Consider the following 72,089-nt stretch of genomic DNA (forward strand, 5'->3'; position numbering starts at 1 on the left):
GAATGTACCTGATTTTGAAGACATGGAAGTGGAAGATGTTACTGCTGAAGAATATCCAGAGTTTTACACAGATAATAACAATGATTCGGGTATTCCATTCTTTACAACTGAGCATTTCAAAGCAGCAGAATGTCGATTACAGGAGGATAAAGTTAAGTTAAAAGCTGCTAAATCGAGCTATGTGTCCAGTACAGAGAAGAAGAGGAGACGTGCTTTTGATGGTATGTTTGAGCATAACGTTGAAAAGATGAATAAGATGATCGAGACTTTCAGATATTATGACCGAGAAGATGTGAAAGTTGAGAAAGCTCGAGAATCTGCATACCAGATGAAGAAGTATAAGCCTGCTAAAGACGTTAAAGGTGATATGGTGGCATGGCAGTACGATTCAGATCTTAAGGTATATATCGTTAAGTGGGAGCATGGTATTTATTATTTCAAACGCCCACACGATATTTTATCTATGCCTCGGTGGTATCTACGAACCTTAGCTAATCATCCGTTTGTTAATAGTGGAGACGATAAATGGGCCAGCTGGTTGTATAGGCAGTTATTGCATGAAACCCGTTTTGGTTTCAAATTCTTCCAGCCTCAGGTGTCGACGCATAAATATATTGTTGAGATAGATACACACACGGGATGGAGGAAGTTAATCATAAAAGTGAAGCTGCCGAAGACTATGAAGAGGGTTCCGATGAAGATATTCCCTCAGAGTTTCTTCACCTCATTTAATTATTGGTATTATAATAATCGTACAGGTGAAGCGGTTATTGTTTATGGCCAGGGGTCACACACGAAGACGTTACGTGTAATTGATCCAATGTGGCTGGTCAATCTATCTGAGTCAGACAACGTCGCGTTGTTCACAAGTCAGATCAGATTTGCTAATGTAAAGGATTATGATCTTGCTATGCAGTTTCAAAGAGTGGTTCGTGTCTGCTACGCTTACAAGATTCATAGCTGCGTTGATTGGAAGACAAAGATGTTTCAACGCTAAAGTATGATAAAGAGCTAGAGATGAGGGGGAGTTTGTTGATACACATTTTGTATGTCTCAGTATTTATCAGGGCATTAATGTATTTAGTATAAAGTATAGGGGTCTTAATGTAAATATGGCTAAATGAGCCATTCGCTCTAATGTAATGTTACATTCGTTACCCTGTAACGAATGTAACACATTCGTCTAATTGTAAGCTCATTCATTAACCCATATTAACAAATGAGATAACGAATGAGGGCTATTCGTTATAGGTTAAAGTATTAACGAATGAGGAGTTCATTCGTATGATTAATGTAACGAATGACACATTCGTTAACTGTTAAGTTAACAAATGTGGTCATCCCCTATATATATGCTGTAACTTATTAAAGAAGTATAAGTTTTCAGTTCAGTGATCATTCTCTCTTGTTACTCTGTCAAATTGTCCTCTCCATAACGTATTCCAGCTTAATCGTATATCAATCAACATGTGTATCGTTGTTATCAAGATCTAGATCCGTATCAAGGTTCTTTCATAACTTAACCCCTATAATACTCTACTCTTTACTATGATAGAGCCTGTGTGATACACGGGTTGTTAAAAAATAAAATAAAAAATTTAAATTTAATAATACACATATTAACATATCTTATGGATTAATAATATATAAATAATTTACTAAAATACATAGATTAGTAAGAATAATTTGCATTTTAAAAGTAATAAAATGGAAGGTTGTGAATTTATATCAATTAAGAAAAAGAAAAGACTAACATCAATTAATCCTAGTTGAGTTGGTAAGCCATAAACACCTTAAAAGTAAGGTATTGAGTTCAATTCTCACCAACAACATATTTTTCATTTTATCATTCATGAAAGAAAAATTGTAAAATTGAAAACTTGTACACTTGGAGCCTATGTGGAGGATCTGATTGAATGACAAGTGGAATATTGTGTTGCTTTAATATATAGATAGATAGATTTTTGATTTTTATTCACTACCTTCAAGTTCAACACTCCCTAGCTTTACTCACTACCTTGAAGTCATTGTTGTAAACTATGAAGCGTAAAGTAGATGTTGTAACATAAGTTGTGTGTTATAAAAACTATTTTTATTGAAATTATAAAACCTTTAAGTACACAACATAAAAAATGCTAAAAATATAACTCTAAAAATGAGATATAATTATAATTTTTATTAAATCGCATGTTTAATAAAACAACAATATAATCCAAACCTCGTGACTTAAACCACCATTTCAATCAAAACATCCATGCATCTAATAGTTTCTCAAAATCCAAAAAATAAAATAACAAAGTCTCAAATTTTTAAAAAAGTGACAATAAAAAAAATAATTGTCTTTATTACTCAATAAATTATTATTATAACAATTTATTTTGAAATTTTAATGTTTAAAAATAATGTTCAAATTAACATGTGTAACTTATATAAATGGAAAATTGATGAGTTGGAAGCATATGTGGACATGCTAGTTGAATGCCATGTGGAAACCTTGTATTGCTTTAATAGTATAGTAAGATTTTACCATTAATGCTAATTAAATGAATCGGTAATGGTTTACATTTAATAAAATTATTGAATTAATGTATTGAAATGACTTAAAAGATAAGGACCATAAATAAAATTGCTTGAAAAAATTGTGAGGAGGGTTATGAGATTGACAAGTGGCAGTCTTTTATTAGAGTGGATAAATTAGTAATATAGAGCGAATGGGAGGAATGGTTTTCATTCATATTTCAATATGAAGTACAAAACCTCTATATATAGGCTCATTACATTAATCATCAAGAGAATGTAAGGCCCCCGACCCCGAGTGCCCTACTTTCACGCTGGTTGGATTTACTCATTCACAAAATTCAGAAAATCAGAGTTAATTAAAACATTTCGCAGAAATAAAATTCAACCATCTTTACATAACATGATCACTTTATCTTAAACATAAATAACGTAAGTCTTAAACATAAAACATAAATGACATGAGAGTCTTCTTCATAGCAATGCCAGTCTTCCTCTTATTGCCGTGTGTCCTCATCAAGCAACTTGTCCCATTCTACTTGCCTGCATGCATACTAAAAGTCAGCTAAGCTAAGTGAGTTCTAGCTAATTAACATACATTACACTCACTTACTTACTAATACGTGTCCGAAGATATGTATTAATACTTACCTGTTCATCTATTACTTAACATACATACATACATTCGTACTTCCTACTTACCACATACCTCATATATTAAAAGGATCCGGTCCCTACATACCTTTGATATTATTATAAGGGTCCAGTCCCTACATACCTCAGAATTAATAAGGATCCGGCGTCCTACATACCTTGGATATTATAAGGGTCCAGTCCCTAAAAACCTCGGTTATTATTAGGGCCCGGTGCCCTCTAACATATCATAAAATTCTACTTCGTTACATTTCCTTTCTACTTCCTTCAATCATAACTAATATAACAACTACGTGCATACTAGTTAATCAGTCCATAACATTCACATTCATACACAAACATATATCTAATATACACTTACCATTTAAGGTAAGTGTATTAAACTAACACATCGTAGTATGCACACAGCCCCGAAAACATAACACATATAAAGGGGCTAGAACTCACCTGGATTATGTTATGTTCATCGTTAATAGTAATTCCCTTCCTGAGTTGTGCGCGGCTAACTGTTTAATAATGTACACGTATTAATCCTCTATAATCTCTTGCCATTCATTTCTTAAGTTAACGGGGTTAACTTTTAAGTTAACCGACCATGTTAATTTGATACACTTAACCTTATTTATTATTATTATGCATATACATTTACTATACTCCATTATTCTTGATTCACGTTCTTTTTATTATATTTGAGAGAGCCTGATAAGGATCTAGATCTAAGATGACATCGTGTTGTTAGTTGATCATGTTTACGATTAGGTCGATTACGATTATGTGTGTGTACTGTGTGTGTTGAGAGGATATTACGGCAGAGTAACGACACGAAAGGATAAAAATTAACAGACTGAAATTACTTTAGAAATAATCTTACAGGTATATATAGAAGATGATCACATTCGTAAAGTTATCCTTAACGAATGTGTCATTCGTTACATTAACCTAACGAATGAACACACTCATTCGTTAATACATTAAACTAGACGAATAGCCCTACATTCGTTATCTCATTCGTTAAACTTGGTTAACGAATGAGCTTACATTAATATGAATGTGATACATTCGTTACGGGTTAACGAATGTAACTTACTAAAGAGCGAATGGCATATTTACACAATAGCGCTTACATTATAATAATAAAAAAATAAAGACCGAGATGTCCAAAACATGTATCAACAAACTCCCCCTCGTCTCGAGCTCTTTATACCTTACTGCTAGAACATCTTCGTCTTCCAGTCGGTGCAGCTATGAATCTTGAACACATAACATACTCGAACAACGCGCTGAAACTGCATTGCAAGATCATAGTCACTTACGTTAGCAAATTGGATCTAATTCTGAAATAACGCGCCGTTATCATACTCCGATAAGTTAACGAGCCACATCAGATCGATCACACGAATAATGCTCGTGTTTGATCCGCTGCCCAATACTATAACCGCTTCACCCGTTCGATTATCGTAATACCACCTGTTGAACGTGGTGAACAGACTCTGAGGGAATGTCTTCATCGATGCCCTCTTCATATTCTTCGGTGGCTTTACCTGTAAAATCATCTTTCTCCAGCCAGTGCGCGGATCAATTTCATCAATATACTTTTGTGTTGGCACTTGTGGCTTGAAGAACTTGAAGCCATAACGGGTTTCATGAAGCAGATGAGTATAGAACCACTCAGCCCATTGATCTTCACCTCGATTCACAAACGATCTGTTGGCTAGTGTTTTAACATCCCATCTCGGCATAGATAGTATATCGTGTGGGCGCTTGAAATAATAAATACAATGTTCCCACTTCACGATATATACATTAAGCTCAGAATCATACTGCCAAGCTACTAAATCACCACTCACATCCTTAGCAGTCTTGAACTTCTTCATCTGGTATGCAGATGCTTGAGCCTTCTCCAATTTGACTTCCTCCTGTTCATGATATCAAAAGGTCTCGATCATCTTATTCATTCTCTTCACATCATACTCAAACATACCATCTAAACCACGCTTGCGTTTCCTCTCTTTAGCAGATAGGTGACTTGTCTTTGCAGCTTTATTCCACTTCTCGATCTCCTCACGAAGACGTTGTTCTGCTGCGTCAAAGTGTTCTGTTGTGAAGAATGGAATACCTGAATCGTTGTTGTTGCCAGTGTAGAATTCAGGATACTCCTCAGCAGTAACATCTTCCACCTCTACTTCCTCATACTCAAGCACATTCCCACACGGAATGCTTGGATTAACACTTTCCTCAAACTCAATATCGACCTCCACAGTCTTACCAAGTTCCTCAACCTCCTGTTCATTTAAATCCAGAAGCAGGGCAATTTGTTCTTTAGTCAACGAGTGATCAACAAACTCACCCTCTTCAATCTCATCAGCATTAACTATACTCCTCACAATACCATCCATACCCACAAAAATGATTCTATTCTCTGAAATCACATCGATCGGTTTAGCATGAGAATAATCCTTGTATTGTACAGTCTGCATATTATTCCCCTCTGAACCACCACCAGTACTCGTATCAGCCTGATTACCTGCCGACGGTGCAGAACTACCGCTCGGTTGCTGATCAACACCACCTTCTCCATCCTGATCATCTTCATCACTCCTCAATTTCTTCAACTCGTCATCTTTGCACGTGAGCTGAAGGATGATCTCATCTTCTTTGTCAAGTCTCTCCTCCTGAGCAGCAACAAGGGCTCTCAGTTCCCTGTTTTCCTGTTGAACGAACTGAATATGCCTAAACATATTCCTATGTGCTAAATCACGAGCTGCTCTGTCTGCTTGCATCTATGTCTATTGAAGATGCAACAGATTCATCATGTGAAACCATTGAGCCTGAGGAGACATACCATAAAAGTTTGGATGAATCGACTGCATTGGACTCTGAGGACGATTAAACGCCATGAACGAATACTCAGGTCGTTGCACCATAGAAGGAGTAACTGGAGTTGTTGGCTGTGGAGTAGGCATACGTGCTAATACAGTCTAAAGCACATCACCAAACAATGGATCCGGTCTAGAAGTAGTCATCAATGTTATAGACGAAGGTACCGAAGAAACTGGAATCTGAACAGGAGTCGAAGATCGAGTAATCACAGGAGATCTCGGAATAGTCTGAGGCATAGGGGAAGTTGGAATAGGAGCTGAAATAGATACGGGTGGAGACGATCTTTTGAACGGTTGACTCGGTAATAAAAATCAATAAAAATCTGTTACGACTGAGCAATAAAAATCACCCACGATACTAGCAAGATTCACTGGACCGAACAAATCCATATGAAGTCGTTCTAGTGGTGTGACAATCGAGTTAATCGATTTGCACGGGTGTGACTTCTTCTTCTGTTTCCCCTTCTTGCATGCAATGCAATGATCATTAATCTTGAAGTTCTTAAGAGACACATCGTCCACCTAATAATTAGAAATGAGAAAATTCATCTTACGCATGTGAATGTGCCCCATGCGTTGATGCCATAGAATCGAGTCTTTCTCCATAGCCTTGGAGACAAAGCACGTTTCAGAGGGAGAAATTTTTACATTAACACTCAAGTCAAGGACATAAATATCATTTGATCGAGGTGATCGCATGACAACCATTTCTTCAGGAATTGTGTATCTCGGTTGAAGAATAACACACTCCTTGTCTGTGAAAATCGTGGTGTAGTGCTTATCACAAATCTGTGATACACTTAACAAATTGTGATCCACTTTTTCACAATAATTAACCTTTTCAAACGTAACCATCCCATTTGAAACCTCTTCTTCCTTAGTAATCATCCCACCGTTGTTACCAACAAATGCCACATAACCTCCCTGAATATCTCTAACATTGTTAAGAAGATCAAGGTTACCGGTAATATGCCGAGAACATCCACTGTCCAATATCCATTTGTGACTTAATACAGACCTGGATGAACTTTGTACAACAAAGTAAAATGATTAGTTCAAAAAGGCAGCCCAAGCCTCAGTCTTGGGCTCTCCTTTGAGATTTCGGAGATAAATTTAAATTAACACTTGCATCCAGTACTTGAGAATAGGTAATGGGTTTCTTGGTTATCTTCTTTAAGTAGCCGTCACGTATTATTCCCAAATCAGTGTTCTTACAAATCGATTGAGCACGGTCAACGAATTTGTTTAATACATTAGATGTTTCAACCCGAACCACATTCCTCGGGTTGACATCTGAATACATTATAAAACATTCATCAACTTGATTTTCTTTCAAGTTACGAGTTATTTCAGTCGTTTGGGTTGATGATGGCTAGATATTGTCAGCCTTTGCTTTGCAATTTTTCGAGACATGACCGGGTTCACCACATTTAAAACAGAAACAAGTGTCTAAAGATTTTTGTGGTTAAGTACAAGTCTTGTTTGTATGCAAAGGTTGAGGAATATCAACCTTGGGTTTTTCAAAAGTTACTGTCTTTGACACTTCATGTTTTAAACCCTTTTTAGTTTTATAAAATTCAAGATTTGTGGAATTCGATGAATTCTCAAAACCTGATGATTTTACAAACTTAATAGGTTTAAAAACATTTGTAATGGGTTTCACTTGAACATTATTTGATTTTGATTGATAAAATTGCCGTTTAAGTTCAGTAACCTTTGAAGTATCATCCTGAAAGACACTTTCAATCATTTCGGGTTTTAGAAGATTCAAAGGAACTTCCTTATCCGAAAAGACTTCAGATAACCCTTTTAATTTAAAAACCTTCCCATTGGAAGATTCAGGTTGAGGATTGATAAACTTCATCAAATCCTCATCAGACACAGAAGGCTTGTCTGACTTCTTTACTTTAGGAAATACCTTAGGAGTTTCAATGAGTCACCCAAAGGTTTTAAACCATATACTGCTTGTTCAAACTCATCGGGCTCACACAGAATGTGATTTTCACATCAGGCTCAGTCAACTCTTCAATAGAACCGTCCAATTCATTTTTGGTAAAAACTAATTTACTCTTAATATGAATCAGTTCTTGAGCTGTTTTGGTTTTATCAACATTTTCAGATTCAACAGTAGGCATTTCTGGACTTATGAATTGCTTTACATCAGGAATGCTACTATAATCCCCTTTGAAAGGAGGGGGAATCTCAACATACCCTAAACCGGCTTTCCCATTTTTCTTGTGAGTATTGTTGACTTCAATAATCTCATTTAAATGAAACGATGAATCTCGAAATTCTCCAAGTTTGTTTTTCAGTTCCAAAACTTCATTTTCTAAGTTGGAAATGCAGGTTCGGAGTCTAAGAATATCCTTGAAATGTTGTTCAACAACTACAATCTTACAATTAATTTCAGCTTTTAGATTATGATTGCTTTCTGACAGATTTTTAATTTTCAGTGTCGATTGATCCAATAATTTGGATTTCTATCGATAGCATCCATTGATCACGAAATGTTCTTTTGTGAGAGTAGTGTTCTGTTGTAAAACTGAATCAAGTTTGACCTTGAGCTCAACACATTCAGCACACTTAGTCACAACAGGTGAAGTTACTGTTTCTTTTGTTTCAGATACATTACTTGAAGGTTTAAGACATACCTCTTCAATCTTTGCCATACAAGCAAAAGATTTGGTTTGCTCAGGTGAACTATGATCTGAATCAGTTTCTGAATCTGATGTGTCACTTTCTTCAGTCAAATTATCTCCACTTGCATCCTCAAACTTTTCAACGGTTTCAACCATAGCAAGATTAGCTTGGTTGATCAGCAGTCGTTGAGACCAATCCAACCCTTTAGTTGCAGGAAGTGCTTTTGGTCCAGTCTTCTTATTATAATCTTCTTCAGAAGATTTCTTCTTGTTTGTTCCTGAGAACTTTTTCCCAAAGTTCTTTCAGTATTTCGAGGACCCATGAATTCCTTCTTTAGCTTATCACATTCTTTGGCAAAATGGCCAAATTTCCCACAATTATAACACTTAACCTTCAGCTTGTCAAACCCAACTCTCTTGTTCAGAGTCGACAGATCTTTTCCCATTCTTTGCATAAACCTTTTCACCTTCCTAACAATCATCGCCATGTTCCACTTGAGATCCATCAAATCAAGATCATCGGGATCGATCTGGTCATAGTCTTCATCGGTCAAGTCACTAGTAGCAATCTTGCTTCCAACCAGTTGTTCATATGAGGTCCTGAACGCACAAACAAAAGCAAATTGCTGTTCAGCCTCTTTCAGATTAACATTAGGAACATAACTTGATAAACCAGCACTTGATCCTGAATTGGCACATACAAAAGCAAATTGCTGTTCAGCCTCTTTCAGATTAACATTAGGAACATAACTTGTTGATCATTTTTGAAATAACCATTCTCCTTTAATACTAGTAAGAAAGTGGAATACGAAGGTGGTAATGCATTCTTCAAGGTGTCAATCTTATCAGACTCAGTCGGTTCAAGATTCAAAGTAGTCATTTTCACAACCAGATGACAAAACCGACTTATCATCTCTTCCACCGTCTCATTTTTCAGCAAAGTAAAACTTCAAAACTGAAATTTCACTAGAGTCTTCTTACTCTCAAGCGTGTTTCCCAAGCTTCTAGTTTTCAACGTTGCAAATAGAGACGAACAAGTCTTGATAGTGCTATACTGGTGAAAGATTTGCTTGGGCAATTCTATCGTGAGAGTAGAGTAGGCTTTGGTCTCACTTTCATAATCTTTAATTTCCTGAGCTTCGTAATGCATATGATCCTTCGGAGTCCAATCAAGTGTATCACTATCTACAAGAGTGCCGTGTAGACATCCTCAAGAAACCGAACACTGCTTGGATGTACCGAACCCAAATGAGCACAAAACCTCGGTTCCCACCAAGCAAACTCTGACATCTTTAAGAGTTTTGGACACTTATTATGAGTACCAATTTCATTGTACATTGACAGCATCTGTTGCATTAATGCATTCTGGGATGCTAACGCGTAATACGAGGCATTCTGAGAAGCCATGTTATCACAAGTTTTAATAGTCAAGGGACTAAACTTGTCAAAATGTGAAACTTAAAAAAATTGAAAGTCTACTGTTCAAGAATGAACAATACTTTTCACACGAATGAGAAAATAGTAACGAATGTGATTAAAATTGTAACGAATGTTGAGATAGGAATAAGATAACGAATGTGAAATGAACAGCGAATGGAAGTCTTAGCGAATGAGAATGTGGTCAACGAATGGTGAAGTGAATTTGAAAATTGAACGAATCAGTTGTAACGAATGTGAAACTAACGAATGATCAGTTGGAAATTAACGAATGAGTGGTTAAGAACGAATGTGAAGGCGAATATTGTTTTAATGAATGATCAGTTGGAAATTAACGAATCAATCTTCAAACCAGTTAACGAATCAGCCTTCATATCTTCAAACATTCAAATCTAGGCCCACACTAGTCCGTAATCAACAAAACCAATATCAAACAGCTCGGAATTCGAATCCGAACCTCAATAGGCTAGTCCGTAATCATAAACAACCACCTATACACTCAATTAACCAATTCATCAAACAATCACTAACCGCCATTAACATTCAAATCAAACTCTATCTATTCACTTAGATTATTTATCCAATCCAACTCAAACCAAACTCAAACTTCCATTATCAGTTTCAACTAACTTATGAACACACCTAATTTTAGTTGTCTCAGTTCAATTACTGTTACGATGAGACTCTGTTTCACCGGAACTTAACTAAACACCAATTCTTATCAATTCATAACTAATTCTGTTAAATCATTGATAGAATCATACGAGTAAACACTGAAACAACACGATGATCAAATAAAATGGCCCTGATACCACTTGAGAGAGCCTGATAAGGATCTAGATCTAGGATGACATCGTGTTGTTAGTTGATCAGGTATACGATTAGGTCGATTACGATTATGTCTGTGTATTGTGTGTTTTGAGAGGATATTTCGGCAGAGTAACGACATGAAAGGATAAAATTAACAGACTGAAATTACTTTAGAAATAATCTTACAGGTATATATAGGAGATGACCACATTCGTTAAGTTATCCTTAACGAATGTGTCATTCATTACATTAACCTAACAAATGAACACACTCATTCGTTAATACATTAAACTAGATGAATAGCCCTACATTCGTTATCTCATTAATACATAAGAATGTGTCATTGGTTAACGAATGAGCTTACATTAATACGAATGTGATACATTCGTTATGGGTTAACGAATGTAACTTACAAAAGAGCGAATGGCATATTTACACAAATAGCCCTTACATTATAATAATAAAACAATAAAGACCGAGACGTCCAAAACATGTATCAACAATATTATATTTATTTATATATTTTATAAGTCACTTTTCGCTCGTACCAAGCTTTATGCTTAAGTGTTATCGAGCGGGTCCCAAAGGTCATTGGTTTGACATAAGACGAGCTACGGGTTCTAAACGAGTCGGGTCTCGGGTTCGAGTCTCATTTGTTTCTTACCATCTTCTTTTATTACATTTTTATTATTATTACTTAATTATCTTTTATTTATTATACTTATTAGTTATTAGGTATTTATTATTATTATTATTATTATTATTATTATTATTATTATTATTATTATTATTATTATCATTATCATTATTATTATTATTATTATTATCATCATCATCCACCACCAAACACCCCCTAACCCCTAGCCTCTTAAGAACCCGTGACCTGCAACCCTTTCCCCCCCTAAACCATATTCTTCTTCCTTTCTCACCAACATCCGCCGCCGCCACCCCCATCTCCGGCCTTCCGTCCACCGGCCACCAAGGTGGCGCTCCTCCACTACCAGCACAAAATTCGAATCAAAGCTTTAATCAAGCTGCATGGAATGTGAATTCTTCCCGTCAAATCATTCGCATATGGGAATTCACATCGGGTTTCGCACGAGATGCAAATCAATCAATTCACATGAAGGGAAATTCGCATGGCGTTCGCACAGGGGAATTCGCATCGGGTTTCGCACGTCGTGCGAATAGGCTTGGGGTCAACGAGTCGCATACCCGGAAATTCGTACAGGTTGGATCGCATGAATTATTCGACGAGTTTTGGGATCTGGTTCTGTTTAGTCGCACCTCGGGTTCCGTGCTTGCCTTCAGATCGTCGGAGCCGAGTCTAGCCTTTCTGGAGCTCGATTACAGACTCGGATTGTACCTAGGGACCTCCGATTCTGTTTGATTTTGGTGGCAAAAGATACATATATATATATATATATACATATGGGTGAGTTCTAATGAAAACTCCTGTTAAAGAGAAAAACTTAAAAACTTATAAAAAACTATTTTTAACTTTTTAAAAAAAAAATTTTGAAGTTTCTTTTTTTTCCATTATTCTTATATGTTGCTATTGGTTCCAAAAATAAAAAAAAACTTGTCAGTAACCTCGTCGGTATAGTGCGCATGTGTAATAGTGTGCATTGCATATATGCAAAAGGGTTTGTATTGCAAAGAATACAACACTGTTGCACATATTTGATACATATCATTGTATATATGCAATATAAGACTAATACACACATCGAATACACATTAGTACGTATGTTAATACAACATTAACGCACATATGCACCACATCGACTTTTATTTTATTATTAACGCACATATGCACCACATCGACTTTTATTTTATTATTATTTTTTTTCCATATAATACAACGCTACTACACATATACAATACACATATATTGAATATATGCAATAAAACACTATTAAACTCAAAAATACATAGTAATACACATGTGTATTATAACGGTTTCGCACAGTAATACGTATGTGCATTACAGCGGGTTTTTTTAATTTTTTTAATTTTTTTCGAGTGAAATATAAGAAAATATAAGAATAATGGCTAAAACAGAATTTTAAAAATATTTTTTTATTTTTAATTAAAAATAATTCTTTAGGAGTTTTTAGGAGTTTATAAGTTTTTTCTCTAAATGTGAGTTTTCTCTTGATCCTCTCCCTATATATTTATATATATATATATAAGTATGTATATACTTGTATTTGTATATATGTGTATATGGATATCTATCTATATATGTGTGTGTGTCTATATATATATATATAGATCTATTATCAAGTCCACCTATTTCACCAAGACCAATTTCTCATCCGATTCAATCGGTGCTCGTTTGTGTTGACATTGGTTCATTTCGTGCCATTTTCAAGGATTCGTTTGTTCGCTTGTTTTTGTTTTAATCAATAAGAAAATGTAATGAAAACAAATATAATTTTTACCGCTTTTTGGTTGATTGAACTAGATCTTGAAATAAATGAAAGGATGGATTATGGAATGTTCGGTACATGAGATTTGTGTTGTGTGTATCGGTGTGTGTACTATGATTGGAGAATGATGATTGAATGGTGAGGATAAGGATAAAATTAGGGTTTAGGGGTTTAAATAGGCAAAGCCCATAGTCTTTTAGGCCCAAATCACTCTTAAGTCCAATAATCCCTTAATTCTACCCATACTCTACATATTATTTAATCAATTTAATTAACGTCTCTCGACACGACAACTGAAATAACTTGAAATATTTTATTTATTTATTTATTGAAACTAGGGCATTACAAGTCTCCCCCTTAATGTAACATCCAACTTTTGTTAAATAAATAACAAAAAGTTTTGTTAATATTGTGTGTCGTTAAAGTAGTCTTGTGTTAAGTTTTTGGGAAGTAGGAATTGGGAATGGGTGGTGGGACCCATGAAACCCCCTTTATATATATAACCCAACCACTTCTTCCTTTTCTTTTCCTTTCTCATCCAAACACATAAACACACACACACTCAAGAAACACTCACATACTTTCTCTCTAGCACTCGGATTTAAAATCCAAACCAATGAAGGGTGGAATCTTGTGTCTAACATCGTCAAGCAACAAGAATCACGTCCAGATCTACGTATTGACCAGATCTGAACTCGAACCCGAAGCAAAAGGTGGGTTTCGGTTTAAATGGTTAAGTTTTATGGTTAGAATCGTCATGCAAACAGATATAATGATAGATTGGGTTGTAAAATGTAAGAAAAATATAAACTTGGTAAGTTATAACCTCTCGGGTGCACTTTGTGATAAAAAGGTGGTGTTTGGACTTTGAGAGATGGGTTCAGGATCAGGCGCATGGGGTCAGAATGTGTCGAAAGTTGGGAAAGAGTAAAAATCAGGTCCTGAGGAAGAGCCACGAAGTAAAATGGTAAAAGCGAAGAAAGGCAGGCATTTCGCTTCGCTCAGCGATGAGAAGCGAAACAGGCATTTCGCTTCGCTCAGCCATGAGAAGCGAAACAGGCATTTCGCTTCGCTTAGTCATGCGAAGCGAAACAGTTCCATGAGAAGCGAAAAAGCATGTGAAGCGAAATTCCATGCATGCAAAGCGAAATTCTTCCATGCGAAATTTTATAAAATTCATTTTCTGATACATTTTTGTTAAAGGACTGTTAAGCGAAATTCTTCCAGCTCAACCCCAGCCAGGGGCGCTGCCCCTTGGACCCTGCTAGGGGCTGCCACCCCTAGACCCCGCTACCAGGGGCGCTGCCCCCGGACCCCCGTTAGTTGAGGGTGTCATTGACTTAGATATAAGAAGTAGTAGTAATTGATATTTGACACTCGTAATGCGTTATACAGTTAGCCGTGCACAACTAAAGAAGGGCATTACTATTAACAGCGAGAAAAACCGACTTCAGGTGAGTTTCTAGCCCCATTTATCCGTTATGTTTTTGGGGCTGTGTGCATACTCCTTTGTGATAGTTGTTAATACACTTAACTTAAGTGGTAAGTGTATGATATGTGTATGTTATATGTATGACTAAGTATTGAATGTTATTACGGAATGTTTATACGAATGAATATGTATATATACGTATATACATGACCAGAAGATATGTAAAGTATGCACGAATGAAAATGAATGTATGATCGAGTGACGTGACAGGTATGGTTATGGAGACAAAGGGACCAGACCCTAATAATATCTGAGACAGAAGGGACCAGACCCCAATAATATCTGAGACAGAAGGGACCAGACCCTGATAATATCTAGACAGAAGGGACCAGAACCTAATAATATCTGTGATGGTAGAAATAGAATAACCTATGGTAAATTACAAGGCCTTATGAAAGAAAGTATGTAAGCGCCAGTGCATGTATATAAAGTTTGTATGAAAGAAGTAAGAGTAAATAAGGTATGAATACGTATCTTCGGATGCGAATGAGTAAGGGTATGAATGTATTGTATGTTAAATGATTAACTAGAACTCACTCAGCGTAGCTGACTTTTAGTATGCATGCAGGCTAATAGATTGAGGCAGCTGGCTTGAGGAGGGACACATGGCATGGACGGAAGAGATTGGCATCTAAGAAGAAGTGTCATGACTGTTTTAATTAATCATTTATAAAAAGACAATTCGTATGCTAAGACAAGAAGGAATGTTTTGTAATGCGATGTTTGAAGTTTTTAATTATTCCGCGAAGTTTTTAGTTTACTCTGATTTTAGAACTGTATCTATGAGTAAATCCAACACCAAAGTAGGGTTACCAGGAACGGGGCCTTACACTTAAAAAGGTTTCGTCCTCGAAACCTATCTATTACATAAACAACAGCGGGTAGAACTTATGCATCTCCTCCTCTGTTTCTCATGTCACATGAGATCCTTTGCGATGTTTCCAGATCACCTTAACTAATGGAATGACCTTGTGATGAAGTTGCTTATCCTTACGGTCAACGATTTCAACTGGCTGTTCTATGTAATTCAATCGCTCATCTACCTCTATGTCCATTAACGGCACGTGAGACGTGTCGTCTGCAAGACACTTCCTTAAGTGAGAAACGTTAAAGGTAAAGTGAATCCCTTTCAGTTCAGCAGGTAGATCGAGCTTATACGCCACTTCTCCTACACAAGCTACGATCTTAAATGGTCCAATATACCTCGGGCAAACTTTCCTCTCTTCCTAAAACGAATGATACCTTTCCACGGTGAGACCTTAAGCATCACGTTGTCGCCAACGTTAAACTCGATCGGTCGTCGTCGCTTATCGGCATAAGACTTTTAACAGTCTTGAGCAGCTTTCATCCTTGCTTTGACTTTTTCAAACCTCGAGGAGGTTTCTTGCACAACTTCCAGACTACTAATCTCTTTCTGACCAATCTCTCCCCAACATACAGGAGTTCTACAAAGTCTACCATACAACATCTCGAATGGAGGCATACCAATGCTCGAATGGTAGCTGTTGTTGTATGAGAATTCTCTAAGTGAAGATGATCATCCCAACTCCCTCCAAAATCTAACACGCAAGCACGTAGCATATCCTCAAGGGTTTGGATAGTCCACTTAGACTGCCCATCTGTTTGAGGATGATACGCCATGCTGATGTTCAACCTCGTTCCCATTGCTTCATGAAACCTCTTCCAGAATCAGGAAGTAAAGCAGGTGTCTCTATCGGATACAATCGAAAATGGCACTCCATGCTTCGCTACCACTTCTTTAATGAACACATTTGCTAACGTTTCTGACGATATGGCCTCTCGTATAGGCAGAAAGTGAGCACTCTTAGTCAAACGGTCCACAATCACCCAGATGGTATCATGATTCTTAGCTGTACGCGGTAGCTTAGTTATGAAATCCATAGTGATGTGTTCCCATTTCCACTCGGGTACCTCCAAGGGCGGCATCTTCCCATACGGTTTCTGGTGTTCGGCATTAACTTGTAAGCAAGTTAAGCACTTACTGACATAATCAACCACTTCATTCTTCATACCAGGCCACCAATAGTTTTTCTTCAAGTTCTGATACATCTTGTTATATCCTGGATGAACAAGGTACCGTACAAGTAATGCCTCCATACCTTAAGGGCAAACACCACAGCTCCGAGTTCCAAATCATGGGTCGTGTAGTTCTTCTCGTGAAACCGTAGTTGTCGAGAGGCATAAGCTATAACCTTCTCGAGTTGCATCAGCACACAACCGAGACCTTGTATCGATGCGTCACAGTGTACATCAAAATTCTCCGTTCCCTCGGGTAGGGCTAGAATAGGGGCGCTACAGAGTTTGGTTTTCAACAGTTGAAAAGCGGATTCTTGCGCGTCACCCCAATTGTACTTAGTACCCTTGTGAGTCAAAGCGGTGAGGGGTTGAGCAATCTTTGAAAATCCTTCAATGAAACGCCGGTAGTAGCCGGCCAGTCCTAGGAATTGTCGCACCTCAGTCGGGGTCTTAGGTGCTTCCCAGTTTTTGATGGCCTCTACCTTACCGGGATCGACATGGATACCGTTCTCGTTGATCACATGTCCTAAAAAGTGAACCTCGCGAAGCCAAAACTCACATTTCGAGAGTTTAGCATACAGTTGTTCCTTCTTCAATAATTCCAGAATTACCCTTAAGTGTTCCTCATGGTCAGCCTTGTCCTTGGAGTAGACCAGGATATCGTCAATAAACACAATCACAAACTTGTCGAGGTACGCCTTGCACACTCGATTCATGAGATCCATAAATACGGCTGGTGCGTTAGTTAGACCAAAAGGCATAACCGAAAACTCATAGTGACCATACCGTGTTCTGAAAGCCGTCTTTGAAATATCTTCCTCGCGCACTCTAAGCTGATGGTAACCGGATCGCAGATCGATCTTCGAGTAGTAACTCGATCCTTGGAGCTGGTCAAACAGATCATCAATTCGTGGTAAATGATAACGGTTCTTGACCGTCACCTTGTTCAACTCCCGCTAGTCGATACACATGCGGAAAGTCCCGTCCTTCTTTCGGACAAATAAGACGGGGGCTCCCCATGGCGATGAGCTAGGTCGGATAAAACCCTTATCCAACAAATCTTGCAACTGGGTGGACAGTTCCTGAAGCTCCGCCGGTGCGAGCCGATACGGGGCTCGTGCTATGGGTGTTGCACCGGGTGTCAACTCGATTTGGAATTCGACTTGTCGTATAGGAGGGATTCCAGGCAGATCCTCCGGGAAAACTTCCGGGAAATCTCGCACAATCGGTATATCTTCAATTCGCTTCTCCTCCGCGGGTTTCTCAACAATATGCGCCAAAATTGCCGGATGACATACTTCTGCGCCTTCATGAGGGTAATGACGCTGGTGGTCATGCCGCTTATCTCGCCCCGGATCGAAATGATCTCGCCGGAAGGGGTAGTAATGTGGACTATCTTGCCGTGACATATAATCTCCGCTCGGTTCTCGGATAACCAGTCCATGCCGACCACGACATCGAAACTACTAAGCGTAAAAGGAATAAGGTCGATATCAAAAACATGACCTGACAGTTTTAACTTACATCCCTCAAGTACATGAGTCGCTACTATAGTCTTTCCGTCAGCTAATTAAACAGGAAACTTAGCATCTAACGAGGTTGGAGTTAAGTCTAAGAGTTGACTAAAGGCTTTCGATACAAAACTCCTATCAGCTCCAGTGTCAAACAAAACAGAAGCAAAACAATCGTTCACAGGGAACTTACCAGTCACCACGTACGGATCATTGCGGGCTTGACCCGATCCAATAACAAAAGCTCTTCCTTTACCATTGATTCCACCACCATTGCCACTTCCATTACCTCCATTGTTGTCGTTTTGTTTCAGCTTGGGGCAGTCTTTCTTAAATGTCCCTCTTGTCCACACTCAAAATATCTTTTGGTTGTCATGGGTGGTTTAGGAGCACCCTTTGCCGCAAGGTCTCCTCTACATTCCTTTGCTTGGTGACCCATCCTTCCGCATCTCTGACACTTGACACGGTCACACGGGCCAGCATGATGATAGTTGCACCTGTTGCACTTCGGATATTTCCCAGCATATCCGCTCGAACCCTGCCCGCTACCGTTGTTATTGTTATTGTGACTCTGATTATTGAAGCTCTGGGTGAATTCGGGCTTTCGGTAGTGTTGTTGCTGTGGAAGGTTCGAGGATGAGGATCTGGTGTTGTCAAACTTTCTCTTTCCATTGTTCGGGTTGTTGTTGCTGTTGTTGTCAGTGTTCGGGTTGTCATGGGCTTTAGTGGTTGAACCCCTAGGTGGTAGCGCACCTTGGGTCACTGCTTGATCCGTTAGTTTGTGAGCTAATCGAATCGCTTGTTGAATCGTGGCTGGCCTGGAAGACGTCACCATGCCCTGAATTTGCGGTGCTAACCCATCAATATACATTTCAATCCTCTTACTCGGCGGGTCTACCATCCGTGGACACATCACAGCTAACTCGTGAGAACGGGTAGTGTAGGCTTCGATTTCTGAACCCACCATCTTGAACTCCTCCCAGTTCATAGCGTTAGCCAGTTCTAATCCAAGGATCTGCACGTTTGAATTCCACCAAGTGAGGGCAGAATCTTCAAGTGTTCCAGCAGCAAATTTGACCCTACTGGCAAGGGGGCAATTACACATCTCAAACGCCGATTCGGCCTTCTCAGCCCAACGCAGGAAGCCTATAGCTCCCTCGGTGCCCTTAAACGAACTGGGCTTGCAGTCAAGGTAATTCTTGAAGGTACACGTTCCTATTGGACCTCCAGCTTGGTTCTGTGCATGTGCGGCTAGAGCGGCCGCCGCGTGGTCGTTCAGCAGAGTTTGGAGTTCTGCTGCAGTCAAGTTGATGTTACCACGTCTGTGTCCAGCGTTTCTTCCAGACATCTAGGTGTTATCCTTCTCAGATGTCCTCGTTTGAGGACACCTCTGAGTGTGCCTCCGGCTCAGCCGGTTCTTCCTCCGGTTCCTCTTCGGGTTCCTCCTCGGGATCTTCCTCGGATTTTGAGCAATTTGCGTCTGTAAGATATCGCATCGCTCTAGAGCTATCTCTGTCCGGGATCCCGCCACAAGAAGTTGCTCTTGCAAATCTATCATATCTGCTTGCATTTTTCTCATAATCTTCATCTGTTGGTCGCTAGCATATTGCATTTCCTTCATAGCCGCTGTCAGGCGGAAAATTTCCTCCTTAGTTTCGGTTCCATCTCTTAACAGTCCCGAAACGTTCGCTCTCGCATAACGCATGTAACCCACGTCACGCTCCAAGCATGAAACAACAGCTACGAGAACTCGCTCTACAGGTTCGGTTATGGGTGGTAGGGTGTTGGGGTAAGCAGGATGGTTCGGGGGTGGTAATGGTGGAACTTGTTCACGATTGATCATACGTCTGATCATATTAGGGTACCAATCCCAGCTAACTTTGTTTTCGTACATGCCTCCGGATAAGGGATACCACTTCGGTGCGGGAGCTTCGAGTTCCGGGACTACTCGGGGTGGCGATGCGGTAGGTAACTGCGGTTCCTTCTCGTGAGCATGAGTCATCAGATCGGATGATGATGAGGGTGGCGTCGACATCCCTACAGGTAAGCCGTGTATGCGCGCGTATGAGTGAAAGAGGTAAAGAGATAAGATAACAGGACTACACAAACCTATGCAGTGCGTATCATTATAACTAATGGGTCGTCGCGGTTATAGTCTAGTATGCATGCAGCTTCTAGTTCGCTATAACCAATGGCTTTGATACCAATCTGTCACACCCTCAAAATCCACTAACGGAGTTTTACCGTCAGGGGATGTGAACTAACAGGATCGGAATCATTAGTTATAATCAAACCATAAAACAAAGTTTCAAAACCATGAAAACGTTTACGAGTAATTAAATGCGGAAGCGTAAAACCATAAAAACCAATGTTGCATCACGCAGGACGACTTAAAACCCAAAGATAACCGTTTAAAATAAGTTTGCATAATTAAAGGTATTTCAAGCAATGAATGATCCTAAACCGCGCGCCCCGCCTCGGCTACCTGAGAATAACATACTAAAAGTGTCAACACAGGGTTGGTGAGTTCACGAGTTCAAATAAAATAAAGCGTTAGCGTTTGCGTTCAGCGTCTTGCGTTAAGCGTTTTGCGTTCAGCGTTTTGCGTTAAGCGTTACCAGATAGTGTTATGTCAATTATATATCTATAGGTAGCTAGCCAATAAAACAAGTATTACTAAGTGTTCGACACCGAAGCTGACTGTTTATCATTTGCCTTGCCACCAGGTCTATCCCGACCATGGTATGTGTTTAGCCAAGATTACACCCACTCGACCTCCAGTCGAGTTTAGCGTTGGGTGGGGTTTGTCAAACCCAGTAGTACTACTCAACAATGACTCGCTATTATCCAATATTAAACGGTTCGATGTGAATGAAGGACTTTAGTTAACGCGTTTGCCACTTAGTCTTTACAAGTGATATATAATTTATACTAACAAAATCTTAAATGCGTTTTTCGGAGTATGTTATCTCCCCCAAGTGAAAAGCGTTTGAAGACAGTTTAAAAGGGGTAAGTGAACTCATTGTTTGCGAAGAATTCCCAAAAATAAATCACCAAGTGATGCGCGTCACAGAAAACTCTCTCTAGCGTTCTAAAACAACAAAGAGATTTTCTAAGTATTCAAGCTATTAACGAGTCTCTAGACCCGACACGTAATACCTATGCAAATATTACGTTTCGTGTTTCGTTTGTGAATCGTGTGTGACTTTAACAAGTATATTTGTGATACGTTACATGTGTGAACAATTATTTACGTGTCATGTATTTATAATGTACATCACTAGCAACTATTCCCCGCAGGGGCAATTTTGTCAAAATACCACAATTATTTAGCAAGTATTCCCCGCAGGGGCAATTTGGTCAAAACCTAACAATTAACTAGCAACTAGCACTTTTCATGCATTTTCACAAAGTTCGGCAGTTAACTTTACCGAGACAGAATTTGTAATTGAAAGATTACACTATTCCACCGATCATAGCATCTCAATTAATTCATCAAAAATCATCACAAAAGCATACATGAATTACGTTTCCAGAACATATTTTATTTTATTTTTATTCCACATATGTTTCTCACAATGATCAAAACATTACAGCAAACTCATAACAGTAAAATTCATGCGCAACAGAATGTTATTTGAAATTACCGTTGAATGAAAAATCCAAAAAATGCAAGACCACTTGGGTTAGGTTCCTAACTCAACAAGTCAACTTCCAGAAGTGGAACCAACCCAATTGGTCTTGTAGTTCATGAGATATGCTAATTACAAAACAACCTAACAGCAGGTCTCACAATTCAGATTCGCACTTCAGTTTTGTAAAATCATAAAGATTAACTTTTACTCGTCCAAAAATTACAAACTTGGACTCTATAAAAACTAGACTCAATAAAGTACCCTGTAGTGTTAACAAACTCAACCAATTTCCACATTAACATTTATTTACAGTCGTCTAAACATAACTTACAATCTGTCCAGTACCATTTTTGACCTTTAATCACAATTAAATCGTTTGACCAACCAAAACACCTCCAAATTTGGCGTGGTTGGACTTTCTGAAAACTAAACTCAGAGTACTACCTTGTAGACTCATAATTTGCTCAGTTTGCTTTTATATTCAACAAGTTACACATCATTCAATCTTAACAATCACTGCTGTCAAAAACTCAGCAAGCCTAAACAATCATCTAACATGCATCCTAAGCATACGACATAACCCAAACATGTAATACACATAATTAATCATAGAAAATCAGTAGCAACCCTCTAGGGTTTACAAACAATCAACGATTCATCAATCTTTCACCGTTCAAAATCACATATGATCCTCAATATCAACAACCAATACATAATCAATCATCCTCTAGTAATAATCAATCATAAGAACACTTAATATGATATTTAATAGTTAGGGTTTCATATTTATACCTTAAAACGCAGAAATAAACCAAGGGAAACGTGAGGGGTGCTTAGAAACGAGTGTAGGATGCTCCGATTATGAAAAATCAAGCTTAAACGAGTGTGATATGTGTGTGTGTGAGGCTGCCGTCGCAAGAGGGAGGGGAGAAAGGGGCTGGCCGATCAGGTTTGTGAGGGAGAGAAGGAGGTTAGGGTTTTAATATTATTAATAATAATATAATACACTTTGGTCCCTCAACTTCTAACTTGTACTTTTCTAGCCTAAATTAACTAGTTTGCATCTTGAGTTAGCGTTTTATACTATGTAATCACATAACACATAATCCTAAATCATAATTATCACATAATTATTGTTTTGACATTTCTCGTTTATTCACCAATTGTTTGCGTCAACTCGTTTGCGTTTCGGTGCAATTCCCGAAAGACTACACACGTAGTAAGTGTCAAGCGTCATTTAAACCCTAGTTTAAATGTAATGAGGTGTGCGTTATAGATTCAGTGATCTTTAAGTTTGAATTGACGGAGTTGAGTTAATGGAGTTAACCTGAAATTGACGATTGTCACAAATTCGCATTGGGTTTCGCACGAGATACTAATCCATCGATTCGCATGAAGGGAAATTCGCATAGGGGAATTCGCATCGGGTTTCACACATCGTACGAATAGGTTTGGGGCCAACGAGTCGCATACCTAGAAATTCGCACATGTTGGATCGTGCGAATTATTCGATGAGTTTTGGGATCTGGTTCTGTTTAATCGCACCTCGGGTTCCGTGCTTGCCTTCAGATTGCCGGAGCCGAGTCTAGCCTTTCAGGAGCTCGATTACAGACTCGGGTTGTAATACCCCGAATCCCGAGAATCCTACAGTTGGTATTCATCCATCATACTTATAAAAATACTTAAACTTGAAAACCGTTCATTTCATAAAAACAACCAATTCAGAGTATAGTTTAGTGGAAAACCATAATTAATAAAATAAGTTCCCAAAACTTGGGAGTTACGCCCAAAACCAATTCAAATATATTTGATAAGACTTTTTAAAATAAATGTTTAATATTTAAATCTTCACCGTCCAAGTAGCTTCGTGCACGTCCAAGCGATAAGGCATCCTTCTCCTAACCTAAAACTCACACTAACATGCACACAAAGTCAGCTTGAGCTGAATGAGTTCAAGTTTTAATAAATAACATCGATAATAATAATCATAATAGTCATTCGAAAGATTTTAAAAATATAAAAGGGATACATCAGTTAGGCCATCATCATCAATAAAAATAATCATTTATATATATATATATATATATATATATATATATATATATATACATACATATATATAAACATCTTTATAAGTAGATCCCTATATATATTAATATACATATATATAACATCCAAGTAATAACATCAGGGTCGAGCAAACGTACAACCTAAACACGTAACATCTCATTCAACGTATGTAAACATAAAGTAGGCATACGTAACATCCGTAGTCGATAACGACTACTAACATCGCCAAATATTGGCCATACAATAATACATACATACGATAATATCATCTCAAGGCCTACCCTATACAATTAAGCCCATCCAAAATAATTTTAAACATTTCATCAAGCAAAATTGCTTAGGTGTGCATGCTAGCCCAAAATCTTAAAAGAGTAAAAAAGGGGCATCATGAACTCATCTGACACAAGACACGTATTCACCACGAGCTAGATAATCCCTAAGTATTCCCAAAACTCAAACACCTGTCGGTTTACATACAAGCATTACAATCGACATCGAAAGGACTCGTTTATCCTACGAGACATTCTAACATGGCTAGAGTTACCTAAAGTCTCGACCTCATCAAACTCAATCATAACAGCCCCCGGGGCCTTACATTCACCAACACGACCCTTAGATACTCCCGGGAATAAAGAATTCCCAATTTACCCCCAGAAGCACTAGGTGACACTAACACGCGCGTTTAAGAGTCGTTTAGGCCATTAACATCAAACTCAGCCCCGTTTGGACCCAACATGATAAAATCACATCCAACAAGTCCACACAACGCTACACGAGTCAAATGGTTCGGTAACTCGCAAGTACAACGCATCAACCATTCAATAAACGCAATTGCGCGTTGTACCGACCCGTTTGAGTAACCGACAACAAATTCAGCCCCGTAACTTATAAAAATTAATTTCCAACAGCCCGTACACCAAATCAAGTTCCCCCGAGCTGAATTGGTCATTAATCACTTCAACCCTCGCGTTAAACGCAACAATCAACAATTCTAGTCAACCGAACGCAGTCTATCAAACTACAACTAGTTGACCAATCTAACGAACACCAATGAACATGATTTTTAAGTATGATATACCAGACATACCTAGGAAGATTTTGGTGCAAAAACCTCACTCAAAACAGTCCCAGAAGAGCTCAATTGGACTGCCACCCGGTTAGCCTAAAACAAGCCATTAATCGATCAATACGCGTGCTATAACGACCAATTAAGGTGTAAAAGACTTGGGGAATCAAAGAACTAACCTTTAATTGATGTTTTATGCTCACACCATGGCTGGAAAGAAGAAAATTGCAGGGGGGAGCTATGAAGCTGCCGATCGGACAAGGTATAGGATTAGGGGTTTTTTTTTTGTTTATTGTTATAATATAAAAATGTTTCATCCTAACCCCTCAAATTTAAGAGATATGGCAACTTGGAAGGATAACTTAACGTACCGGGAAGATGGTTGGGTCAACAAAACATGCCGGATAACTCTCGAGAAATATACATACTCTACATGCTTTAAATCTTTAAACCGAAAAATTAGCGGGCGTTACAAGTCCACCCCCTTACAATGGGATTCGTCCCCGAATCCCGATGCGACAGGAACAACTGCGGATTGAGTTTTATCATCTCGTCTTCGGACTCCCAAGTAGCCTCGGAACCCTTAGGTGCCTCCACTGCACCATCACCTGACTAACCACTTTATTTCTCAAACGCCTTTTCTGACGGTCAAGAATAGCGATAGGCTCTTCAACGTAGTTCAGCTTGCTATCAAGCTCAATATCATCAAGAGGCGCATGGGCCTCCTCATCTGCTAAACATTTCCTCAAATGGGACACGTGGAAAGTAGGATGAATCCCAGCGAGCTCATCGGGCAACTCCAGTCTGTACGCTACCTCACCAACACGGGACAATATATGGAACGGACCAATGAACCTTGGACTAAGCTTCCCCCTATTACGAAAACGAATAATACCTTTCCAAGAGGAAATTTTCAACATAACCCGATCCCCAGCCTCAAACACAATAAGTCTTCGCCTTTTATCCGCATAGGACTTTTGACGATCCTGAGCGGCCTTCATAAAAGCCTTAATCTTATCGAGTTTCTCAGTTGTAGCCTCAACCACCTCCAAACTACCCAAATGTTTCTGACCAATGGAACCCCAACAGACTGGAGTTCTACACCTCCTACCATACAACATCTCAAACGGTGGCATCCCAATCGTGGCGTGATAACTGTTATTATACGAGAACTCTACCAACGGTAAGTGACAATCCCAACTAACACCAAAATCGATAATGAAAGCCCGCAACATATCCTCAAGATTCTGTATGGTTCTCTCGGACTGACCATCCGTCTGCGGGTGATAAGCGGTACTGATGAGAAGTTTGGTAACCATCTCCTCATGGAACTTCTTCCAAAACCTGGAGGTAAAACGCGTATCCCTATCCGAAACAATAGATACCGGCACCCCGTGCCTAGAGACGATCTCACGAATAAACACATCGGCCAGCTGCTCCGAATTAAAAGTCTCTCAAATCGGAAAGAAATGAGCAATCTTGGTCAGTCTATCAACGATTACTCAAATGGTGTCATAACTACCCCTAGGAGTATGCGGCAATTTAGTCACAAAATCCATCGTAAGATGTTCCCACTTCCACTCAGGTATTTCCAACGGTTGAAGCTTTCCTAACGGCTTCTGGTGCTCGGCCTTAACTTGCAGAAACGCCAAACACTTACTCACGTACTGAGCCACCTCAAACTTCATCGCAGGCCACCAATAATTCTTCTTCAGGTCTTCGTACATCTTGGTCGCGCCCGGGTGAATGGAATAGCGCGACTTGTGTGCCTCATCCAAAAATTTATCTCTAAATCCCCCATACCTCGATACCCATAAACGCCCATCCTTATACTTCACCCCATCACCGACGTCTTCCAACAATTTTTCTTGACCCCAAAAACGCTCTGACATAATCCATTCCATCTGTAAAGCTTCATTCTGGACGTTGGCTATTTGTTTCAAAATATCAGGTTTAAGAATAAGCTGATAAGATTTCACACGAATAGGTTCCGGCCTCTCCTTCCGGCTCAACGTGTCGGCTAGCACGTTAGCCTTACCGGGATGGTACATAATCTCCAGATCATAATCCTTAATCAACTCCAACCATCGACGCTGCCGCATATTCAGTTCCTTTTGTTCGAAGAAATACTTCAAGCTCTTATGATCGGTATAGATAACGCAAGGAACACCGTACAGATAATGCCGCCACAACTTAAGCGTAAACACAACCGCCGCCAGCTCCAAATCGTGAGTAGGATAATTCGCCTCATGAGGCTTTAACTGCCGTGAGGCATAAGCGATGACCCGACCTCGCTGCATCAGAACACACCCAAGCCCCAGGTAAGAGGCATCAGAATAAACCACCAGATCATCAGTGCCATCGGGTAAAGCTAGAATCGGGGCATGAGTCAACCTGTTCTTCAACTCGACAAAAGCCTCCTCCTGCTCAGAACCCCAGACAAACTTAATGCTCTTCTTAGTCAACTTGGTCAATGATGAAGCAAATTTCGAAAAGTCGGGAATGAAGCGGCGGTAATACCCCGCCAAGCCCAAAAAACTACGAATTTCGGATGGAGACTTAGGAGATCCCCATTCGTTTACGGCTTCCACCTTTGCAGGGTCAACCAAAATACCACTCGGGTTAATAACATGACCCAAGAACTGAACCTCGCGTAACCAAAAGGAACACTTAGAAAATTTCTCATACAATTTGTTCTTTCGCAGAGCTTCCAAAACTTCCGTGAGATGGACGGCGTGATCGGATTCGCTTTTGGAATACACAAGAATGTTGTCGATGAACACAATAACCGAACGATCGAGCATTGGCCTACACAACCGGTTCATAAGATCCATGAACGCAGCCGGTGCGTTGGTCAAACCGAAAGACATCACGAGGAACTCATAATGCCCATAACGAGTGCGGAAGGCAGTCTTAGGAATATCTTCCTCTCGAATTTTCAACTGATGATACCCGGACCTAAGGTCGATCTTCGAGAACCAACTAGCTCCTTGAATCTGATCAAATAAGTCATCAATCCTTGGGAGAGGGTACCGATTTTTAACAGTGAGTTTATTCAATTCACGGTAGTCAATGCACATCCGCATGCTACCGTCCTTCTTCTTAAAGAATAGGACCGGGGCACCCCAAGGTGAGATGCTCGGTCGAATGAAGCCCTTGTCGAGCAAGTCTTCCAATTGAGCCATAAGTTCTTTCATTTCATTCGGTGCTAGACGGTAAAGGGCTCGAGCAACGGGTTTTACGCCCGGCACAAGGTCTATTTGGAACTCGACCTCGCGGTCCGTCGGCACATCTGAAAAAGCATCTGGAAATACATCCGGGAAATCCCGAACAATAGGAATATCACCGACGGTAGCCACCTTGGTTTTCATATTTATAGCATACGCCAGATACGCCCGGCAACCCCGCTGCATCAATCTTCCCGCCTTAAGCATAGATATGATATGTGGCGTCGCACCATTCCGGTCACCAAAGACCGTAATTTGGGTCCCATCCGGGGCCCTCGGACGAACAAGTTTCTGACCACAAATGATCTGAGCATCAACACTCGCGAGCCAATCCAACCCAAGCACCACATCGAAACAGCCAAGCAGCATCAAGTACAACCGCACCGGAAATCTATACCCAGACAACTCGATGGAAGATCCCTGAATAGCCCTAGACACAGAAACGGACTTTCCTACGGCAACCTCAACCTCAAACACATCGACTACGCGCTCGGGTGATTTATTCAGCGAGGAACAGAAAGCGGTAGACACAAAACTTCTGCTGGCACCCGAATCAAATAAGACCGATGCCTGTAATTCATCAAGTAAAAAGGTACCTGGGATAACATTACACTACTACTTAGCTACACGATCATACATACGATTCCAAAGGAATGAGGAATTATAACGGTGGAATAAAAGATAAATAAGGAAAAAGTACCTGAAACAACATCTGTGTCATCCTTCGCCTCTCTCTTGGAGATGTTGAAGGCCCTTGCCCTGGCCTTCGGCTTCTCTTCCACCTTCCCCATCGAGGAAGTTCCCTGACCGGACCCCCCGCCTTGGTAGTAGGACAGTTCGATGCCAAGTGGCCGGAACACTTACAGCGGAAACAAGTCAACGTCGGACACTCGAAATGGGGTGTCCAACCTTATCACATGGGAAACAAGAACCAGACCCACTCTTACATTCCCCCTTGTGTGGTCTCCGGCACTTCTTCCAATTCCCAAACGCCGCATCCCTCTTAACATCCGGAGTCTCAGTCTTTACCCTCTTCTCAGACGAATTAAAATTGCTTCCCCCGGGCCACTTACCGTATGAATTTGAGTTCCAAGTCTTTCTAGTCTCGGTCGGCGGCAACTTCTCCCTCTGATCATGCAACATGCCCGCTAGGGTAACCACCAAGTGAAAGGAGCTCATGTTGGTGGTCACCACACCCCTACGAATATCCACCGGAAGGCCCTTCACATACTTCTTAATCCTCTTTGCCTCAGGAGTAACCAGATCGGGACATAAGCGAGCCATCTTATTAAACTTTGTGGTGTATTCCTGATGCGTCATACTGCCCGCCTCCAAGGTCAAGTATTCCTGTTCAATCTTATCCAATTCATGCGGAGGACAAAACTGATCAAGAACCAATTTCTTCAACTCATCCCACGTCATCCTCCTAATCGAACGATCACCCATAGCCTGCGCCAGATTATTCCACCAACACAATGCCTCAAAACGAAACGAGGCAGTAGCATAAGTCACCATGTCATCCCCCTTGCACGTACTAACTCTCAGAACAGCCTCCATCTCCCTCACCCACTGATGTGCTGCCAACGCATCCTTAGTACCATCGAAAGAAGGGGGTCACACTTCTTAAAGTCACCATATGAGCAACCCTGAGTAGATACACTAACAGTCCTCACTTCGTCTTCATCCCCATTCGGCACATACACCTCCTCCTCCTCTTCGACCTGCACCTCCTTACTTTTCCTTCCCTTATCCGAACCCTTACCAAACAGTAACTCCTCCATGGCCCTAACGGCCTCAGCAACGATCTCAGGAATGGCGCTATGGAACACCAGGTAAACCTCATCCGCGATAGCCACGCGCATAGCAAGATCTAAGGCGGGGTTATCCCCCTCCTCATGAATCGGGGTTTCCTGCTGGGGAGTAGGAATCTCACTCTCAGCTTCGGCACGTGGCTTAAGACCACGGCCGCGAACACTAGGACCACCTCTCTTAGCTGCTCGAGTATTAACCATGACTTATACCTACAAAGACAGAATTTTAACGCGGTCAAGTACAAGTGGCATTTAGAACATGTAAGGTAAGGGTAAACTTCTAATGACGTTAATCAAGTGTAATTAGTCGTTTACTTTACCCCGCTCGTCCTAATCACCCCCGGCCCCTAACCACATTAGCATTCTATCTAACACTTAAACAATTAATCACATACTAGAAACCTTAAAATTCAAAGGAATGACTAAACAATTTAAAGTTACCTCTTGGCGTGCAGCTACTTGCGGTGGGCATACAAGTTTCTCTCTTACACTTCGAGTCCAAGCATTCGGGGATGCTTGGATCCCTCGAACCATGGCTCTGATACCAATTTGTAAGACCCCGAATCCCGGGAATCCTACAGTTTGTATTCATCCATCATACTTATAAAAATACTTAAACTTGAAAACCGCATTTCATAAAAACAACCAATTCAGAGTATAGTTCAGCGGAAAACCATAATTAATAAAAATAAGTTCCCAAAACCCGGGAGTTATGCCCAAAACCAATTCACATATATTTGATAAGACTTTTTAAAATAAATGTTTAATATTTAAATCTTCCACCCACGTATGCCCTTCACCGTCCAAGAAGATTCGTGCACGTCCAAGCGATAAGGCATCCTTCTCCTAACCTGAAACTCACACTAACATGCACACAAAGTCAGCTTAAGCTGAGTGAGTTCAAGTTTTAATAAATAACATCGATAATAATAATCATAATAGTCATTCCAAAGATTTTAAAATATAAAAGGGATACATCATTTAGGTCATCATCATCAATAAAAATAATCATCCTTATATATACATACATATATATAAACATCTTTATAAGTACATCCCTATATATATACATATATATATACATATATATAACATCCAAGTAATAACATCAGGTCGAGCAAACGTATAACCCAAACACGTAACATCTCATCCAACGTATGCACACACAAAGTAGGCATACGTAACATCCGTAGTCGATAACGACTACTAACATCGCCAAATATTGGCCATACAATAATACATACAAACATACATACGATAATATCATCTCAAGGCCTACCCTATACAAGTAAGCCCATCCAAAATAATTTTAAACATTTCATCAAGCAAAATTGCTTAGGTGTGCATGCTAGCCCAAAATCTTAAAAGAGTAAAAAGGGGCATCATGAACTCATCTGACACAAGACACGTATTCACCACGAGCTAGATAATCCCTAAGTATTCCCAAAACTCAAACACCTGTCGGTTTACATACAAGCATTACAATCGACATCGAAAGGACTCGTTTATCCTACGAGACATTCTAACATGGTTCGAGTTACCTAAAGTCTCGACCTCATCAAACTCAATCATAACAGCCCCCGGGGCCTTACATTCACCAACACGACCCTTAGATACTCCCAGGAATAAAGAATTCCCAATTTACCCCCGGAAGCACTAGGTGACACTAACACGCGCGTTTAAGAGTCGTTTAGGCCATTAACATCAAACTCAGCCCCGTGTGGACCCAACATGATAAAATCACATCCAACAAGTCCACACGACGCTACACGAGTCAAATGGGTCAGTAACTCGCAAGTACAACGCACCAACCATTCAATAAACGCAATTGCGCGTTGTACCGACCCGTTTGAGTAACCGACAACCAATTCAGCCCCGTAACTTATAAAAATTAATTTCCAACAGCCCATACGCCAAATCAAGTTCCCCCAAGCTGAATTGGTCATTAATCACTTCAACCCTCGCGTTAAACGCAACAATCAACAATTCTAGTCAACCGAACGCAATCTATCAAACTACAACTAGTTGACCAATCTAACGAACACCAATGAACATGATTTTTAAGTATGATATACCAGACATACCTAGGAAGATTTTGGTGTAAAAACCTCACTCAAAACAGTCCCGGAAATGCTCAATTGGACAGCCACCCGGTTAGCCTAAAACAAGCCATTAATCGATCAATACGCGTGCTATAACGACCAATTAAGGTGTAAAAGACTTGGGGAATCAAAGAACTAACCTTTAATTGATGTTTTATGCTCACACCGTGGCTGGAAAGAAGAAAATCACAGGGGGGGCAATGAAGCTGCCGATCGGACAAGGTAATAGGATTAGGGTTTTTTTTTATAGTTTATTGTTATAATATAAAAATGTTTCATCCTAGCCCCTCAAATTTAAGAGATATGGCAACTTGGAAGGAAAGATTAGATAACTTAATGTACCGGGAAGATGGTTGGGTCAACGAAACATGTCAGATAACTCCCGAGAAATATACATACTCTACATGCTTTAAATCTTTAAACTGAAAAATTAGCGGGCGTTACACGGGTTGTACCTCGGGACCTCCGATTCCATTTGATTTTGGTGGCAGAAGATACATATATGTGTGTGTGTTTGTGTGTGTGTGTGTGTGTGTGTGTGGTTAAGTTCAATGGAGAAATCATATTAGTGTGAGAAGTTAGAGAAATCTTTTGAACCAATCAGATTTTTTCTTTTTCTTTTCTCATTTAATTAAATGCATGGGCATTTTAGTAAATTTCATAATTTCTTTTATATGGTAGGTATTAATGGTTTTTTGAATTTTCAAATTATCATAACAATTATTTTATATCCTATATTTTTGTTAATTTAAAACTTAAATCAAAACCGATTACTGAGTTGATTATGACTATTTTTGCTTTGCGTAACATGCCATGATTCGACAACATAACAAAGACATGATCAGGTTATTTATAGAATATCAATTGCAGTTTTGTGTCGCAATAGTTTCATATATTCCCCCTACACTTACCTACACGAGTTCATATTTATACAATACTTGGTAGAGAAATATGTCATTATTCTTTTATACCACACACTTTACATAAGCAAACCCTACACTACACTACACTACACTACACTACACTACACTACACAATAACTTACTAACCACATACATTACCCTACATTGACCTCCACATGGTAACATCCGTAGCATACATGGTTGGAAAACACAAGTCACCAGAATTTTTAATTTAGCCTACACTGACCTACACACCTTCGGACAGATGATATCTTTTCACAAACTGAGACGATTTGTAAGAATCACATGAATACTTTTGTGGATTTGATGGATTATCTCTTAATTTAGAAGATATCGCGCGATAAAGGGGTGACATAATTGATATTACGAATCTTGTGCAGATTTGGAATATGGAAAGTCAATGAGGGTTTGATTATAACAAGCAAGTTTCCAAACAACTAGCTTAGTTTCCTATTTTGATTGTATCACAAGATTACTATTGTACCGTTTTCATTAAAATATAAATCTTAAACCTGCATAATTAATTACCAAAACTGTCACAATAAATGTAGGCCTATCTAATGGTCAGGATTCACTTCTCCAACTTCTCACTCTAATTTCATTTCTCCACTAAACCGTCCCCTATATATATAAGTATGTATATACTTGTATTTGTATATATGTGCATATAGATATCTATCTATATATATGTGTGTGTGTGTGTGTATTATCAAGTCCACCTATTTCACCAAGACCAATTTCTCATTCGATTCAGTCGGTTCTCGTTTATGTTGACATTGGTTCGTTTCGTTCCATTTTCAAGGATTCGTTTGTTCGCTTATTTTTGTTTTAATTAACAAGAAAATGTAATGAAAACGAATATAATGTTTACCTTTTTTTGGTTGATTGAACTAAATCTTGAAATAAATGGAAGGATGGATTACGGAATGTTCGGTACAGGAGATTTGTGTTGTATGTATGGGTGTGTGTACTATGATTGGAGAATGATGATGGAATGATGAGGATAAGGATAAAATTAGGGTTTAGGGGTTTAAATAGGCAAAACCCAAAGGCTTTTAGGCCCAAATCACTCTTAAGTCCAATAATCCCTTAATTCTACCCATTCTCTACATATTATTTAATCAATTTAATTAACGTCTCTCGACACGACAACTGAAATAACTCGAAATATTTTATTTATTTATTTATTGAAACTAGGGCGGCGTTACAGAGAAGTTAAGTACATGAAGAGTCCTAATATTATGTCATACTTGTAGGTAGATAGTCACTATTAATGATAATTTATAACAACTTTTAATTTCTGTTTTAAATTAAATGCAAAACTTTATAAATTACTTTTTATGATGTTTGGTAGTCGACCGTCTTTTTATGATGGATGGGATCATTTGTGGAAGATGGGAATGGAGTACAGAACATATAGGGCCGATATTGTTAGAGGAGTTAAGAGGCTTGTTAACTACGTGCCAACATGTTCTATTGGAGTCCGGATTCGACAAAACTATTTGGTGTGGAGACCTTTCAAGTGCATTTTCGGTTAGAATATTAAAAGCATTTTGGCATAAAAAACTTTGGTCAGGCCCGCTTCAATCTTTGATTGGAATAATTGGATTCCTAAAAAGTGGGGTTTGTTGCTTGGAGGGCGATGCTCAATCGTTTTCTAACGCTAGATGTGTTGGATAGGAAAAACATTTTGATAAGTTCTTCGGTTTGCCCAACTTGTGGTAGTGAAGAGGAGTCGGTTGATCATGTTTTTATGTCGTGCGAAGTACTCACAAGGTGTGGTGCTTGATTTCCCAATAGTGTAAGGTTCCATCAATTTATGCCTTTAGTGTTCAAGATTTGGTGGTGTTGCCCTCATACTCGTTATTTCCTAAAGATAAAGCTAATGCGCTCAATGCGTTTTTCTTGGTTACGATGTGGTGTCTTTGGAAGAAGCGAAACGCACTAATTCATAATGGGACTCCAATTCAGATTCCAAGTTTGATTGAAGAGATAAAGTCGATGGATTTCCTTTGGGTTGAAAATATGTCCAAAAGGAAAGGTTGACGTGGGAAGATTGGAGAAGATTTCGATTGTAATCAATATGTTTTTGTCGTTTGTTTTTGTTTCTTGGGTGATGCCTGTTTGGGCTTTGTCGCCTGCGCGGTGGCTTAGGTGTATTGTATTTGGCGGTTCTAGCGTCTTGCTAGTTATTAATAAAATTTTTGTTAGACCGTTAAAAAAACCTTTATAAATTACTTCATTTTCTTATTATTATTGTTTAGATAAAGTGATTAAAAGCTCTTTTAGAAAAAAAAAATTTTAATTATGTGTATAGGTTGATCGTGTTCAATTGTTCATAACTGTCTTGAGATAGTTATCATAAATCGAATCATTTAAAACTCATGCGTTGGCCTTCTGGTTTAATGATAGATGGATAATGATTAAGACTTAGAATCTTAAGGTTTCATATTTAAAACCTAATTTAATGGGGTTTTTGGTTTTTTTTGGGTGAGTCAGACCTTCAGCATCAAAATCAATATAAATGTTTGACATCTTATCTCAGAAAGGCTCATCCAAATATTGAGAATGGTTCCAACATTGTTTAAATGAAATTTAAAACTCACAAACTCGCATCGAAAAATGAGAATTCTGAATACAAACCGATCTATTACTCAAACCTTAAAACCGAGCAAGTATAAATTAAATCCGGTTTAAATTTTAATTTAAAATTTGATTTTCCAAGCTACTAATTGAAAGTTATTATTTATTTAATTAGTCGTTAATTTATTACCTGTAAAACGGAAAAGTCAATTAATGAGTAGATAAAATAATAACAATAACCATTAATAATATTTAAATTGTTAATAGAATGAAAAAGTAGCCGTTTTATTCTTCCTTCGTATCCGTTTTCACTTTACTCAAACAAATCAGACCGTTGGGACCTCACACAATACTTGAAGTCAACATCTTCCTTCTTCCTTAACCATCAAACACAAACACCTGTTCCAAACACATATTATTATTAACAACAATGGTCGCAAGATCCCCACCGAAGCCCAGGAAGAAGATGGTGGCCCCACTCGACCCGAATCAGCTCCGAGAAACCCTCAACAAGGTACCCTTTTGATATATTTATTTAACCCCATCTGTTTATTGTTTGTTTAAATTTAAATTGTGGGTTTGTAGGTGGAGAAGTGTTTGAATCGGTTGCAAGAACTCGAGTATGTTACGAGTGGGACGAAGGGGAGATCGGGTGTAAATGCTAGCCCGCGCGGTAGTAGGGGATACTTGAGAACTATCAGAAATGGAAATAATCAGAAATCCCCACCTGGGAAATTGCCTACACAAATTGGTGAGTTTGGGTTAGGGTATGAATAATCGGTTTGGGTCGGTTTTGGGTTTCAAACTGTTGGAATTTTGGTTCTAAGAATACTTTCGGGTTTGGTTTATTTTTGGGTTTTTGCCTAAAAAAATTGGTCCAAAATAAGCCAATAAGCACTTTTCAAACTCAATCCCAAACATACTCATAATATATTAGCTAAAAACATTATAAACAAGTTTGGTGTTGTTCGTTTGGTTTTGGTACGATTAGGGCATAACCAGGTCGGTACGTTGGTTTTCGGCTTTCAAAAAAAAAGAAACAAAAACCAAATGACGGTTAATAGTTTGGGTCGTTTATTTTGGTTTCGGTTTGGTTGTTTCTAGCCCACTACTAGTTTCAGGTTGTTTGATGTTGATTGTTCTTATTTTTGTGGTATTATAAAGGGGAATGGAAGAAAATGTCATTGCCAGCAATGATTCTAGGAGAAACAATGGGAGAAATCCTCCAAGCAACCCGATTTGCACGGGAAATCGTGTCGGCCACCACCACCACCACCACCACCGACCCCAAAACTCCAGTAACCGCTACCCGTCAAAAGTCGAGACTAAACCCGGAAGCCACCAACCTTCGGGCCCGCCGGAAGAGAGAGAAACAAATAATCCGACCCGAACCACATTCGCCTTTACTTCAAAGAACCAAATCCCGCATTAATTTCAAAGTTTCGGGGTCACCCCCGAAACAAGAGGCCGAAAAAGAAAACCGTAGGCTTTCTTTTTCGGCTAACCGGGTGTCCCCAAAGAACCGCCCGTGGGCCCGAAAAACTGTTATTTTCCCGAACCCAATGTTCCATTCATCATCTAATTTACAGAACCAAAAATTTAGCAAAAACGAGTCCCCGGTGAGACCAAAAAACCAACCGGTAACACCGCATAAGTTCTTGATCAAGACACCACCCGGAAAGGCTGCAAAGGGAGCGGCAGCATCCTCTACTGCCTCGGTTGTAAAGTTTCAAGTTAAGATTAGGAGCCCAGCTGTTTCGGTATCTCCTACCCGAGGCGCCAATAAGAAAAAGGAAGTATCGCCGCCTAAGAAAGTGTCGAAAGCTGCCAAGCTAAGGAGGTCGTTTTCGCCTTCGAGGCTGGCGAGTAGATTGGTTTCGCCATTGAAGAACAGAAGATCATCTGTGCAGGGGTGTGTGGATGGAAGTGATGGGATGAATATGATGAATATGAATATGAATATGATGAGTGGATTGAAACAAAGGCCAATGTCAACAACAACTAGGAGGGTTTAAGGTTTCATTCTTTCAAATGATATTTCCTTAATGTCATATGTTTGTTGTCCTTAAGGTGAATAACATTTGTGTGTATTCATAAAACATGAATGACACTTGAACCGTGTTCATCACTTGATATTTGTTTTGAAAATTTAAAAAAAAAAAATCATAGAAATTTATATAAAAGTGTCACAATTTGTTGAAATTTAGGAGTTAAGACTCATCATTTATTCTGATTATTCCTAGAACCTGTGATAAGTTTTACCTTATGGTACAGAAGTTTTTGCATGTTAGATAGTTTTGTAAGAATTAACCATATACAAGTTTTGACATTAATTCGGTTTAACCGTTTCATTAAGTATTGTATGTATGAGCGCAATCTTTACCAAAATAGCGCATGTTTGTCTAGTCTAGTTTGGATGTTTAAGACTATTATCCGGTTTGGATGTTTTATTATTGTCTTATATGTTTAAGACTATTTTCCGGTTTGGATGTTTTATTATGGTTGTAAGCTTTTGGTTTTAGGATATCTTGTGTTTGTTTGAATATTGTACGTGGAACCAAAACGATTGTCCATTACTTAAACAAAAGGCCCCTAGATCATTTTAACTATGGTCTTTATTTTCAACTTGTATCATTTTATGTAGCACATACACTATAAAGTTCAATCCCACATTGTGATCCTCTAATAGAAATAAACAATTATACTTTCATTTCCTTTTGCCACATGAACAGCAGAACAGGGCAAAAATGGACAAAACCGAATTTATGGTCTTTTAATCAAACCGAATCCGGAGTACTAAGTGGAATAACTGACCCAAACTGAACTAAAATCCGGCTATTAAGATTTTATCTTTTTTTTTTTAACTTTTTTCTAAAAACCGAAAATTAAGGTTCAGTTTCAGTTATAACTTGTTCTAAACCCAAACTGCACCAAAACCAAACTAGACATGGAAACTGAATTGCACTGAAACTTGTTTGAGCATTTGTTGTTGAATTTATGGTCTAAATTCAATAACTTACACCAAATATTTCAAGCCATAATTCATTAATAAGTGGTTTAAAAGAAAAAAACTGATACACTCATAATCGAACTGAAGCCACGCGTAAAACCAAACATCAAAAAGCTTCAACCCACCATTTTCTTGAAACAAAAAACCGTTAAATTTCGGTTTCCGTTTGGTTTGAGTACAAAACCAGCCCATATACATCTGCATCTATTTTTACCGAATGTAAAGATGAGGAGACAAAGTTAAAATGGTCAGTACATCTGCTGCATCTATACTCATTTAATGAAATTTACCAAAATAACCTTGGTTCATGACTAAACTACATTATATTGTAATCACACCCGCGAACTCCCTTCACCGAGATTCAATCCCGCACATCCCGACAGCATCTCCTGCATTACATCACAAATTCAAACATTAAACTGCAGCCAACAAAAAGATAAATGCAAGTTCAAATTTACAACTGGCAACAAAATTACAAATAATTAGCCGTTTTAATTACTGGCTCGAAGAAAAGTCAACGTTTGACTTTTAGTGTCAAATGAGTTTTATCTATATTGCTTCGAGAAAAGGAATTTTACATTTGGGTATGATCATAAAACGTTCCTTTTTTAAGTTATGTGACGCTTATGAACAATGTTCGAGGCTCATGTTTGAACTAGCAGTAAACAAACCGAGCTACCGATGAGCTACCCAAGAACGGCTCACTAAAGGCTGGAACCAAGCTGAGCTTAAACGAGCTCGAGCCAACATATAAGCCTGCTTAATAAACGAGCTTGATCCCAAGCCTCACAAACCAAGCTAGCTAGGCTCATAGGCCTATTATTTATAAAAAAATATAATAACTTTCCTTTAATATGATAAATATAAAATGCATAATAAAAATAATTATAAATTATATAGCTATGATAAATAACTAAAATAATACATTTTAGGTTATGTATATAAATAATAAACGAGCCGAGCTTTAAAAAATTCTCAAGATCCAGATTAAAAAATGAAAACTGCAGCATTTTCTAATTATGGGAATTTTTTTAAAAAAATTTAAGCATATGTGCATTATCATTACAAATATGTTGATGTTATACGATTCGGTCTATATTTCTATCTTAAGATATTATACCCTAACAATAAAATCTGAATAGACTAGCAAAGAGCAGTTCTCAAGTTAACTGAATGATAAAACATACCTGGTATTGGAGTGAGCAATCGCCATACTCATTCTTCTGTTTTTCGTATTGTTTAGCTTGATCCAGTGCGGTTTGACCCAATAACTGCTCATGCACGACCTGAAAGAATATCAACACGCGTTACAAAAAAATTTTGAGAGAAGGGTAAAATGTAGATTCTGTTAACTCTAAAGTCTAAAGCAAAACATATAAACTGCCAAGTGACAACGTACTTGTAGCAACTTCTCAACTGAGGTTTCATGCATGAATTGACTCGCTCTTTCTTTTTCTTGGTTCAAACAATTCTGGGCCTACAAAAGATAACCATGAATACACTGTAAGCAGATAGATATAATGACCTGAATAAACCTTTTATAAAAAAGGAAATAACCTTCATAAAAATGTCAATAGGTGAGTAGTGCAGAAGCCACTGTGGAAGTAAGTGATTATAGTAATTTGCAGTACTCGCTAGGATTGCAGTCTCAAAATTTTCATAATAATACATCTTCCCACTTCCAATTTCAACAAACAAGGTTGAAACATCCTTCAGCATATCCCGGTCAACAGAGTTACCCTCACGGTCCTGATTGACCTGTATGCAAAAATAAAATCAAACAAATTACTTATTCATGGGTTGCGGTTTATCTCAAATGGGTCAAATAAAAATGTGGCAAAACTGGGAACTTATCTAATAAGATAAAGGGGTCAACTGGTCAAACAGGTTGAAAGTCTCACAAAGTCTAATGTGCAGAACCTCTTAAATAGCTGTATTTACATATTCAAATTATTATTGTAATGTTATGTCATCATGAATATGATTAACACTTAAGTATATATAGAAATTCTTTTAAAGAATGGATTGTGTGTCAACCCGTAGTAAAGAAAGAGCTGCTTTGAACATCCACCCACACTACCACTAAGAGTGTAAACGAGCCGCAAACCGTTCGTGAACTACGTGAGATTGGATCACTAAAAGCTCGAATAGAGCCGAGCTTAAATGAGCTCAAGCCCAAGCCTAAAAATAAGCTTATTTAATAAACGAGCATGTGCTTCACTTATCAAGCTCTAGCCAGCTCATGCCTCACGAGCCTATTATTAATCTAACTTTTATCTGATATGGTAAATATATATTTATAAAATATTGATTAATATACGATAAAATAAATAAATAGTATATATTATCTTATGCATAAAAATTGTAATTAAAATATATATAAAAAAGTAATTATAAATGTAAAAAAACTGATAAATAAATAACAAACGAGCCAAACTCGAACCAACCCGAGCTCTCGTAAGTTAAACGAGCTTGAGCTTAGATCAGCTCGATTACACCCCTACTTACCACCTTTACTATTTGTCATGGTTTTGAGAACATACTAGAGAAATTGCAGCTTCCATAATCTTGGGATACAATTCACTAACCACCTGACACAATTCAATGAATGGAAGTTTATTATTAAAAGAAACATAAGATTCTGTGGCAAAAAAAAATAAATGAATAACTCTACAATTTAAGCATTGTTTACCATGTCCCGGAAACAACAAACCGAGAGTTCATTAAGAGAAGCAGTGTTCTTATTCTTATCGTCAGTAACTTGTCGATCAAGGTACAAAAAGAAACCTCCAAGAAATTTTGCCATAACCTTGTATTTTGTCCACATGTTCCAAACTTCATATAACAGAAAGTTTTGTGTTTTATCCTTTACAGCTGGTATGACCTGACTTCATTGTGTTTGAGACATATTAATAAAAATTGAGCAAAAAGATGACATGATTTAGGGCGAAATTTAGGCATTAACGAATACATAATTGGCTTTAGAAGCTATATAAGATAAATAAACATTTATGTCTCACCCTTGAAGTAATGCTCTCTTCCAAAGCTTTCTTGAATATTTCATAGAGTTCTGCAGAATACTCGAAAGGAGGTTGTTGAACACACATTTGATACACGCAGCTACCAAGAGTAAAGGACATAAATACGGCCAAAATTTCGTATGGTAATGATGTTTATAATCTATTCTTTTAAACTTAAAAGTAACCTTTCTAGTCACTTCCAAATATCTTTTATCAATGATTCAATGGAATAAAAATATTACTCGTATGAAATACTAATTGCGTCAAAGAAACATAGTATTAAACTACTATTGATTATAATTCTATATGATCTAGCCCAGATTATGTTTACATATTTAAGCCAATAGGTTATGCTATTGCTTAATCCTTGGTTAATGGGTTTGAGCCGGAATGCAATAAGCATGACATCAAAGAAGAACACCATGCCATCAACTATTTATCACCAATACAAATAGCAAGTTTTTTTTTAAAAGGTGATGCTATACAAAAGCAAACTTTTGCATCATACGGCACGAATGACTTCTAACACAACACACCACTCTCACTCACAGCAGTCAGTTTTAGACTTTTAGTAAAGTTATACAAACTCGTAAAACACCTTATACAAGCCAGTACAAACATTTCGCCATATCATGCGTGCCATATGGCCCATATATGTCTTGTCACTGGTTTATGTATAGTATGTTAGTGATGTGCCTATAGCTCTACCCTAAAAGGAATATCATCAGCCTGCTAAGCTTAAGAAATGAGTGAGCAACCGTACCATATCAAAAGGATACTCATACATTTTCATGTACTCTTCACAAGTAAACAAAGAACTGGTTGGATATCCATCGAGTATCATCATCGCCTTCGAAATGCCTCCTCCCAATATATTCATCCCTTCCTCCAGCGTCAGCTTTCTTGTCATCTTGTTTCCAGTTCACCAACACCTCCTCAAATTTCTAAGCCACATAAACAATAAACTCACTTACAAACAAACAGATCAACACAAAACACAAACAATCCACAAAAATACCTTCTCTAAATTCAAAATCCCGTTTATTAGCACTAATAATGACATACAACAGGGTGCAAACGAGCCGAGCCGCTCGCGAGCTACTCGAGATCGGCTCCTGAAAAAGTTCAAGTGAGCCGAGCTTAAACGAGCCCAAGCCCGAGCTTCATTTATCGAGCTTGTGCCGGCTTGCAAGCCTAAACGAGCATGCCATTTGTATTTATATAATTTATATGTATATAATAATTATTATCTAATATATATATATAATGTTATCAAAATTTAACTAAATAATATTTATTATGTTTCATCATCCTCGTACCCTCCGATAGCAAAGCTATGGCAGGGTCTGACAGCCAGCCTTACCTCTACCCAATAGGAATAGGGAGGCTGTTTCTGGTACGGCTTGATGGTAGTTCTTGGATATAAGGCACATGATCAGCCGACTGGTGCATGTACCCTTGTCGTTTGGCTATCAACACCACCATATAATGCGTGATTAACCTTCCGCCACTTTTAACGATCTTTTCATGAAATTTTTAAAATAGTTATGTGCGTAAGCAGAGTGCCATATATTATGTATATATAAAATTTTAATTGAAAAACAAAAATATCTAATTAATAAATTCGAGGTTTAGAAACAGAGATCGAAAGGAGGCAAGTTCGGGGTTGTTCGCACCCTTAGAACCTGGCAGTTGGTAAAGCTAACTCTAGGGTTTTAGCGTAATTGTGCATCAACATTTGGAAACTTTGTGTTGTGGATGAGAATCTAGGGTTTGAAGTGCTTACGATTCGACTGATGAGAAGATCCACGAGAGTGAGAGTGAGAGTGAAATGAGGATGTCGACCACTACTACCCTTTTTATGCTTCCAAATATCTATCAATCAAAACGCTTTCTTTCATGCTCCCTCTAAAACTACTTGCTCCCAAAACATATATTATTAATTATATAATTACAAGTAAAACAAATAATTATATAGCGTATATGAAAAAAAAAATGTATTACATCAATGTTTATATCTATACAATGTGTATATAAATTGATTTTATTTATATCACAAAATGATTTGTTTAATTGAACGATTGTAGTTCTAACTACTACGCCTAAATACAAAAGAGGCGTTACCTTTATTGATATATTTATCAATTTACCACCTATCAAAGGAAGGTAAGATATTAAATTGTAGCAATGGATGTTCTTCAAGAACTATGTTTTTCTGAACTACACCATAAAAATGATTTTGATAAGTTTTAGAGGGCTTCTTGACAACATAAAAAATATCATCTTAACCAATTCAATTTTGTGAATATTTTGTTTCATATGAACATAGTTTTGAATGGCATGCTTTCCGTACAACATTTTGATCACCATTTAAGGAAAAATTAATGTTGACATAAATATTTCAAATTTGATAAAAGTTAGAAGCATTGAAAGGCATGGGATGGCATGTCGAAAGTGTTCGCAATCTTTTCTTAAATATTAATAGTTAAGGGAAAAATAGTCAATTTGTCAAATCCTGAACCTTTTGATTATTTCAAAAAATCCCCTTAAAAAATAAACTTGAAACCCGAATCATGTTTAAAATTCTAACTTTCATATTTTTAACATTTTAAAGTCAACACTTTGAACTCATAACAAATTTAACGATAAATCTATTTTGCATTCTCAAACTTTTAAAAATACTCAAAATTTTTATTTTTGACCCGTAACAAATTTTGACCCAAATGTAGTTAACTTGTACCAAACAATATGTTTACCAACTTTTGACCCATAAAATCAAATTTAACTTCCACAAAAACCTAAAACAATTTTCATTTGAGAAACATGATTTGTTGTTGATTTTTGGAATTCACCAAGTATTTTAAAATATATAGTAAAATAATATGTTAATATTTATATTTATAAAAATATATAGATATTATATAAATATAGTGTAAAAGGAAAGTGAATAATTATTGATTTATTACATATATTATGGTATATTAGTTTTTGAGGGAAAAATTTGTAAGTATTAACCAAAACATGACAAGTGTCCCAATTTATTTTACTTTATTAGAATAGGTAGATTATAATGGTTTCTGATTTTAAGTTTAGGAAACTACTTGGTATATTACTGCTTTTAAAGTTGACAAATGGCAAAAGACGTCCTGTACGTTCGACCTGATTTTCATTAGACGTCCTTTAATGAAAGAAATAGCAAAAGGCGTAATTCATGTTTCAAATTTGTTTCACGTTACGTCTTTTGTCACTAACCCAGTTAATTTTTTTTTAAATCTGGTCATGTGCCTTGCACATGAAGGTATTTTTGTAATTTTATATAAAAATTATTTTATATTAAAACTAACAAATACTCCCCCCTCTCTCTTCCTCTTGCGTCCACCAACACTACCAACCTTCTTCTTTCAACATCCAAAACCTCACCACTTGTTACCGACTGCCACCACTGCCCACCATCTACCGCCGCCGCCACCACCTGTTGCCGACTGCCACCACTACTCGACCATTCTTAAACCCCAGATCACAAAAACTCTCACGCTTCTCATCCATACGCCTCCGATCATAATCCCAATCCATCCTCACCGAAACCCTAGCATCCACTACTCCTGCCAAAACCCGCGTCAAGATCCTCTCCGAAGCCTTACTCTTCATCCAATGATTCCGCGCCAAGACCGTCGTCGTCAAATATGGCGGCGCCGCCATGAAGTCCGAAGCCCTCCAGATGTCCGTCATCACGGACCTCGTCCTTCTTTCCTACATCGGACTTCGTATTGTTTTTTACCACGGAGGCGGACCCGAAATCAATCAGTGGCTTAATCGGTTAAGGATTGAGTCAAGTTTTCTTAATGGGTTACGAGTGACTGATGCTTCGACTATGGAGATTGTGTCTATGGTGTTGGTGTAACACCCCGACCAAAGGCGGATTATACATCGGGGCGCCACATATTGTTTCATTACTCGTGACACTATTGGGTGTCAATATTTAATAAATATATTCATTCACGCACGCGCAACGTAAACACAAGATAACATAAATCAATATATTATAAGGCAAAATATTCGAACAACAATAACTTGTCTTGATACATTTTAATCTAGGTCCAAAAGTAAAAACGTCCAACGTGTCCACAAGCTCCAAAAACAGCTACAGCAAACCTGAACATGTGTTAAAATAAACGTCAAACACTTGCGTGTTGGGGAGAAATCAAGTTTAATACAATACAATACATAGATAACAATAAATCTGCGCGCAACACGTGTATGTCTGGTGTTTAACAAGGGTGTAATCAGATTGTGATCAAGCCTAAATAGATCATAGCTCATAGTTCAATCCGTGCTCCCAAATGAGCACAAAAACAAGAAAACATCTGTGCAAGTGTAAACAAAGAAAACCGTAAACGATAGGTCTCCCGTGTTCATCTAATGGATCCATGAAAACTTCGGAATAGGCCGAACAAAGCGGTTAATGATACACACATACAAATAAACAGCCAAGTAAACGTCCTCAACACATGGGATACTGCGCGACTAAAGTTTATAAACAAGTTTAAGACTCTAAGTTTGTATGAACACATGAACATCCCAAAACATTAAAAATAAAAAGGGATTAGGTACGAGATTACTCACTTGATAAACGATGCGGTGTAAGATAAAGCAAGAACCAACTTTAAACAAGCACAAGTTAACCTATAAATAAGATTATTGTTTTAATGATTTGTTTTAAGTCTTGATTATAAGTTAGCATAATTAATAAGTAAATTATTATATATAATATATATTACCGGAAAAGCAGGGCAGAACAGGAAGGAAGACGGAGGCAGAGAGGAAGACGGCAGAGAGAGCAAGGAGCAAGAGAGAATAGGAGAGTTTAAATTAAGTGTTTTTGTGCGATGTGTTAGGAAAAATAACATTATTATATATAGAGAAACCCTAGGGAACACAATCCCTAGAAAAGGGGAAAAGATCTCCAAAAAGTAAAAGATTCCAAAAGCAAAGATATCAAAAAATATGGCAGCTGCAGGGAACAAGGAAAAGCTGACAGGGAACAGTAAACAGGCATGGGCGGGTCAGATAAAGGTACTGGTCAAGCATGGAAAAGCAGATCTCAAAAGATTATGTCAGTCACTTTTCCTGTCAACCAATGGGGTTGGTGCGCATGCTGCGCCAAAAGTGGCTTTTCAGACATAAGACAGGTTAGGTCAACAGCACAAAAGATAAGATATCAAAAGCAAACAAGCAAGTTAAAACAGAAGAAAGGACACAAGACAGCGCGAGAAAGCTTCGAGCGCGAAGGCAGACACAGAAGGTCAAGAGAGCGCGAGCGCGAAGGCAGACAGAACCAACCTTTGCGCGCCGCGGAAAGAACTATATTTCTAAGCGCGCCGCGGGAAGAACTTCAATTCTAAGCGCGTCGCGAGAAGAACTATATTCCTTAGCGCGTCGCGGGAAGAACGGGATCCATAGCGCGCCGCGGGAAGAACTAAAATCCTTAGCGCGCTGCGGGGACAGTTCGTCTCGCGTATCGCAGTAACAGGTGGTCTTCACGCAGGCTTCCTTGTAAGGAGTCTGGCGCGTGGAGCTGCGCAGACAACCTTAGGCGGGAAGGAACAAAGGACGGGTTCAAGACTTAAGGGCGGGACGGCGACAAGAGGGAAAAGATGGCGGAAAGAGAGAAGAAGAGGGACGGGACGGCGGAAAGAAAGAGAGAGAAAGAGGCGGGAAGGAAAATATATTATTATTATTAAGAAGTAAAATATAAGTATAAATAAAATATTAAATCATAAAAGAAAGAGATCGGATAAGGGAAACGGGTACCTGGGTCGGGTCGGATCGGGGCAGATGTCACAGTCTCCCCTTCTTTAAGAAATTTCGTCCCGAAATTTATCTCGAAGTAGGTTGCGCAGAGAACAGGTGCGGGTACTTGATCTTCATCTGATCTTCCCTTTCCCATGTAAACTCGGCTCCGCGCTTGGACTCCCAGCGAACTTTCACGATAGGGATGCGACTGCGCTTGGTTTGCTTAACCTCACGATCCATAATCTCAACAGGCTTCTCAACGAAATGCATAGATTCATCAACTTGAACTTCGTCAAGTGGAATGTGAAGGTTCTCGTCAGCTAAACACTTCTTGAGATTGGATACATGGAACGTTGGATGCACATTACTGAGCGCGGGCGGCAGGTCAAGTCTGTAGGCAACTTTTCCTACACGCGCGAGAATCTTAAATGGTCCAACATATCGAGGAGCAAGCTTACCTTTCTTCCCAAAGCGGACAACACCCTTCCAGGGCGACACTTTGAGGAGAACAAGATCACCAACTTGAAATTCGAGAGGCTTCCGCCTACGATCTGCGTAACTCTTCTGTCGGCTTCTGGCAGTCAGCAGATGATCACGGATCTTGGCGATTTTATCGGTTGTCTCTTGAACAAGTTCGGGTCCTGTGATTTGAGCTTCTCCCACTTCGCTCCAACAAATCGGGGAGCGGCACTTACGACCGTAAAGTGCTTCAAATGGGGCCATACCGATACTGGAATGATAGCTGTTATTATAAGAGAACTCGATCAAAGGCAGGTGCGAATCCCAATTACCTCCAAAATCAAGAACACAAGATCAGAGCATATCCTCAAGAGTTTGAATAGTTCGCTCAGACTGACCGTCAGTCTGAGGATGATATGCCGTACTCATGTCCAAGCGAGTTCCTAGCGCAGATTGGAGAGATTTCCAAAAGCGAGATATAAAACGGCCATCGCGATCGGATATGATGCTCAAAGGAGTACCATGGCGGCAGACAATTTCCTTGACATAAAGCTGCGCGAGTTGCTCAACACGGTAGTTTTCACGAATGGGCAGGAAGTGAGCAGACTTAGTCAAACGATCCACTATTACCCAAATGCTATCATGTTTGCTTGCTGTCAAAGGTAACTTGGTAATGAAGTCCATCGCTACACATTCCCATTTCCACGTAGGAATTTCTGGTTGTTCGAGCAAACCAGATGGGCGTTGATGTTCAGCTTTTACCTTAGAACAAGTCAGGCATCTAGCTACGAACACAGCAATATCCTTTTTCATACCGGGCCACCAATAAGTAATGCGCAAATCCTTGTACATCTTATCAGCGCCAGGATGAACGGAATATCGAGATTTGTGCGCTTCACTCAGGATATCAGCGCGAAGATTCTCATCAAAGGGAATCCAGATGCGATAAAGATAGCAGAGAATTCCACTCAGATTAGGGACAAAATGCGCTTCCCGCGCCACACGCTAACTCGGCGCGAAGGTTACCATTACTGATGGATGCGCGCTGCGCGTCACGAATACGCGATTCAAGGTTGCTTTGAATCGGCGCGAAGTGAAGCTGCGTGCGCGGCAAGATACAGTTAAGCTGGCAGGGTTTTCGGCTGAGCGCATCGGCTACCACATTAGCCTTACCAGGATGATACCGGATCTCACAATCGTAATCGCTGATGAGTTCGTTCCATCGGCGTTGCCTCATGTTAAGTTCCTTCTGATCAAAGATATGCTGAAGGCTTTTATGGTCAGTGTAGAGGATACACTTAGTACCATAAAGGTAGTGTCTCCAGATCTTCAAGGCAAATACAACTGCGCCAAGTTCGAGATCGTGAGTTGTATAATTCCTTTCATGAACCTTGAGTTGCCTTGATGCGTAAGCGATAACCTTGCCTCGTTGCATAAGAACACAACCGAGACCTTGGTTGGAGGCATCGCAGTACACGACAAAATCATCATTACCCTCAGGTAGCGCAAGAACAGGAGCTTCACACAACAATTGCTTGAGCGGTAGAAAGGCTTCTTCTTGCTTCGAGCCCCAAATATACGGCTTACCTTTGTGCGTTAGAGCTGTTAAAGGCAAAGCGATCTTCGAGAAGTTCGAAATGAAGCGCCGGTAATAACCAGCTAAGCCCAGAAAGGAACGGATCTCAGAAGGAGTGGTCGGCGTAATCCAGTTCTTGATTGCTTCAATCTTGGATGGGTCGACATGAATACCCACCTTGTTTACAACATGACCAAGAAACTGTATTTCATCAGACCAGAATTCACACTTGGAAAGCTTGGCAAATAGCTGCTCGGCTCTAAGCTTTTGCAACACCAACCGAAGATGTTGCTCATGCTCGGCCTTGGTCTTAGAATAAATCAGAACGTCATCGATAAACACAATCACGAATTTATCCAAGAAAGGGCCTACACACCCGATTCATTAGATCCATGAAAAACGGCGGGTGCGTTGGTTAAACCGAAGGACATGACCAAGAATTCAAAATGGCCATAACGAGTTCGAAAAGCAGTCTTCGGAACATCTTCATCGCGGATGCGCAACTGGTGATAGCCAGAGCGGAGATCGATCTTGGAGAAACAAGAGGCACCATGGAGTTGATCAAAGAGGTCGTCAATGCGCGGTAAGGGATACCGGTTTTTAATGGTGAGTTTGTTCAACTCGCGGTAATCAATACACATGCGAAACGATCCATCTTTCTTTTTAACGAACAACACGGAGCACCCCAGGGCGAAGAGCTAGGGCGAATGAATCCTTTAGCAATCAACTCTTGAAGTTGGCTTGCCAATTCTTGCATCTCAGCGGGCGCAAGACGGTAAGGAGATTTAGCTACGGGGGAAGCACCAGGGACAAGATCAATACGGAACTCGACTTCACGAGCGGGAGGGATACCAGGAAGATCATCAGGAAAAACTTCAGGGAAATCACGCACAACAGGGATATCGCGAAGCTTCTTCTTTTCTTCAGCAGGTTTAACCACATGGGCTAAGAATGCAATACACCTTTTCCGCATGAGCCTTCGGGCTTCGGCGCAAGACATAAGTTTAAGACCGCGGGAGGGTTTTTCGCCGTAGATATGAAGATCACCATTTTCTCGAGGTATGCGAATCATCTTCTTGGCGCAAATAACTTCGGCGCGATTATGCGTAAGCCAGTCCATACCAATGATAACATCAAAGCTTCCAAGAGGCATGGGGATGAGGTCGATCAGAAAATCGTTTTCGTTAAGGTTAAGCGTGCAATCCTTAATCACTGAGTTAATTAAAACAGTTTCGCCATTAGCCAATTCAACTGAAAAATTTTCTTTTAAATCGTTGCGCGGGTCGCGCAAGCTTCTGCTCAAACGCGCGAGAAATAAAACTTCGATCGGCGCCAGTATCAAAAAGTACAGAAGCATAAAATTCGTTAAGCAAAAATGTACCATTAACTACGTCATTATTCGCTTGCGCTTGGTGCGCGGTTATGTTAAAAGCTCGTCCGCGCGCCACTTGGTTCGAGATTTGGTTAACTGGGTTCGCTTGCGTAATCTGAACTTGTAGCCTTGGGCACGCGTTCCGGAAATGACTGGGATCACCGCAGTTAAAGCACGACCTGGGTCATGGGTTTTGGTAGGTTGGTTGTGGGTTCTGCGGGTAGACTGGTGGTGTTGGCGCAATTGGGTTGGCGGGAGGGACTCTACAGTATTCGGCAGAGTGACCAACGCGGCCACATCGGTTATATTGTCGACACGGGGTTTGGGTTGGGTGGTGAAGTCTATAGGTTGGGCAAAAGAGTTGGGTTCCTGTGTAAGGTTTCTTAGGTGGCGGGGCAGGGAGTGCGGGATTGGTTAAGGCATAGTTATGGACTACAGGAGGTGTTGGGTAGGTTGACAGTGGGTTAGGCGCGTAAACTGGAGGTTGGTAGATGGGTTGCTGGACAATGGGCGGGTTGGTAAGCGCGTAAACTTGTCTGCGCCTACGTTTCTGGTTATGGTTTGAGGGTTCTGGTTTGGTTTCTGCGGGTTCAGGGACAGTTTTGGTGAGTTTGGTCTTCTCAGTTCCCCGCAGGAACAAGGTTCCTGCTCTGACATGGTTGTCGCTGAGCACAGCGGCCAACTCGATGGCGTCAGAGAGGGTTAGTGGGTTTCTGGCCCATACAGAATCTTGAATTTCCATGGGGAGACCCCCAAGGAATTTCTCGATGGCTCGGCGGGAAGGGGTAACAAAGTGAGGGACAAGCAGGCTTAGTTCATGGAAACGCGTCGCGTACTCGCGCGCTTCACCGCTGTATTGCTTAAGATTCCAAAATTCTTCCTCCAGGCGCTTAACTTCGTTGGGAGGGCAGAATTCTCGCGTCAGAATTTTTTTGAATTCCTCCCAGAGCATGCTAGAAGCAGTTTCTGCGCCACACGCATGAGCTACTCCATTCCACCATGTAAGCGCTCTAGATTCCAGGACACTGGAAGCATATAGGGTTCGTCTGTCAGGAGGGCATTGGGTATGGAGGAAAGTGTTTTCAATCTTCTCGAGCCATTGGAGCATCACGGTGGCTCCTTCAAGCCCTGTGAACTTTGGAGGGTTACCCGCGTTAAAGGACTTAATGTTGTAACCAGAGGTGTTGGTATTGTTTTGGCTCAAAGCTTGGGCTATTGCGGCGGCCATTTCCTGGGAACGTTGCAGCAAACGTCTGCGCGAGGCTTCTCTCCTCTGATGGCGGCGAGATAGCGGAGGCATTCTATAAAAGTTTTAGTTTTAGTTAATATCTTAGCGCAAAGTATAATCTTATAAAGCTTGGTTTCGCGGGGTTAGATACCATCAACAGTTAAAAGTAAAACATGAATTTGAATGCAAACTTAATACAGATAGCAAATTCGAATCGAGAATCGACAATTCATGTATCACCATGACTTTCCGAATTCTCAATTTAAAATAACGAGTAAACGAGTATTGGAGATTGACGATTCATGTATCACGATGACTTTTCAATCTTCAATATAAAATATACAAGAAAATGAGTATTGGAGGTTGACAATTCATGTATCACCATGACTTTTCAAGTCTCCAACCTCAGAACATAATCGTAAATGGAATTTGAAAATCAACTATTCATGTATCACCATGACTTTTCGGATTTTCAATCCCAACAAACGAATATGTAAGTAAAATCAATAAAAATCGAAATTCAGCAAAAATCGAAATATCGCGGAATAAAACATAAAACCATACGCTGCGTCTGCGCAAGCATATTTATAAATGAGTAATTAACAATAAGCGCGCAAACATGAGATTTTTCTCATGCGCGAGAAGGGACTCTTAGGTATTCTAGGCCGTTACGTCTAACCACCTATCCTAAAGTCAACGAGCTCTGATACCAATCTGTAACACCCCGACCAAAGGCGGATTATACATCGGGGCGCCACATATTGTTTCATTACTCGTGACACTATTGGATGTCAATATTTAATAAATATATTCATTCACGCACGCGCAACGTAAACACAAGATAACATAAATCAACATAAATCAATATATTATAAGGCAAAATATTCGAACAACAATAACTTGTCTTGATACATTTTAATCTAGGTCCAAAAGTAAAAACGTCCTACGTGTCCACAAGCTCCAAAAACAGCTACAGCAAACCTGAACATGTGTTAAAATAAACGTCAAACACTTGCGTGTTGGTGAGAAATCAAGTTTAATACAATACAATACATAGATAACAATAAATCTGCGCGCAACACGTGTATGTCTGGTGTTTAACAAGGGTGTAATCAGATTGTGATCAAGCCTAAATAGATCATAGCTCATAGTTCAATCCGTGCTCCCAAATGAGCACAAAAACAAGAAAACATCTGTGCAAGTGTAAACAAAGAAAACCGTAAACGATAGGTCTCCCGTGTTCATCTAATGGATCCATGAAAACTTCGGAATAGGCCGAACAAAGCGGTTAATGATACACACATACAAATAAACAGCCAAGTAAACGTCCTCAACACATGGGATACTGCGCGACTAAAGTTTATAAACAAGTTTAAGACTCTAAGTTTGTATGAACACATGAACATCCCAAAACATTAAAAATAAAAAGGGATTAGGTACGAGATTACTCACTTGATAAACGATGCGGTGTAAGATAAAGCAAGAACCAACTTTAAACAAGCACAAGTTAACCTATAAATAAGATTATTGTTTTAATGATTTGTTTTAAGTCTTGATTATAAGTTAGCATAATTAATAAGTAAATTATTATATATAATATATATTACCGGAAAAGCAGGGCAGAACAGGAAGGAAGACGGAGGCAGAGAGGAAGACGGCAGAGAGAGCAAGGAGCAAGAGAGAATAGGAGAGTTTAAATTAAGTGTTTTTGTGCGATGTGTTAGGAAAAATAACATTATTATATATAGAGAAACCCTAGGGAACACAATCCCTAGAAAAGGGGAAAAGATCTCCAAAAAGTAAAAGATTCCAAAAGCAAAGATATCAAAAGATATGGCAGCTGCAGGGAACAAGGAAAAGCTGACAGGGAACAGTAAACAGGCATGGGCGGGTCAGATAAAGGTACTGGTCAAGCATGGAAAAGCAGATCTCAAAAGATTATGTCAGTCACTTTTCCTGTCAACCAATGGGGTTGGTGCGCATGCTGCGCCAAAAGTGGCTTTTCAGACATAAGACAGGTTAGGTCAACAGCACAAAAGATAAGATATCAAAAGCAAACAAGCAAGTTAAAACAGAAGAAAGGACACAAGACAGCGCGAGAAAGCTTCGAGCGCGAAGGCAGACACAGAAGGTCAAGAGAGCGCGAGCGCGAAGGCAGACAGAACCAACCTTTGCGCGCCGCGGAAAGAACTATATTTCTAAGCGCGCCGCGGGAAGAACTTCAATTCTAAGCGCGTCGCGAGAAGAACTATATTCCTTAGCGCGTCGCGGGAAGAACGGGATCCATAGCGCGCCGCGGGAAGAACTAAAATCCTTAGCGCGCTGCGGGGACAGTTCGTCTCGCGTATCGCAGTAACAGGTGGTCTTCACGCAGGCTTCCTTGTAAGGAGTCTGGCGCGTGGAGCTGCGCAGACAACCTTAGGCGGGAAGGAACAAAGGACGGGTTCAAGACTTAAGGGCGGGACGGCGACAAGAGGGAAAAGAAGGCGGAAAGAGAGAAGAAGAGGGACGGGACGGCGGAAAGAAAGAGAGAGAAAGAGGCGGGAAGGAAAATATATTATTATTATTAAGAAGTAAAATATAAGTATAAATAAAATATTAAATCATAAAAGAAAGAGATCGGATAAGGGAAACGGGTACCTGGGTCGGGTCGGATCGGGGCAGATGTCACAGTTGGTGGGTAATGTGAATAAGCATTTGGTTGGATTGATTAATAAGGTCGACGCCACTGCGGTCGGGTTATGCGGAATCGACGGGCGGATTTTTATTGCGGTTTTGTCCCCTAATTCAGCTCAGTTGGGATTTGTCAATGAAATCTCCCGTGTGGATACTTCGGTGTTACAGCCGTTGATTAATGATTATTTGATTCCGTTGATTGGGTCGGTGGATATGGATGGGACGGGGTAGTCGTATAATATTAATGCTACACGGCTGCGGGGAGCTGGCGGCGGCGTTGGGGGCGGAGAAGCTGCTTTTGTCGGATGTGGCGGGGATTCTAGAGGATAGGGTAGTGGTGACAGTCGGCAACAAGTGGTGGTGGCGGCGGTAGGTGGTAGGCAGTGGTGGCAGTCGGCAACAGGTGGTGGGGTTTTGGATGTTGAAAGAAGAAGGTGGGTGCTGATGGTGGATGCAAGAAGGAGAGAGAGGGGGGGAGTATTTGTTAGTTTTAATATAAAATAATTTATATTTAAAATTACAAAAATACCCTTATGTGCAAGGCACATGACCAGATTTAACAAAAAAATTTAACTGGGTTAGTGTAACGTGAAACAAATTTGAAACATGAATTATGCCTTTTTGTAACATCCCAAGTTTCATGAGATATTTAAAATGATCGAGGTTAAATAGATTATAAAGGATACACGTAGTTATCTAAAGTACGAGGGAGTAAAGTATTATTATGTCAAAAGTTAAACATGGAACCCTACCCACTTTCTATAAATAGAGCCATCATCTTATTTTACTACCTCATCACCTCCAACCTCATTCTTCACCAAAATCCCGTTTTTGAGAAAGCAACCCACAAAGTTCTGGCGATTCCCGGAGATCTAGCCGTCGGATCGGACTCAAATTTTAACTAAGTGTTGATAAGATATAAATGAAGATTTCCACCGGACGGATCTTCGATCAGAGGTCGGGAAGCACGATTTTTATTAGCAAACCAGTAACAGTGGGAAATGAAGTTTTCCGGCAACTGTTTGGGTTTTCCGGTGACGGTGGCGGAGGATTCCGGCGACGGCAGTAGGCGGCGCTAGTAGATCTTGGCGACCCGGTTGCGTGGCCGCTTGAATCACTAAATTTCGAGTTCGTTTGATATGGTTTTGGTCTATTCGAGTGATTTCGAACATAAACCTCGAAGGTGCGTTTTTATTAAAAATGTTTACTTTTCGTGCACGGATTTGCATGAAACTTGGTAGGATGATGAATCGGACCACGATAAGAGATAAATTAATGAAATTTTAGTAAATGGGTTAGTTGGTTCGGTTCGGGTAAAACGAGTAGCTTTCGGTTCGTTAAAAGGACGGGTATACAAAGTTGGTACAACCCGAAACCCATAAAAAGGGTTCAGACGGGTTCCAAGGAAAGATCTCGGGGTAAGATGGCTCTAAAATGACAAAATAAGGTAATCGGGTCTTCATTGCATGAAAAAGGGGCTTCGCATCGCATCCCATACGAAATCCAAGAATTTCGCATCGCACGCCATGCGAAGCGAAATAAGCATGCGAAGCGAAATGGCCCATGCGAAACGAAATGGCCCAGGTGAAGCGAAATGTTTTCATGCGATGCTAAATGTTTGCATGCGATGCGAATGGATTCCATGCGAATGGTTCCACGCGATGTGATTCGTTTTGCATCCATGCGATGCGAACTGTTTCCTTATGCGATGCGATTGGTTTCATATATGCGATGCGACTGAGATAGTAGCACCATCGGCTAAGTTAGCTTAGTTTCTAACTTAGGAAGTAAGACTCACACAGAAAAATAGTAATTAATACTATACTTGTTAAACAGTTAGCCGTGCCTAGCAAAGAAAATGTGTTACGATCAATTCTGGATGAAACAGGATCCAGGTGAGTTTCTAGTCCCATTTGTATGTAATGTTTTCGGGCTGTGTGCATACTCCAATATGATTAGTTAATACACTTACCTTAAGTGGTAAGTGTATGCCACATGAATGTTTATAAATAATACCTAATCGGTATAGAAAGAGTTAAATGTATATATGAAGAGGTAGACGAGAATAGATGTAACTAATATATGAATGATATGTATGATGTATATGGTTGAATGGTAAAAGGGTTGCATACCCTATTCATATATGCGAAGAGTACAAGGTTGCATACCCTAATAATATATGCGAAGAATAAAGGGTTGCAGACCCTAAAAATATCTGCGAAAAATAAAGGATTGTAGACCCTAAAAATATCTGCGAAGAATAAAGGGTTGCAAACCCTAACTAAAAATATCTGCGAAGAATAAAGGGTTGCAGACCCTAATAATATCTGCGAAGGTTATAGGGCGAAAGGCCCTTTAAAACGTAGAACGTTTATGTAGGTATAAAAATAATGAAGGTAAGTAAAAGCGTGAAGGTATGGAAGTATGAATGTAAGAACGAATGTAATATATGTCTTCGGATATATATATATATATATATATATATATATATATATATATATATATATATTTACACACCTGTATAAGAATGTGAATGAAATGTATGTTACCTGCTTATCTAGAACTCACTCAGTGTAGTTGACTTTTAGTATGCACGCAGGTAAATAGATTGAAGGAGCTGGCTTGAGGATGACATGTGGTAGGGACTGGAAGACTGACATCTCGAGTTAGAAGCGTTATGAATTAATATGATATGTATTAAGACAAGTTAACTTTTGCAAGACAATATTTGATGTTTTGTGATGTAATGCATGAAGTTTTAAGTATTTCGCGAAAAGTTTTAATTAACTATGATTTTAGAACTGTGTTTATGAGTAAATCCAACGCCAAAGTAGGGCTACCGGGAACGGGGCCTTACACTTTTGCTATTTCTTTCATTAAAGGACGTCTAATGAAAGTCAGGTCAAACGTAAAGGACGTCTTTTGCCATTTTATCTTTAAAGTTTGTTAATAACATAATTTTTAATGCAGTGAATGCTAATTTTTAGTCTTTTATTAAATTATATTTAGCTAAGTTTATGAATTATTATTAGTTAAGTTATATTAATATTGTTTGACCGTTATCGAAACTACATGAGAAGTCTGTCATCAGTAAAGAAAGAATATAAAATCCTGTCAAAAGAAAAGAGAGCATCTGATGAAAGAGAATGAATGTGACTGAAGTGGATGAGAGAAGACGATTCGTGAGCACTCTCCATATTAATGCTCATAGAATCTTAGTAAGTTACATATAACATTATCTACTTTTGTATTCTGGTTTAACTAGTGAACCATTTGGATGCCAGTTTTTTTCTAAAACAGTGTATATACAAAAACTTGGTTTAAAGATAACATTATATTATAGCTTTATATAACTTGTGTGATTAAAGCAAAATATGACATATGATGGTTACTTTCATCTTGTGTGAATCACTGATGAAGTTTAAACATTGGTGGTCGCTCATGTTTTTAGTTTTAACTCTCTTTCATCAAATTTTTTATGGTACCTTTTTCAAATGAAACACAGGTGTCTTTCTTTTTCCTGGTCAACTCACCTCAAAATCAACTCATGTCATCTCAATATCTCATTACTTTTTATCCTGGGCTTTTTCGAACTTTTTTCTTGATCAGTCCACTTCAAAAACAGCACAATTCATCAACCACTTAAAAAGAATATTAATGTCGAATCATCAATCTTTTACAACAAAACTAATACCAAACTTCAATGTAATATCTGAGTATATATAAAGCAAATTAAGCACATTCAATGGGAAAAAAAACTTAAAATTTACAAAGTCTAAATACACGGTACAACCTTAAGAGACAAAATAGACATTGTAACATTAAGGGGATGTTTGGGATTCTTTATTTTAGTCTCCTTATAACTTATATTGTTATAAGTCAAAACTTATTACTCTCACAACATTGAACTCATCCAAACACCTTATGACTTTTTAGAGAAATTATAAGTCATAAGGAGGCTAAATAAGAAATCCCAAACACCCCCTAAATCTCAAGTGTCTTTGAATTTTTATTAAAATATTTACAATTTCCATCTCTTAACTTTAATCACCTTTTATTAATTTTAAAAATACTCACAAGTATACCCCATCATCTTTAACTAATTAACTGTATTTTATTTTGTATTTAAATTTTAAACTACTCCCCCCCCCTCACCCCCAATTTTAAATAGCCATAACTTATTTATACATCAATGTATTTTTTTTTAAGTTTCACCATAAACACGAGCATTTTGTTTAATGTAGTTTGAGTATGGTATTGCTGTAGTTTTTTTTTAGTTAAAAAAAATAACTTGTTACGTATGAGTGTTCACGACCTGCCTTTGATAGTTTTTAAGTTAAACCTATGAGCCAAACCTTTAGTAACGATTTTTTGTTGCCAAAAATCGAAACTAAACCATTGAAAATCGAAAAGAAAACGAAGGTTAAAGGAAAAACTTAGCTGTGAAACCTAACCAACGAATGGTTTAAACGGTTTTAAGTTTCAAACCGAACCATGAGCGGTATAGTTGTTACGTGATTACTGCTATGGGTCAATTTCACGCTTAAGATCCTGACCAATATCTTGAGTGATATCCTGCTGTCCGGGATCCTTAACAGGTTTGGAATCCTGAACCTCGTATTATTTAAACTAATCCGTTATGCTTGCATGTTACTTATTGCATAACAACCGAGAATGACTAGTCTTACAAATATTTGGGAAGTCTAGTTGAATTGTACGTGGGAGAGAAGAACAAGTCTTGCAACGGCGGTTAGGGTTTCCAAGTTAATAGGATAGTTTGTTATTTATTTTCTCTATATAAGGAGGCTCATGAGAACGGATTAGAACATAACTTCTGCACTCACAACTTACACTTCTGTACTTAGCAACCGTTCTCACTTAACTCTCGAGTTGTAATTCACTTTTACTTAATAAATCCGAGGCAGTGAATAATTTTTCCCTCCCGAGGTTTTTTTTCGAGAATCCTCACCATGATCTAAGGTTTTTCCTCGCTATATCATATGCCAACCCTTACTTTTACGGCACTTAATGCTGGATGCATTAAGTCTTTGTTGGATCATCTTGTCTTCTTCCAATGTTATAAATCTTAATGCTCTGTTTCTGGCTTTATCCAGCTTCCTGCAAGGATTCATAATGAGGTCCTCATAAAATGAGCAGTCTTTCTGGAGTCCCATCTTGAAGGCTTGGATTGTCGTTGCTGCATCAAGGTTGGGGATTTCTAGAGCTTCCCTACTGAATTTGCTTACATAATCCCTAAGAGACTCATCGTTAATTTGACTTATCCCGTATAGATTACTGGTTAATCTTTCAAAGCTTCTGCTCCAAGAAAACTGGTTATTAAGTAGGTTAATTAAATGTGAAAAAGATTTAATAGAGAAAGGAGGAACACTCTTGAGGCATTTCAAGGCAACTCCGGTCAATGTAGAACCAAATTCTTTGCATAAGCAAGTTTCTTTAAGATCTTGAGGGATGAGATTGATCTCCATCCTTTCATGATATTGAGCAACATGTTCTTCGGGATCCGTAGTCCTATCATATAGCTTCATGTCAGGAGCCTGGAATCGTTTTGGGATCTGGGTCTCATTTGTTATTTTTACATAATTCATCTATGCTTGAATTATCATACTTGTCTCATGGAATTGTATTGATTTTGCCTCATATTATATTATATCAAACTTGTGGGAAATTCACCAACTATTCGTAATTGACTTTTATTTTTATATATATGCTACATGTGCAATAGTATGATGCATTTGTCAAGATCGAAGTCAATTAGATTGCCCTTAGGTTATTGTAATCAAATAATGTAATTGTCTTCTTTTGTTTTGTTATGTATTTGGAACCTTGTGTACTTGAGATTGACATAAATGATAATGATATTATTATCAAGCTTTAATAGTTGTCACATGTGTTTTGGGCAATCTATACGTTGCATCACCATATTTCGTCGTCGGTCGGGGTTTGACACGGCATAACTAAATGAAATAAACTTGCAGAAAAATTATCATACTAACCCGAGGAGTGAACACAAGGCAAAAGATGAAACTTGGAATGATTTGACTTTTTGAAGTCAAACTTAAGCAAAACATCAACGAGAGGTCAAAGACAACAAATTTTCGGAATTCTGAATGCGGCAAAGTGAAAGGCGGAGATATGGAGTCCAATTTGTAGGAGAATTGATCCAAGTATGTTTCAATTCGTTTGAATTGGTCAAGACACTTAATTGAGTTTGAAAGTCTTTGAAATTTGAATGAAAATCTTAAATTTGGAGTTATAACAGAGAGGAAATGATTAAGGGGTAATAATGGAGCCATTACAAAGATAACCAAAACATAAAATGAATCAAAATGATCATGATTTGGCTTGAATGCTTGTTTTGTAAGAAAAATCATAATAGCAAGCTTGATCGCGTATTGCGACGGGACAGAGGTGGCTCCATCGCGTTACGTGACTCATTTAGATTTCCAAGCGTTTGGTTTTTGACACATTTGGTCCTTGAACTTTGTTTTAACTTAATAATGGTTTGAAATACATTACATTCAACTTGTAAACAATTACATAGCATTGCCATAACATAACATGCATAATTACTTAATAAATACTCCACTATAGTGATAAACAAAGATCCAAATTACAAAACGAATTGGCTAAACGAATTCAAATACATATACAAATGTTGACAAAATGTCACAACCCTAACCAAGGAAAAAGCCACTCACCACCAACAATAGAACAAGGTTGTCAGTTCCTGACACAACCCGAAACCCGACCTGAAAATATAGGTTTTGGGTTGGCTGACTGTAACATTCGTTATTTTTCAAACTCAAAACCCGACCCGTTTATTTTTCCTCTTTATGTTGTCTCATTTATTATTCGAATATCGTCGGTACATTTCACTTGTATTTATATCGTTTACGAGTATTAGCAATAGGAATTATATAAATTTTTGTTTTACCATAATATAACTTCTGAAACATTTTTGAACAAATTCCAACTCTGAGGACTAGTATGCAAATAACCCAAAATTCCCTTTCCTTTTCCCTCCCAAACCTGTCACCACTGACACCCCCCCCCCCCCCACGTGTTTCTTGATCCACAATCTACGCCAATTATCACGGAATTGATCATGCCCAGCTGTTTATGAGTCAAGTGCGAAATCAACCTTACCGCATCAGTGGTAATTTACAACAAATTAACACGGATTTAATGTCAACAAGAATCGCGGCTGACTTGGACCTCTAACCATATAAATACTAGACTAGAATGCAATTAAATCAACCCACACGCTCCTCTCAACAGCACCAAGCAAACCCCTAAATCAATTTCACCATACGAAGCCAACGAGACCAGTTTGGATTCCGAGTTTGGGCCACGAATCTGATTACACCACTCACCCGCAATCTGTTACCGTTTCATGTAATTATTAGGTGCTTTAAGGTTTTTTTTTATGGTAATCGTTAACCCCATATCAATTCTGATCAATATCAATCAATTGGAACCCCCTTTTGATTCTAGGATTTATGTGAATTGGGGGTTTAATCAGGGCTTTAATATTTAAGTTTTTCTAACCAGGTTATAACAAACATTTAGTCTCGTCTAACTGTTTACTCTTATAAGGTAAGGACTCGAACCGGCCCTAGACTCGGGTTCGAGTCCCACCACCCCCACCTTATTATTTTTGTCTTAATTATTATTTTCTTTATTTCCTTAAATTAATTTATTAAGTATCTTAAAAAAAGAAAACTTAAAATAAATTCTCACTCGTTTAACGAACCTCGCCAACTTTCAAAATAAATTATCGGTTTAATGTTTTCCGTACTTGTGTGTGTGTATAGTTATAAGTTCATATTTTCTTGATTTAAAAACCTAATATAATTTTTTACTTGCTTAAGAAACCGAAATTTTAGCTAGTCAAATAAATTTCGTTCACAACTTTCTCATTATATATATATATACTATCATAATATCAACAATTAATATTTATTTTATTTATTTGAAAATCAAACCAAAATGCAAATAATAATAGTAATAATAATAATGATTTAAACCCTAAGAGACTCCAAATTCTTTTTAACCCATTAATAACCATTACGTTGTATTACTTTATTTTATTTACTTATGCTCTCTAGCTTGCTTATACTAATTACAAACATAATAATATTATAATTACAATTTTTACTTAAACCCTATTAAATCCCAAATCAGTCATAAATCTCGTAGTTGTAATTATTTCGTTATAATTAATTTATATTATCGTTAACAACTAGGAACTTTTGTCGACGTAGCCCGAGGAGCCAATCGTTTCTATCTTAATTTTATCGCCATCTCATCTTCGTTAATCCACTCGTTAAGGTGAGTTTACATACACTCTTTTTCCATCTTTTATATTTTGGAGGTAGCATGTATACCTTATCAACTTTACTCATGTTTTATTATCGCATCTATTCAAAACACAATTCAATATATGTTTATGTGTGATTATTGTATGCTCTATGATTATGCCTTATGTGCTAAGTGTTTATTTTATGTTTGATGGTATCTCATCCTCATCTAGTCTCATCTAGTATGTTTGAACCGGACCGTATCAGAAAACGAACCGGACCGCATCAGAATTGAACCATACCAGACCGGTCAGCCTCCACCCCTTAGTCCGCGGCGCCGCGCGACAAGAAGGAAAAAATGCCACCGCAGGGCGCTCTAGGCACCCAGATTCTAGAATTTTCTTGCGTTTTTACCAGTTTTGGGCCCAAAAAACCTATATAAACACCCCTAAACTTAACCCTAAGCATAACCTAAATACCCTAGCCATTTGGGACGAATTTTAGAGCTCAAGAGGAGATTTTTTGGAGGGTTTGGAGGCTTGGAATCATACGGTGATGTGCTTATCGATCAAGAACGAAGACCACGGGTTTTATCACCTTTAATCTTCCGTTTTTATTGCTTTTCGTCATAATTTCTTTTATCATTGTTTTCTTTGATTTTATGATGCTAGGTTAAATATTATAGACTGCCTAGGCTTATGATGAACCTTTGTTGACGTTTGATTTTGACTTGGGATTTATTTATCGTTATGGTTTTATGAACTAATTAAGGTTTAATTATATTGAATTAATGAATATGTGTGTTTAGGGTTGTTTGTTGAGTTTTATTATTTCATAGTTGCCTTGATTATTGTTTGTCATTATGATAGGTTGCTATTAGGTCATATACTTTGTGTTTTTGACTATTTTATGATTGATTTTGAATAAGATCATAGGAATAATATTTTTTAATTAAATAAACCTTAGTGTGCTGCTAACCTAAATATCTGTAAGGTGATAGGTTATTGATAGATCTTTATTATTTAATCTTGCTAGATTTAGTTCTTCGTAAAGAGTCCGTGTAGGTTTGATTATTTATTTTTGTCTATCGAGTCAACTGAATATATTAGATTGCCTTTGATTTCCGCGCTGTAAGATAGGAATTCGTATAAAGGAACTAGTCCATAATTAATTAGGTGACCGTATGGAAACTTGATTTTTAATACTATTGTGCATTAAAACTTATTAGAAACCCAAAGGTGGCTTCTTGAGAAGGGTCAGGGGTCCTGTTAGGGTTTTCTTTTAAGTGTCTATTTTACGATCCCAGTCCATAACTAAATATTTTCCCGGTTAATTGACAACTAAAACTTTGGGATTCTAGCCTAGGTGATTTTTACCGTCATCTGATTTCAAATATACTAAGTTGTCTTTTGTGTATTTTACTTGTTTTTCTTAATTAGTTTAAAATTAGTATTTTAATTAAAATCCCCCTTAAACAAAATATAAATTAATAAGTCATGTCTGTAGTTGAGTCTAATTAGCTAATAAACGTAATTTAGAGAGTCTCGTGGGTTCGATATCCGGACTTACTTAGCTTTACTAGAGTCGATCGGTTCACTTGCCGGTTAGTAGTTTAGTCGAGTTTTAAAGAGTCTAGAGTATTACTTAGTGTTTATTTGTAGTTAATTTAGTTCATAATTATAAACTACTTTCAGCACATTAATGATCATACATTTACCCAAGTACATTGATTTTGTATCAATATGAACGGGTCCATATCTATTTAGTTGTTTACATTTCATAAGAATTGTAACGCTCACCATATATATATGGATTGTGATTTACTTATCTATGTATAAAACAAAACTTATGTATTCTCACCAACATTCGTCTTGACAAACTCTATTTTTATACATGCTACAGGTTCAAGTATTTGATGTATTCAAGATCGAAGATAATTAATTGACCTTAGGATATTTATTCAAATTACAAGTTATGATGTATTAGTTTTAGTTATTTAATTTGTTTACTTGTTTAATGTTCATGAAATTAAATAATTATTGTCGCTTTAATTAGTGTCGTTTGAGCTACTGTCTAATCAATACGTTATGCCCTGGCATGTTCCGCCGCCTTTGGTCGGGGTGTGACAGCTGACACGACAGTTTTCTTAAGCAGGTCAACCCGAACCCGACCTATTAAAAAGTGGGTTGACTTGTTAACACGTTTAAGAATTTTAGAGAAGTTAATATTTTGATTTTAGAGACATGAAGTGTTAAATTTTAAAGTTAAATACTTTGATTTATAATTTTTCATAAATCTATTAATTTTTAAAAGTTAAACTAATTTCTTTTTAAAATATGTATCCACTCTTCACTTTTTATTATTTTATTAGTAATAACCGTCTATTCTCTTATCATTTCCATTCGTTTGTTCTTATCTTGAGCAGAATGTGTGAACCTAAGTTTGTTAATTGGGAATAAGAGATAAATACACAAACACTATTAGATATATCACAAATTATTAAAATGTTTTCTATGAATAAGAGTAATTGATTGTCTAGGTTATTATTAAACCACTATGTATTACTCATATTCATAAATGAACGTAATGTTTGACCTGAAACATGACCTGAACACGACAGGAATTTAAATGGGTCGACACGACACTAATAAATATAAGGGTTGGGTTAGGTTGAAGAATCTCAACATGTCAACCCGAAACCTATCAACCCGCCAAACCGACACGATTAACACCCCTAAATAGAACCGCTACCACCACTATATAGTCACCTCAACCAACTAATATTGCAACCCACAACCACCACCACCACTAATGCAATCCATCATCGTTTCTTCTTCCAACCATATTCAATTGAACAAAAAAATCTACATATCTGTGAAAACCCCAACCCATGAAATAGTGATGCACAATCCGACGATGATGTAGCAATAAGCCAATAACCACCGCCACACTACATCAGCCACAACAATATCAACAACAATCACAACAAATAGGTATTCAGATTCAGAATCCTAATGAGAGAATAAGACGATTGGTGATCTATCACCCTTTATTTTTACCAGACATCGGTCAGGGAACTTAACAGTGGTGGTGGGTTTTTTGTGGAGATGAATTTTTTGGTTCAATCACTTGAAAATCCATCAAGAGCATTTTTAGAACAATTTCCCAAGCTCTTGCATAACAGAATCCGTTAATTTAAGGTTAGACCAAAGAGGGGAATCGAAATTGTAGGTTTCCGATGGTTAAATAGGAGAGGGGTTTGTGAAGACCTTAATCGAATATGAGGGGTTTCGTGACGGAATCGGTGGTGTGGAGCAATTTTCACCAAATTTGCAGGGGTGGTGGCGGGACCTTGTGTCACAAGACTTGGGGTGATGAAAAAAAGGGTTAAGGTGGGGGAGATGGAGATGTAAGAGCATTCCCAATCTTATATCCATATATATCATATAATTACACGAAAAATACCATCTTTTCTCTCTCATTTTCAATTAAATAATACTTTTTTATACTTTTATCATTACCTTTTCTCTCTCATTCACTCACAACCACTTTCAAAAATATTAAAAAATTATAGAGATCAATAGTGTATTTCTCCAAATTTAACCATTAACAGTAGCATTTTCTCTCTCCTCCTCTCACAACCACTTTTTACCATCTCTAAAAAATAGGGAACTCCCTCACATAATTTGGAGAACCCACTGGGAATGCTCTAAGAGCATTCCCAACCCATCCCCTAAAATTATGTGAGGAGGGTTTGTAAATTATAGGGTGGAGTTGTGAGTGGTTGTGAGTGTAAATTATAGGGTGGAGAGAGAAAAAGTAGTGATTTTTTGTAAATTTGGGGAAAAGGTAGTGATTGTTTTGTAAATTACAGGGTGGAGAGAGAAAACTGTAATGAAAAAGGTATAAAAAATATTATTTAATTGAACAATAGAGAGAAATGTAGTATTTTTCAATGTAATTATATGATATATATGGATATAGGGATAGGGAACTGGATGAGAATGCTCTAAGATCATTCTCATCACTTCCCCTATCTCCAATCCAAAATTACACTAAAATTATTGTTTTTTTTCTTTATTCTGTTTAATTAAATAATATCTTTATATACCTTTATCATTACCTTTAATATCTCCTCTACTCTTTCAAAAAGATATAAAAAAAAAATTAATGGTGTCACAAAAATTTTTCAAATATACAGAAAAATCACAACATTTTCTCTCTCATGCACCCACGACACCCTAAACCACTCCCTATATAAAAAAAAACTTTACTCAATTTAGTGGATTGATTGAGAATACTCTAAGGATAAGGATGACTTAGAATTTGTTATTAATATTTTATTTTGTTTTATTTTCTTCTTTTATTTTATTTTGTTAATTAATTAAAGGTAATATAATAAAGGGGTTAAATTACCATTGTGCTCTTACATTGGCACATGCTAGGATTTAACGGATTTTTTGGATGATCGTTGGTATAAAGTACTAAAAGCAAGATAATTTGCGATATAAAGGATATAGAGTGAAAGCAAGTTTTTTAAAGGATGCGATCCATAAATTGAGTATGTTTAAAGGACAAAATTTATAATTTTGTCTATAATACTCATAAATCTATTGTAAAGTGTTTTATACTTTGTACGATCATAAAAAAAATAGGTTAGATGCTAAAGAGTATAGTGTTGGCTTCGTAGGCCTTTTGTTTAGGCCCGATTTATTATTTGAAGTCCAAAGGACAGATGGGTATAGGGTGGTCAGATCGAAGTCCGACCCCATTTAGATTTTTTGTTCAATAATTCACAAACCCTACACTAGTCTTTATTTGAACAACACTATGTACTTGCAATTATTTGTCACTCAATAAAGAATATCTAGTTGCTACCCGTGGACGTAGGTCAGTTTAAACCAAACCACGTTAAATCCTCATGTTCGTTATTGCTTTCGTGTGTGTGTTCAGTTTCATGTGTGTGTTTAATCCTAAGTTGTAAAATATAGTAGGCATATCATGCTTATTGTGACAAAATAGTTTAACATGTAAATTTAAAACAGCTTAGAATTTAGCATCAAAATGACTTTTCGTGACTAATTTGACTTTGTGTAACCTAGACTACTAACCTTCCAACAAAGAAAATCAACTAATTCTAATTCTTCATTAACATTCGGAAATTTGGTGTTGTGGATAATAATTAATAGCAACTTAATTTAGCAAATCACTGATGGTCTGATGGTAGAAGAGATTGTAGTGCTTACTTTTCGACTAATGTTCTTAGATGATTGTTTTGGGGTTTTATTATAGTGAGTGTGGGAGTGAAACACTGCGTTTTTTATTGTAGAGGGTTCATTTCCCTCCAAAACTTGGTCTCCGAGAAGAAAAAAAAAATATAAAATACTTTTTTTCACAAGGGATGGTTGTCCCTCTATGCAAATGCTTATGTCTGCCCCTGATTAAAAGCTACCATGAATGGAAGAATTGGTGTATTCGGTTTTTCTTGAGCTCTAGCGTCTTGCTAGTTTTCTTTCTTTAAGAGCAGACTAAGTCGATCCGTTATAAACCCGGGGAATGCATTTTCACGCCTGGGAAAGTTTAGGAACACCAGTTCCCCCACCCCAGATCTTAGGTTTTATTTTTCACCGATTTTCAGGTATTGAACATTTGTTTTTTACGAGAGCATTTTGTGACCATGACATTGAGGTGAGTTTAGGGAGAGAGTAAGATCCATGAAATTTTTAAGAGTGATTTTAGAAAGAGAAAGTGAGGATCTTAAGTATAGGGGGGTTAAGTTATAATAGGAAGTATAGTTTTTGTAGGAAGGATATAAAGTAATCTTGTCCATTGATTTTTAACATGGAGGGTTGAGATTAGTTTAGGGGGAAATTAAGTGTGAACACAAGGTAAATGGCATAAAAGGAATAACACATTTGTTGACTTTCTTTCTCCACATGCAATGCACATGCCAAATTCCCCCATAATTTTAAAACGTCCATAACTTTTTTTACGACGTTTTTATTGAAAAACAAATTCACCATAATAACGGGTGTCTTTTTATCTTTTATATGAGTACCATATTGTAATATAAAAATTAAAAAAAAATTAGTGGGTTTTTATAAATTGTGTTTTACCAAATTGTGTTTTACAAAATAGTGTTATACAATAGTATTTTTCATTGTGTTTTCTTTTCATTGTGTTTTTTACATTGTGTTATACAATTGTTTTTTTATCATTGTGTTTTTTACATTGTGTTTTTCATAGTGTTTTTCATTATGTTTTTTTGGACTTTTCCGACGAGGTGGTGGCGGTGGGGTGACGGTTGGGTGGCAGTGGGCGATGGAGTGGTGGTGGTTGTAGGAGATGAGTGAATATGTAATTGGGTTTTATGTAAGTGGGTTTTGAGATTAAAGTAGGTGGGTTTTGATAATAAAATGTTAGACTAAAATACCCTCCTTCTTAGCCTTTTTTGAAAAATCAAACTTCTTATTTGAACCTAACTCTATATATTATATAAAGTAATTATAAGTGGTTGTGAATGAAGGAAATAACTAAACTTTTGTTGATGAGTACATTTAAAGAAACACCATTCACCATCTGTATTTTTTTAAAGTGGTTGTATGTGTAGGAGAGATAAAATGTAATAATAAAAATATAAGAAAATTATTATTTGAATACAAAGTGGAGAGAGAGTGTAGTATTTTTTAGTGCAATTATAAAAATGGAGATATAGATGCTGCTGGGAATGTTAAGTCATAAGACTTTGTATCAATTTAGTTATAACACACACACTTGCTTTTATCCCCCGTATTATGGGGTTGGTTTACATTATTCGTTTTTAATATATATATATATGTATATATTAATTTTATTTATTGTAAATAAGTTAATAATATATTTAGGATTTGATGATGAAAAGGGTTACAAATAAATGAGATGTTATACCCGGTTTAAAAGCTATATGGGTTTGACGAGAACCATGACCCGCTTGTTTTTTTACTACAAATTTTTTTCTTAATTATAAATAATATTTTTTTAAAGAAAATCGGATACTAATTTTTAGTATATACTTATTTTATATGATTTTTATATCAAATATTTGGTAATATTAATTTTAATTTAATGAGATGTTATAACCTGTTTATGGGCTATCTGGGTTTGGTGAAACCCATACCTGTTAATTCGGGTCAAATGGATGAGAACCCTTCATTTACAAATAAAGCAATCTGGTGGCTTGAGAGAATGTAGGAAGCAATCATAGAGCTTTTGAATGTTTCGTTTATATATATATATATATATATATATATATATTATAGATAAATTGTTGCATTTTAATATAACTACTGGGTGCTCATGCGATGCAGCAGAGTGCACATGAGACCTGACAGTGTTCTAACATGAAACCTCTTATGACATGACTTGAACCCGTACCGAACCAAACTAACCATATTTTTTGTATCGACTCGTTCGGACGGTCATATACATGATCTAAGCTCGATCGACTTGACATGTTGCCGGTCGTAACGGGTAATCGCGTAATATGCTAATTTTAAAATTTTTAAAAGTATAGCAATACCATACTTAAATTAAAGAGAATAAAATGCTCGTTTTTATGGTGCAACTTTTAAAAAAAAATATTAACGTATGAATAAATTATGGTCGTTAAAAATCATGGGGTTAGTTGGTTTTAAATAAGGGGATAAATGTGCAACTATTATATAAATTAACAAAACTTGATTAAAGTTAAATAACCAAGCTTAAAACTAACTTTTTAAGAATTTACAGTTAACATATATGATGGTGCTTTAGAGCATTCATATCACTTCCTCTGTCTTAAAATCCAAAATTACACTAAAAATCACTATTTTTCTCTCTTCTATTCAATTAAATAATATTTTTCTATACCTTTATTACTACCTTTTTTAATTTCCCCCACTCACAACCACTCTAGTAACTTTTCAAATATACAGAAAAATCACTACATTTTCTCTCTTTACTACTCACGACACTTTAAACTACTCCTTACCTTATAAAAACACATGTCACAAAAAATGATGGATAGGATATGAATGCTCTTAAAGACAATATTGCCTCTAAAACGTTGTAACTTTGTTTTTGCATTGAATGTTGTACCTCTAAAATTTAAGGGTTCATCCGGTCATGGATTATAGCATAGATTAATTTTGTTAATTACTGTAATTCTCTTGTCATTTTGATTCCTAAACTTATTGAGAATTTATTTATAGCTTTGCATATTGTTGATATTAATTTAATTTTTTTTATCTTAATCTTAATAATAAATCAAAACCAAATATAATGTGACGTGAGGAAAGCTGGTAAACGCAATGTTTGGAAGCTGAAAAGGCTAAAATGTACAACGAAAGGTCGTTCAGCACTTTGATTCTCTTCTCTTCTCTTAATGCTGCATCGATTGCTGGTTTAAAACCTTTGAGGTTGATTCATGAATGTACTGCCATTGCGTTAGCTTATGGTGGGGGCAAGGCCGACTTCCCGAGATACGGACCAACTAATGTTATGTTTGTAGACATTGGGCACTGTGACACTCAGGTGTCGGTTGTGGCTTTTGAATCAGGGAAAATGAAAGTGTTGTCACATTCTTTTGATGAAAATTTGGGAGGTCGAGATTTCGATGACGTTTTGGTTAAACATTTTGCAGAAAAGTTTAAACAAGAATACAATCTTGATATTTACTCGAGTGATGATTCTTTAACGAGACTTATGGCATCGTGCGAGAAGTTGAAAAAAGATCTAAGTGCGAATGTGGAAGCGCGGCTTAGTATTAAGTTTCTAGTTGATGAAATAG

At 38.0% G+C, this 72,089-nt stretch overlaps 3 protein-coding genes and 1 pseudogene across 4 annotated transcripts in view; 3 read left to right on the forward strand and 1 right to left on the reverse strand.

Moving 5' to 3' along the window:
- The first annotated feature begins 36,204 nt into the window (after positions 1 to 36,204).
- On the forward strand, positions 36,205 to 37,936 carry LOC143585803 (putative microtubule-binding protein TANGLED). The gene is made up of 3 exons (XM_077067498.1): positions 36,205 to 36,342; positions 36,414 to 36,579; positions 36,993 to 37,936. Exons 1-3 carry the CDS (start codon positions 36,259 to 36,261, stop codon positions 37,841 to 37,843), a joined length of 1,101 nt encoding a protein of 366 aa, XP_076923613.1. The 5' UTR covers positions 36,205 to 36,258; the 3' UTR covers positions 37,844 to 37,936.
- Positions 37,937 to 38,957: 1,021 nt separating this feature from the next.
- Positions 38,958 to 42,806, reverse strand: LOC143585804 (cullin-1-like). Of its 2 annotated transcripts, none has more exons than XM_077067500.1 (8): positions 42,638 to 42,769; positions 41,859 to 41,958; positions 41,531 to 41,726; positions 41,382 to 41,429; positions 40,396 to 40,596; positions 40,238 to 40,315; positions 40,026 to 40,124; positions 38,958 to 39,227 (listed from the first exon to the last, which is right to left on the reverse strand). In XM_077067500.1, the coding sequence occupies exons 1-8, from the start codon at positions 42,639 to 42,641 to the stop codon at positions 39,171 to 39,173; spliced, it is 783 nt and encodes a 260-aa protein (XP_076923615.1). In that variant the 5' UTR covers positions 42,642 to 42,769; the 3' UTR covers positions 38,958 to 39,170. The 2 variants fall into 2 exon arrangements, with proteins under 2 accessions (XP_076923615.1, XP_076923614.1); XM_077067499.1 differs by having other exon boundaries at positions 38,960 to 39,227; positions 41,531 to 41,722; positions 42,638 to 42,806.
- Positions 42,807 to 44,928: 2,122 nt separating this feature from the next.
- LOC143585800 (acetylglutamate kinase, chloroplastic pseudogene) lies at positions 44,929 to 55,335 on the forward strand (annotated as a pseudogene).
- Positions 55,336 to 71,635: 16,300 nt separating this feature from the next.
- Positions 71,636 to 72,089, forward strand: part of LOC143585801 (heat shock 70 kDa protein 16-like) — a 3,379-nt gene continuing 2,925 nt past the window's right edge. The window contains exon 1 of the mRNA XM_077067496.1: positions 71,636 to 72,089. This exon is cut by the window's right edge and continues 293 nt beyond it. Within this exon, the coding sequence (XP_076923611.1) occupies positions 71,636 to 72,089 (454 nt within the window).

The sequence above is a fragment of the Bidens hawaiensis genome, unplaced genomic scaffold, assembly GCF_021521415.1.
Source record: "Bidens hawaiensis isolate Kalapana, Puna unplaced genomic scaffold, B.hawaiensis_p1.1 tig00034173_1, whole genome shotgun sequence".
NCBI classification, from domain to species: Eukaryota; Viridiplantae; Streptophyta; class Magnoliopsida; order Asterales; family Asteraceae; genus Bidens; species Bidens hawaiensis.

What these genes read in the sequence shown, in the direction of transcription:
- LOC143585803 (XM_077067498.1), top strand. Translation starts at nt 36,259, where the DNA reads ATGGTCGCAAGATCCCCACCGAAGCCCAGGAAGAAGATGGTGGCCCCA. An exon ending in TCCGAGAAACCCTCAACAAG is followed by an intron (nt 36,343 to 36,413) that starts GTACCCTTTTGA and finishes GTGGGTTTGTAG; the next exon opens with GTGGAGAAGTGTTTGAATCG. An exon ending in GAAATTGCCTACACAAATTG is followed by an intron (nt 36,580 to 36,992) that starts GTGAGTTTGGGT and finishes GGTATTATAAAG; the next exon opens with GGGAATGGAAGAAAATGTCA.
- LOC143585804 (XM_077067499.1), bottom strand. Translation starts at nt 42,768, where the DNA reads ATGACAAGAAAGCTGACGCTGGAGGAAGGGATGAATATATTGGGAGGA. An exon ending in GAGTACATGAAAATGTATGA is followed by an intron (nt 41,959 to 42,637) that starts GTATCCTTTTGA and finishes TACTCTTGGTAG; the next exon opens with CTGCGTGTATCAAATGTGTG. An exon ending in CTATTGACATTTTTATGAAG is followed by an intron (nt 40,316 to 40,395) that starts GTTATTTCCTTT and finishes TATCTTTTGTAG; the next exon opens with GCCCAGAATTGTTTGAACCA.